The sequence below is a fragment of the Diadema antillarum genome, unplaced genomic scaffold (assembly GCF_040938485.1).
Source record: "Diadema antillarum isolate AM-2024a unplaced genomic scaffold, OU_Dant_1.0 seq00000268_RagTag, whole genome shotgun sequence".
NCBI classification, from domain to species: Eukaryota; Metazoa; Echinodermata; class Echinoidea; order Diadematoida; family Diadematidae; genus Diadema; species Diadema antillarum.
In genome coordinates this window covers 121,114-193,202 of record NW_027271304.1, presented here as the reverse complement: position 1 = coordinate 193,202, position 72,089 = coordinate 121,114, and the positions used below count along the sequence as shown (strand labels likewise).

General features: G+C 36.8%; 1 protein-coding gene across 1 annotated transcript; it reads right to left on the bottom strand.

Annotated features, from left to right (window-relative positions):
- Positions 1–29,350: 29,350 nt before the first annotated feature.
- LOC139729889 (uncharacterized) lies at positions 29,351–68,423 on the bottom strand. Its single transcript, XM_071640810.1, has 2 exons — positions 67,973–68,423; positions 29,351–29,763 (listed from the first exon to the last, which is right to left on the bottom strand). Exons 1-2 carry the CDS (start codon positions 68,150–68,152, stop codon positions 29,536–29,538), a joined length of 408 nt encoding a protein of 135 aa, XP_071496911.1. The 5' UTR covers positions 68,153–68,423; the 3' UTR covers positions 29,351–29,535.
- Positions 68,424–72,089: the final 3,666 nt, after the last annotated feature.

Sequence of the window (72,089 nt, the reverse complement as noted above, 5' to 3'; positions counted from 1 at the left end):
ATTCCGTTTCCTTTCCTCCCATTTTTTTTTTGTTTTTCTGTTCGTCTGCTTCCGCTTACTGTTTCCCCCCGCCGCTATCGCGTACTTCCGAGCTGAATGCTTTGTTGATCGTCACCTGCTCGTGGCACGTGCGAACGCCTGCGTATAGACAAGCAACATGATGTTCCACTGTTTCGCTTCGTGATAGCTAATGTTCCCCCATTTGTTTGCCTACTGAAGTTGCTTGCTTTGCTTAATTGCTTGATAATACACTATTTTAATGTACATCTTATATCGAGAGTAATATCAATGCTTCTATATAAAGTAACAATCCACTGATAAATAAAAGTCAAGAGAATAACACTGAGTAAGATTCAAGATGTGAAAAACAAAACCTCCTTCATACTTGATGGCAGACATTTATATTTCGTGCCGAACATGATTATAGAATCGAATATTCTGGTTACTCTATATGGAGAGGTCTTATTCTGTATGATCTGTGCAGTTTCTCTTTTTAAGCTTTCAAGATGTAGAAAACAAAGCTGTCCTTCATACGAAATGGACGATATGCATTTCATGCCGAACATAATCGTACAATCGAATGTTCTGGTTACTCCAGAAGTCTCATGCAGTATGATCAGTACAATTTCTTTGTATTAATCTTCCGTTGCATAACATGGCTGCTGTAAGATGTAAAAACAATCTGTCCTTCATACCTAATGGCTGCATTCATTTCATGCCGAACATAATTTACACAATCGAATGTCCTTGGTTACGCCAGTGGTCTCATGCGGTATAACCAGTACAATTTCCCTGATTTTATCTCCCCTTGCATAACGATCTTGACTGCTTGACAATACGGTAATGCACTTATAGCAAAGATATAAAGAATGTCAATAATAAACAAAAACGATGGATGCTGATTGGCTGTTGCCATGACTGTTGCCAAGACTACCGCTTTGTGCAAAAGATTCATGTTATTTGTCTTGGAGCGTGATGTCGTCACATGCAACTACAGACATGTGTAGAGAATTGTAGGCCTGTCATTTCATAACAACGACAAAATGTCATCATGGCAAGTATAAGCTTAACTGCTGACAGTGTGCTCCAGCTACGTTGGTTTCGTAATACTTTACTTTCTGTTATCCTGTTTTGTCTTGTGACGAGTTTGCATACCTCAGTGAGCTAAGCTGGGTATTCGTGACTTTAAATGTAGGCCTACCTACTAAGAGCACTGGAATGTGTGGAATGTGATGCCCAATTCCATTCCACATGTGAAAAAAAGTAATACAAAAGAGCAGAACACAAGAATAGTATCAAACACATCGAAATAGAAAACAAGTGTGGTTGGTCAAACTTAGACCATGTGGTATAAACGCATACTTCACAGATTGACATAATTATATACTCTGAAATGGACTCCATCTTTCTCTTGATACTCGGATTATATGCATAATAGGAGAAAGACATTCTGAAAAATTCTGTTGTCGATAACCATTCCTCATGTCATCATCTCATTTCCCACCAGACGTTGCCGTTTTGCATTCTTGTGACGATCGCAGTGACCATCGTCGTTCTGTACGCCATTCTCGTACCCGTTGTTCGTGCCACTCAAGCTCTTTTGGAGATATCGAACGAATTCAATTCTTTGAATGTCAGAAATCATCATCGAAGCGGCAAGGAGATAGGCAAACGTAAGACCACCATCATCTTCTCTTTTCTGAGCGTGACTGTGTCTATTTTTTTAATTCTTCTCTACAGAGAAGTTTATTCAAACAGTTCAAAACTCCTTTTAAAAAAGACAAAGAAAGGGGGTATACTTTCAGACTCGTTACAAGAGTCATTGTAATCCTATACTTGGCATAAAGGTTTAACATGTCAGAAAAACAAATTGGCGTTCTAAAATCCTTTTTCATCTTTTCTGTGAGTCAGTGTAATCTTTTGTTTTATTATTCTCATGTCGTGTTTGGCCTTTTCACTGACTCGTATAGTCAATTAAAGTCATTTACATACGATCGCTCCAATAGCATATTCATTCATAACCAGTCCTAATAATTGATTCAGTTTTAATTGAAATGTAACATCCAAGTTCTTTTTATTTCAGTGAATGGGTAGAGAACGGCGAATCTAACGTTGACATTGTATTATGATACATATTCATGAAAAAGTAAGCGTCGTCATGTCAATATCAATTACACCGGTAAGAGAGGGAATCAATTCTCATTATTGTACCAGTTTCCCTTCTTTATTTTAGGACTTACGTTTGAGACATGAACTGACAATATTCCACCTTGCCCCATAATGCTTTCGCGTTCCCCTATCATTGTACGTGAAGTTTTGAGGATAATAAGATTAGCCCCATAAATTAGCTCTTCCTGATGAATGTTAATTTGAGCAAAGACTCATTAAGCTTTTATTGTCCATGTGCCCGCCCGATTGACGCTCTAAATCCATCTAACGAGTCGTATTTGTTTCAGAATCCATGGGATTTTATGCAATTATCCGCGATCAAAATCTAATTGCTGGCGAGCCAAAGTGAATTCGATAGCTGTTTCGTAATAGCGACGCACTTACTCGTATCATCGGTCGGGTTGTCACTCCGATTTGATTAAAGGAAACGTATGACCTGTTTCATTAAACCGACGAAGCATTGATTCATTTTAATGCAGGTATTGCAGTCAAAAGGACCTAGAAGAGCAGTGGTTTAAAGTCCACAACAAAAGAAAGACTTCATTATTAAGTGAATGCGGTAATGGCTTGTATGCATAAATGTTTTTGACTCCATCATGGCTGTAAAGTCTAGCAAGTAATTAATTATACTTTATTATCAAAGAGAAAAAGATATATCGTTCAAATAATAACCATATATCCTCCGCAGTCCCTTCTTTAAGTTTGGAATAAAAGTGGGTCATGAAATCTTTAGTTACACTAGTGAATGTGTGTGTTTTAGGTTTATCCTTAAGTGATAATTGTTTTCATCCATCGTCATTCTTTATAGTAGCACATAATGATACCCAATTGTCAAAAATACACAAGAAACAATTATTTTCTTGTTTATATTTATCAAACAAATATTAATCTTGATTACTTAATGCATTATCATTAACCTGAAATCCAAGATATTCCGAGAGAGTGCACACTAATGCAAATCTGAACTGTTTCACTATAGACTTTATTTTCTTGGTAGTTTGCTTATTCTGTGGATACATTTAAAATACCATGCTTTTGTTTACAGACTTGCATTGTGTTGCTTGCCTAGTTTGATACAGACCTTTGAAATTGACAGAACATGATATGGTTTTGAAGATTTGAAACCTGCGAACAGCACACTTCGGCAGAACCTAGAAGAAAGTAGGACGCTCTTCCTAAAATCAACATTCAGGAATACTTGGGAAAGGGGGGGGGGCAATATACAAGGGGAGGGGCTGGGGAATTGATAGAAAACAGCAGTCAACTTTAATAATGATAGTAATGATATAATAATAATAATGATAATAATGATGATTATTATTATTAATGTTATTATCATTATTGTTATTATTATTGTAATTATTATTGTTATTGTTTTTATCATTATAATAATAATAATAATAATAATAATAATAATAATTATTATTATTATTATCATTATTATTATTATTATTATTATCATTATCATTATTATTATTACTATTATTATTATTATTATAAATACCAGTCAACGTTAACCACATTCCTGGTCGAAAGCATGATTACGTGGCAACAGCGAGCTGAACTTGCAAAATAAACAAAATGGTTGAAAAACAAATGTAAGGGAACGGTAATCAATTGTAACGCGACATTAACACAACTTGTAACATGAAATCCTCCCCGTTTGAATTAGATTTGCATCCTTATAAAGAAGAGAAACGAAGTCCCCTATTCACTATTCCAGGTATTGATAAAATAATGATACTTATTGTGCCATGTTACTGTCGAATAACAAAGTCAATAAGCGACCCTAACGTGTGACCTGCAAAAACTACCACAATGGTATAAACGTCATCAAAGAAGGTGGGTGTAACTATATTTACCATGTTGTTGAGTTGAAATGTAGCTTTGATTGTTTAAACGAACGCAGATGACGCTCAAGCAGTCACACACATACTGTACCCATTCGCGACACAACATAAGATGAAACATAAGTTGTCATTGTGCCCATTGAAAGTTCATTGACATGTAGAGTTAGAGTGCAATATTGCTCCTTTGCGAATACTCTCTGTTTAAATGGTAGCCAGGCACAGTGAAACCATCTTGATCGGCACTGTTGATACGTGCTGTTGTGGGATACAGAAATACTTGCTCGCTAAGCCGTTGGGGAGAAGAGAGAGAGAGAGAGAGAGAGAGAGAGGGGGGGGGGGGAGGGGGGAGGGAGGAAAAATCACTCTTGAGCTTTTGTGTTTGTGAGATTCAATGCAGTTGGACACCTGTCCCAATGCTTGTCGAAATAACTTAGCCTTCGGGACCGTAATTAAGGATATTTTTTTTTTCACTAAAATTATTGTAAAAGTGCCACCGCCCACGAGTTTATTTTGGTGTACTCTGAATAACAATGATATGTATATATATATATATATATATATATGTATGTATGTATATATATATAATGTATATATATATATATATAAGTATATATATATATATATATATATATAAGTATATATATATATGTATGTATATATAATGTATATATATATGTATATATGTATATATACATATATACATATACATATAAGTGCAAGTGTGTGTGTGTGTTGTGTGTATGTGTTTGGTTATCATAAATCAATCATTCTATCACGTTTGGTATGATTTTTTAACGGATAAAAAAAATTGCAGGAACGCATTCAGAATTGTGCGTAATATGAATTGTTTGAAGCGTAAAAGAGAAAGCAGCAACTTATTATTTTTATCATAACTTTTGCCTGATTGCAAATTGTGTAAACTTACAATTGATACGCTATTGGTTACATTACATTTCTATTTCAGAAGCGTTAAAATATACATTGTTGCCTCCATAATTTTTTTTTTCTGTTTTTTAAAGAATCATATCAAATTTATGCAGAATACAATGCATTTGATTTTGATTTTGATTTTGTGTTTCGTGATGAAACTATAATTTCTCTTCTCTTAAACATCTTTATTATTTAATCCTTCTTCAAAAATTGTTTCTCATTAGCCTTTCTGGTGCATTGTTGCTCATTTGAGAGTATATATATATATATATATATATACATATATAGTGTATATTCTGTTTCCTGATAGTCCCAGTAAAGGATGCATCATTTCCGATCTCTCGAATAGTAGAGATGGGAAATGTAAAAAGTTGTAAGGAAAGTAACATCTAGAGATACTGTTTTGCTGATAATTTCTCGCACCAGCAGCTTTAATACAAATAACACACTGCAGCAGCTGAATGATCTTGCTACGATGTTTTATGTTTTCCTTAACATTAATGTTGTGATAGTGACGTCGGCGATGTAACACTCTAATCAATCTTGGTCCTGCTTATACGGTTTTATAACAATAACGTAGCAATCCATAAAGATTGAGCTGGATTCCTTCGTAAACATTTAGTGCTTCCAGAGGTCAAATACAAAATGTCGAGGAAGAAAGCACAAATAAGAGAGAAAAATCAAAGTCCGGGAAATCTCTTTTCAAATTGTGACAGGTCATTATCTTCGGGGGAAAAAGAGACAAATCAATTTTGCTCAATTAACCTAAATGATGTCTCGCGAAATCACAGGCGCGTTAAAGTGCAAAGCCGTTGATTCTTGGGACAACGTTTAAACTATCAAATCGAACACTGCTTTTGTGCGTCGTAAAGCGTAAATGACTGAAAAGGAGAGAAGAAGGGAAAACACGAAAACAGGTGATGCATTATTTTGTGCTCAAGACGCAGATTTCCGGAACAGCCATGCTGGAGAAGGCGCTGCAAATCAGAAGGCATCGGCGTTGGCGATTGAGGCACCTGCTGCCAATCTGACGAAGAAAGGCGACACACACCCTGAGGGTTTCCATGACAACTTTCGAGAAATGCAAATCCCGCGAAATGACAATCCCATGAAGCCTCTCCTGGAAAAGGTACACGGTCGTCCTGGCTTTACATTAATACCCATTTATGGCAGGACGATGATCTCTTCTGCGAGCTCTAACGCGCGCACACTCACACACAAAGAAATGCAAACAATACCCCCATTTGATCAGGCTTTGTGTTATTTAGGTCTTCTTTCTGGTCACATCTTCCTCGTTCCAGTTGCCAAGAAAATGAGCGTTAAACAACTTAATCGTAAAAGTAAATATCATGTAAATGATCCAAAATGGGATGTTTGCTTTTAGCTTTTGGAATCCATTGGCTTGCTGATGTGCTATGTTGTGTTATTTGTGGAGGTAAAAAAAAAAGTGTGTGACAGCATCAAACGTCATTTATGTTAGCAAACAGTATTCATGAACAAGAGCTTGCTAGTAGCCTACTAACGGCTGATATTAATCATTACAAACATTTCTGAACGTTCTTTATTCCCATCGTCGGTTATGTAGAAGGTTCGTTATTCCAGAATACATAAATTCCGTATACTTCAATATATATTTGTTTTGAGTATGCACCATACCGAACCTTCGGAATAACGAATTGTAACCGTACCAACGCGCTAAAAGTAGAAAGGTACAAACTGTTTAGCTTTTATCGCGTTGTTCGAGACGAGCATGATTACGCTTAATCAGTAGTCATAATATCTATATATCCTACGATATGATTATACTATTAATTTCCTGGTATTTCTTTTCCTTTTTGTTCTTTTTTGTGTGTAATCATTTGCATCTCGTTTTATTCAAAGTTTTTACGGAGTAAACTCAGAACGGGCTTAAACAACTCGGATGCAGAGACCGCAGATGAAGACCAACAAGAGAAGCCTGATGTTGGGATGCTACTCAACGTTCTAGAGCCGAAATCTAAAGACAATGAACGAGATGGACAAAAGAAACTTGGCAATAACCTCTTACCTCTAGCCATGTCGTTACTTAAACACGCCTAACCAGAAATGGCATACTGTATCGTATGTAGTCACGTATATATCTCAGCAATTCACTTTGCGCTTGTGGTACTTTTAGAAATCTACGGTAGTACTTTGATAGCACGTATGCTCTCAATGATATTGTCAATGTATTTGCACACGTAATCGAAGTGTTGCCGAAAAATAGGCGTGGTTGATAAGGTACATAAGGAAGTATATAGGAAGCAAAAAACTCTCAACGTGGGATGTCAACTTTGCGGGCTGCAGACAACAGAGAAACAAACGTGATAATCATAATTTTGGAAAATAGTATGATCACTAGTTTGTTTCTTGATACACGAGTATTTGTACATTTGTTTTCAATAATGTGAGGATGGGAGATGAATTCAAGGCTAATTCAGAACGTGAAATTAATAAGCAATCATTAAACATGCAAACATGCAATCATTATATTGACGGGATAATAATAGGCCTTTCAAATGAACATAATTCCGAAGTTACACCTGATTTCATAAGCCGAAAGGCCATTAAGAAATAGAAATGGGACAATGCTATTAATCAATGATAACGTTAACAAGCGTATGCTACATACGAAGTCTGTAAAAAACGGCATTTACATTTTCGTAAAGTGTTTTTCACGCGTTGGCTGATAAGTGACATATTGTGCTTTTTATTTTGTATCTTGGATTGTTGTGTTTGATACATATGTGTGTTTAGGCCTAAGTGTAAATGTGCATGTGTGTGTGTGTGTGTGTGTCTGTGTGTGTCTGTGTGTGTGGTATGTGTGAACATTATATGCATTTCACGCGTGTATATATTATGTATATTCAATATTTCGGGCATCCTAATCGAATAGTTCCAGTTTATGCTTCCAAGGGGAAGGAAATACACGAGTCCCACACACTGACTATTGTGATGGATTGCTTTTGCCATACGGGTCGTCATTTAAGTAATTCTAAGCAAGATTCTGCTCAGCAACCCTATTCCTATATATCCTCTTTCTCCTCGGGCCACCCCCGTCTTTCTCAGTTATGTTCTGAACGTGAGTTCTGCGCCAATTCAGCTTTTATTGGTTTTTTTTTTAAGTTTGTGCAACATAACATATCTATCTATATATATATATATATATATATATATATATATATATATGAAGAGTTTGTTTGCAAAAACCGATAAGTCCATATTTGCCAAATGGAGATATTTGCGATTAAAGGTCAAGAAAAATAAAGAGAATAATATGAACATTTTTGCTTCTTTTGACCATAACTTCAAAAATGTACCTTTATATGTAGTGACCAATATATCATTTAAAAGGTACTATGTTGTACTTTATAACAGAGACCGTACTTCAAAATCTTAAAAAATGGACTTATCAGTTTTTGCGAACAAACTCTTCATATATATATATATATATATATATATATATATATATATATATAATATACATTTTGTACATGTATATATATTTGATTTGATTTGATTTATTTCTGCTTAATTCCGTTACATCAGATATGATTGTGTACAAATCATTTATGACAAACAGTATATCGACACATAGTTTTTAGAACAAAACAAAGCAAGTACAAACAGCTTAAGGAACTTCAACTGAAGGGTCTTTAAAATAAGCCGAGGCTTGACGGTATGGAGACCCTATACTTAGCTATTCTGGATAGAACAAGGGATAGAGAGTGAGGGAAGGATAGGGGGGAAAGGGAAAATTACAGAGTGTATGTGTACAACTCCAACTACTTTAAAATGATAGTAATAATAATAAATGAGTCTGCTATTAAACTTAACACGTTCAGGGGCCTATACCGTAATGACCGAATATGCACTATGAAAAATAGTATATGATATATATATATATATATATATATATATATATATATAATCATCTATGTATTTTTTAAATCTTTTGTTGAAGCTTTGTTTCGTGCAAACATTATTCTGTGTAACCGTATAAGATATTATGAATGACCATTTTTATTGACACAGTGATTACGACATATCACCCATTTTCGGTTTTAAAAGAGAACGGTCTTTGTTGCAAAAATTTTAAGCATCAATTTTATGTTAATACACAGGTGTATTGGTAAGAATTGCATAACACCCTACTCGAGAATCATAATTAAGAAGAAAAGAAGTAATTTCAATGTCCATCTTAATTCGCGGAATTAAATATACAAAACAAATCAAATTCAAACCCAAATTTCGAAATGCTAAGTTTAAACTTTACTTTCATGACCATCTTCGGAACGGTGGGCATGGTTAGCAACAAGTGAAATCAAAGCGGATTTTACTTGGGCCGCTATTAGATAAGCCTTAGCTTAATATAAAAGATATTAAGATTTCACTATTCCGACTACTATACTGAATCAACAACGTGAGGGGACAACGACAATCTTGGGGATTATTTTTGTTTTTGTTTTGCTTGCTTTGTCAGTCTGCTTGTTTGTTTTCGAAAAGAGAACTGAGAGAACAAAAATAGATAATCAAAATACAGTGCTTATTTGACGCCAGCCGCATTACTGATAAATTTATGGATATGTGATATGAATCTCCCGTCATGGTCTAAAGTGTAGAAGAAAATAGAATAACGAAAATGCGTATTTCTATATTTTTGTTCAATCAGGCCGAAGGAGTGTGATCTAAAAATTTCCCCTTTCTCCTACATATTCTCATCATTACTGTCTCGCCGTTTCTTAAGACCACTTTCCTTGTGAGTAGATGGTCTCGCCCAGAAAAGGGGTCACTCCATGAAGCATAAGTAAAAGCATTTTGCAATCAGAGTTGCGCGCCTTCGGTAAAAGACTTGCTCTCTCATAAGTCATTCCGGTCACATGTACTTTTCTAGAAAAATATGTGATCTTAAAGACGTCATATTTTTGTTTTTGTGTTCGACTTGCAAGGATTGAACAGCTCGTAGTCATTCTTACCCATATATATATATATATTTATAAATAAATAAATATATATATATATATAAATATATATATATATATATATGTATATGTATATATATGTTGTGACATTATTATTGCTATATATGTATATATATATGTATATATGTATATGTATATAATAATATACATATTGTAATGATGATTTACATACACACATACGTAAGATGTAATCAATTTATTTTTCATGCAAACATATATTGATTATATACATACAGCTGTACACCACACACACACATATGTATACAGATATATATACATATATATATATATATAAATATATATGTTTATATATAGAAACAGAACTTATAATATATATATATATATATAGAGAGAGAGAGAGAGAGCGAGAGAGAGAGAGAGAGGATGAGTGTATGCGTTAGATGTGTTCGTCACATTCATTCCTTATACGTCACTGGTAAACCGTCGGTTCCGCCCCCTCCCCCCCCCCCCCAAAAAAAAAAAAATAGATAAATAAAGAAATAATATGGATACAACGGACATTTTCCCCCGTTTTGTTTATGAGCACCAATCTGTGCTCGATGCGTATTGCCCTGAATATGCAAATAAAAGTAATGAACACGTGGGCTGGTAATTAATTCCCGAAAGTTTCAACTCGAAAGTTATGGGTATTGACTTCAGTTTCGGTCAGAATGAAAACAGAAGAGCGTTTTCTTTATTTGGATGTGTGAACATCCTGTGTGCTTGTGTATTCAATTTCAATTTCATTTTCAATTCATTTCTGCAACTTTTTTGACAGGAATACAATAGACAAGTGAAAGTACAATAACACCGATTTCGGTTGAATAACATCTTCAAAGGAAGATTGTGTAATTAACGAAAGGGTGATCATGATAATGAATTAAGATAAATAGTACATGTTAGAGTCAATGATTTAACGAACAAAATCATTCTTAATTATATGTATGTATATGTATATCACGGAACTGAATGCTCAGTTGTAAGTGCTTGTCAATTACCAAGCCCATGACACTAATATGAATAAAGAAATTTGGAAATTCATGCCCAAACACAAAATTGAATGCTTGCATCCGAATTTGAACATGTGACCATTGATTTGGGTGCCTACAACGAATTTGAAAGCCCCAAACGTGAAATCTTTTTTATCAAAGCAGCTTCTCCATTGCTCCAAATATAAGAATTGAAATGAAAATGGATGACCATTTTACGAAATTGGCCTGGAAAATCATGGAATATGTAAGGGACTATAAATGAAATCGAAAGAAACAGAATGAAAGAAAATGAAATTAAATTAAAAAAACCTTACACGGCGATAAATACGTCGAACAATGTAGCTGCCCATTAGGCATACTTATACTACTACTACTACTAATGATGATGATAATAATAATAATAATAATAATAATGAAAATGATAATAATAATAATAATAATAATAATAATAATAATAATGTCTTATTTACCCAGAGTAGCCTCTTCAGTGTTGCCACTGTTCTACCAGAGGGCCCTACCATTATTATTACCCTATCGCGGATAGCGTTGCCATGCAGATGCCCATTTATACAGCTGGGTCGAGAGGGACAAGGTTGGTAAAAACATCTTGTCCAAGGACGTAAACACTGGGCGGGATTCGAACTCGGGTCCTCCGATCGGGAATCGGGAGTCGCATCCACTATGCCACAGCGCCCCACTTTGACTTTATATTTATTCATTGATTGACTGTATTTGTTAATATTGTTCGCTTTCTCTGCATGAACCATTATGCCAGAAGATCAAGACAGAAAGAATTGATCCCACGTATCTTCTATGCTATATCGTATTTAAATATTATGTATTTGCATGTGCGTGTGTGCGTGTGTAAGTGCATGTTTTTGAGTGTTTGGGTTTGTGTGTGGGTGTGTGTGTGTGTGTGTGTGTGTGTGTGCGTATGTTTGTGTGGGTTTGTGTGTAAGAGAGACAGAAAGATACACATGTGTGTTGTTGTAACGTTTTATATTTCAATTTCGTCTTTCCGCCAACGTCCCACTTGGGTTCAACCAGGCCCATACACTGTAACAATCAATAAATCTCAATTTCCTACTTGGAATAGCTACTTCCACTCTGTTTCGTCCAACCGCTCCGTATAGTCACCTTAACAGCATCTTCATTCGGGTGGTAGCACCGCCGTCCATTACAAGTAATGGCAGCGAGGAAGAGAACACGTGACCATTCGTTGGGCATCCGAACAACAAAAGGAGGAAGAGCAAATCGAAAAACGGCACACCACTGGATCGCTACACTAGACGAGCAATCCAGCTATGATTGACAAGCCTTGTGTCCAAAAATCGAATCGAGTAAGGTACTGGCAGTTTCTACTTTCACGACCAAGAAGTATTCCATGGAGTGTCGAGTCCCACAGCAGAGGGAGAGATATGTGAAAACAAGTGAAGAGGAGAGGAAGAGAATAAAAGACGGGGGAGAAAACAACTAGCTTTATAGTTCAAATGTTCAGTGTCCGTGTGGCAGTGCGAGTTTGATATCTGACTATCTCCCCCCCCCCCCCACTCCACTATGACACGAACATTCATGAATCTCATAACATATGCTCCCTCATATTATGATATGTTAACTCTGTCCAGATATAGCATCAGCGGTCATGGGTTCGGTGATATACCCCAGTGTTCTGCTCGTGTTCATGGACTATTCATAAACCTTTCCTCCATCAGCTAAGGAATGACTGCGAACAGCGACCTTTTTCTTCTCAATTTACTCAAGCAGAAAAACATGGTACATGTACTGGTTATAATTCAATGCATTACATCTGCGTGAATACAGGAAATCAATATTTGCTTAGAGCAGCATAAACAAAACATTAGTACCATTTTGCATATCATTTTTTTTTTTTTTGCTGTCAAAAATAACACCAGATCATATTTGGTGGCGTGTATTTGCTCAGAGTACAAAAAACATACAAAATAGTCTGCAATGAACAACAAAATAGCTTATCACAATAACTCGAATGTTTCTATAGATGGGTACCTAATACTTCCACCAGAAGAAAAAAAAAACAACCCAAGGGCGCTTTTGTCTCCACATTTGAAAACACTTCTCTTTCCTCTCTCCTACTTAAGCTGCCACCACGAGCTTAACGCGTGATCAATTAGATTACTCAATAGAATCTCATCTCTGATTGCAGGTGATGAAACATAATTTAGCCAGAAAATGACGGTGTGTATTAATGCAGTGTGCAGTGCACTCAGAGTTAAACTCAATCAGTCTCGAGAGATTGATCAAGGGAATGTGCAATCGTGGGAGACACGGAGGGTGTGATGAAAATAGGAAATGCTGACGACCAGAGAAGGCGATAAATGTAGAATTAACGACGCATTCACCCCATGTTGACTTTATTAGTGGTATTTGGTTGTGGCTCGTCTCTGTAAATTGACACCTGTAGCTAGGTTTCTATGTATTTTGTTGCTTCTATAATCACTTGAATATGAATGTCATATAGATATACTCCAAAGTTTGTGGACTAGCTAGATGTAAGTGCGTGTGTGTATGTGTGTATGTCTGTATTCATTTCTACGTACAAAAACACTAGCATTTGGAAATAATAGTCCGGTAATTGAACAATTCATGAGTTTAGTTTTCAATATGAATGAACATAGTATACGCAAGAAGTTAGATTTCAAAGAAATACTCCGCAAAATTAGAATTAGAAAACTGTTCTATGTTGAAAGCACAGGGATCTATCACGGTTTGGGAATTGTCTATCAAAATTACTAGTAGATTAAATTTCATCGTCAGTAGTTGTCCCATGTTTATCTCGAATGAATATGAAGGAGTGTATTGAATTTATTTTGGAGGTCTGGGAAAAGGTGGAAAATGATTTTTGAGGTGGAGGGTTCCGTATATGGATTTTTATTAATTTGTTTGTTAATACTCATCGAGAGATGTAGGCTAAGAGACCGTTTCTTTTTAAAGAAAATAGTATTACATTGGAAAAAGGAGTTGATTTGAAGATCTTGGATATCGCCTATGTAAAGTCGTATTTGCGAGGAAGTTTTGAAAAGTGGGGGTTATGATTGGGCTTTAATAAGTACGACATCATGCACTGATGATGAACATAATTCGATTAAAGCTCTATAAAGAAATGCCATAAGGTTTTGCAATATTCCATCGAAAAAGATCTGTTAATATTTCATTACAGGATTACAGAAGATTGTACACTTTACAAATATGAGATGCTTATTAAAATGTTTTCACTGTTGCAAAAGCGCTCAAAGAAAATATCAAATCGGTCAAGAAGTGCAAATCTTATTATGTAGTTTAGAAAAATTCCGTTTAAATGACATTATGGAGCTATGCATACTAAGGAACATATTTTGAATTTACAGATAATCTGAAGATACCTATAGTCTTTGCTCATTTTGTAAGCAAGGGGTTAAAGCATATTTCCATCATTATCCTAGGATTGTGCAAAGGTGAAAACATTATGGCAGGAAGTTGTAAATTAATTACAATTATCAAAATGAAAGGATATATATATATAAGTGAGGAAAATATTCAAGATTACATGCAGAGAAACTAATAGAGAATTAAATGATTTTATTCAATCAAATTTATGGCTAAGCTCATTTGATGTTATCAAGGTCAGGAGTCGGCTGTTCCGTCAATCGTTATAGCATAAAGGATGCTTTTGGAATATAGGGAAGAGGAAAAAAAAACGAAATAGCTAGAAAGGGTGGTAGAATAGGATTGCATTTACTGAAACCATCCTTCAGATAGGTAAATGTAGAAATTTATTTGTAATTTTTTCTCTCAAAGTTGGAAGGTTATATTAAAGTTGGACAGATTTTTTCTTTTTATTGATGCTTGTATGTACTTCTAACCTGATAATGTAAAGCTTATCGAACAAAAACGCGAGCGGGAATTATGTTTGATGTTGTGTGTGTGTACGCGTACGTGCGCCCGCGTGTGTGTACGCATGTATGTGTGTGCAGGTTATGCGGAACAGGTATAAGGGTGACACGACATTTGCTCCTGCGACAATTGCTCCGGTCTTATTTTCTCTAAGGACTTAGGGTTAGGGTTAGGGTTGTGATAGGGTTTTAGATTTAGTTTGGTGTGAGAATTAGGATTAGGGTTAGGGTTATGTTTATGGGTTGAATTTTCGTTTGGCTTATAGCATGCAGATATACCATGGGAGTAATTGTCGCAGGAGCAAATGTCATGGAACCGGTATAAGTGTGGTCTCTTTGTGATATGTTAATTGATTGAGGTTTTTGATGTTGGTGAGGAAGGACATTTTTTTTTTTTTTTTTTTTTTGGGGGGGGGATTTAATACAGATTAAATCTTTAGAATGATTTTCTCTTTTTTGATCATGAGGTGTGTGATCAATTCCACATGATTGACATGATTGATGAATGTACTTGAATTCTAATTCCTTGACTATTTCTTGTACATCTAAGTGAATGCTCGTAATTTATGTCGTCATTAATAGTGTTGAGTGAAATCCAATAAAGATAACCAACTTGTATCTTATGGTGATACACATTAGAGTTAAAAAAGAAAAGAAATGAAAAACTAACTCCATGTGGAGAATGCGCTTCCCTTTTGTAAAAAGAAAAACGATCATTTTTTCATTTTTTTTTTTTTGGGGGGGAGGGGTAGCGGTCCGAATATATTCACTAGAAATCTTGAGAAATTTCCTATAGAAATGTTTTTTCCCCTATAATAAGGAAGTTTTCAGTTCTATCGATTTGTTGAAAGGTCTGAAGGGTTTACAATACATTATTTAATGAAAGTAATTCAATTTACAGGGCTGCAGAAGGGAGTCAAGGGACACAAGCACTGTAAATAAGAAGAAAAAAAAAAAACCCTGAGATGTTCGCATTCCAAGAAACCTTTGTTTATTAAAACATGGCCGGAACCAGTTTTTCCTCGAAAATAAAACTAAATTGAAAAATGGGAATTTTGATAGCGTAACAATTAATCGCTCTCTCCCTCCCCCCCCCCCTCTCTCTCTCTCATGATATCGTAGACCCTGCAAAGCACAAGTATGACTTATTCACTGAAGCATAAAGAAGAAAACAATATAACAATTATGACAAGACTGCCTCCGAATTTTGTGAAAACAAACACAGATGCACACAAACTTTGAGACACAGAACACAGCGCAAACACTCACACACCAACCCACACATCCATCCACCCACACACACACACACACACACACGCACACACACACACACACACACACACACACACACACACACACACACACACAAAACAAACACACAAACACAAACCGACATTCGCTTTATGTTTTTCGCTTGATAACTCCCCAGTTGATGCTTTTAATGGAAGATACGAAAGGATTTTAGCTACAGCTTGGGATTTCCACACGTGCTTCGAAATAATTCCAACCCTAGGGAGACTTTTTTGTACCAAGAAAATGGTAGAGAGAAAAAAAAAGAAATTGGTAGGAAGCCATCAAAAAAAAAAAAAAAAACATGACACAGAGATGGGAGTGGGGGACTACAAAACCGAAGGAATTACAGGCATCAATATTCCGTTGATATTCACACACTTTCATTTTACAGTGTACAAGACAAGAGAAGAACCCAAACGAAAAGGCGAGTTTTTAGAAGCCTATTTGTCTTTAGGGGGCAAAAGCTTTGCATAAAAAGACTGCGAGTAGGGGTACCCATATGTAGACGTCTCTTCAAGTACAGTGTGTATGTGCGTGTGTGTGTGTGAGGGTTTTTTCTGCTTTTGATGTAAAGCAAAAGAAAGGTGTGTGTTCCTCGCTAGAGAGTTGATTTCACAATTACTGCTTCTTCACATGTTTGCTTTATTTTTACAGATTATATACATACCGAATACCGTTAGTTATTTATACTACATACATTCTGTCATGTGTGTTTCAGTGTTTACATTTATATGTGCTAGTGTTAACATTTTCTTATTTGTAACATATTCATACCTTTATTCATGCATACACACGGTCCACTGCGAATTTTTTGAAGTGTTTAAGTTACGAAGGATTAGTCATTGTTAGAATGACCGCATTAAATATGAAAATAATCATAAATAAAAGCGAAATGTCGGTAATTGAGTGATTTTTTCCCTGCCCGTTATTGAGTGATGACGGCAATACTTCGGACAGTGCATGTCTAAAAGAATAATTAAATTCTTCGCACATTTGTGAAGGATTTAGATGAAGATATATATGTATATCATATATATATATATATATATATATATATATATGAAGAGTTTGAATGCAAAAACACGTTTAACTCAATTTCAAACTTTTTTTCAAAGTAAGTTCGTCATCAGATGGACAAAAACTAAATTGTTTCAATGGTTCTGCAATTGTTACATAACCATAAATATTTTGAAGAGTTATTAAGATTATAGCTATTATCTACATTTTATATTCTGTGTTTTAAGAGCTTTAATATCAAATATTCAACTTGATAAATATGAAGATTATGTTTTAGTCATATTGTTGTTCTCCAACAAGAAATACCCCTTAAAACGTCAAATAGCACCTTATAATGTGTAACAAAGAGTGACGCTATCTATTTCTACATGTCTATGAAAGTATAATCGTCAAAAGTATATCTTCCTTGACTTTGGTTCATCTTTGTTCCAAGAGAACGCTATAAGACTTCTTCCATTCAAGCATGATGATCGAAATTAACTACGTTTTCACTAATCGTTCTGACCGTAGAATAAAAAGGTAGGCCTGTGGTTGCAAAAGTGAGACTACATCGGTGAAGTATGTTATAGATAGAAAAAAAATGGAGTTCTAGATTTGTATAATTTGATCATTATTTTGCTTTGTATCTTTCTCCCACTTGAATGTGAAAACGGACTGACGCTCACAGAGTATCAGACTATTTTGTGATAATTATCATTCTACAGGTTGCAGTAAAAATGACGATTTTGTTTCGTTGACTTCTCTTTCTCACAATTCTCCATGTTCATAGTGCGCTAATCGTTAATCAATCATTCCAGACATCAGTCGTTAAGCTTTTTTTTTACTCATTTTTTTTTCTTTTCCTAGCTGTTTGTCAGGCATACTAACTTTTTAACGCTCTCTCTCTCTTTCTCTCTTTATATATGTTCCAATTGTGTATCACATCATTTCTAAAGAGGACGCGCTGTCCATGTATCAATTAAGAAAGTTTTAATTACAAATCCATCAGCGTACTCGAGTGTATATAATGACGTCGAGTGTTTATGAGAGTTTCAATTTCCAGGTCCCAAGGCGATCTTTTTTCATCCTTTTTCTTTCGCTCTTTCTCACTCGCTCTCTTAATATGATATATATCTCTCTCAATCTCCTTTCTAAGCAAAAAAAAATATAAAGTGCGCGGCGCCTTTGAGCCATATAAAGCCAGTATATAGGCTCTCGGAGGATTTAAGAGCAGGATCACAGAATGATATCATTAGACGCTGTTGAAAACAGTTATTGTACCCGCATTCCGTAATCCTTTGTCAACACAATATGTCGGATACGTTTTCACACCGTCTGCTACCCCTCGATAATGAGTATAGAAAAAAAAACAAATGAAGAGATCACCCTGTCGGTTTGGGGTTACTGACCGCATGATATTTTCCAGTGTCAATAGCAATGCTTATGACTCATGTATAGGCTGTGCATGTCACGCGCTAACATATTCATTACAGTTAGCTGCTGTTGTTATCAAGTGTTGATAAATATCAATCATTTATTCTTTTGAACTGAATTTCAGAGCGTACGATATTCACGAAGACGAATGTAGGAAACCTGTAGCTGAAAGACACTGTTGACCTTTAAAAGAATATGCAAAATACGTGACATTCCATGGACTCGTTTAGACATCATTCTTCTATGAAGAGATAGAAGTCAGCGAATTGGATTTCTATTAGCACATTATACACATACATGTGCATAGGTTTACATTCTGATGTGAGTATGTTTGCAGATATTCATGACTTTCTGTCTTTCTCCCTGATTAGGTGGGTATTGTTATACCTCGCTAATAACCTTCATTGCTAATAACCCCCTTCCCCCTCCACCCCTCTCAAAAAAGAAATAATGAGGATATAACATGTTTCATGATTTCTAGTTTAATACTGGAAAAGAACCACTGTTTACGCTCTGTCTATTCTTACACGCTTTTGCCACACGAAAAGAAAGGGATTTTTTTTTTTCTTTCGGGGGGGGGGGGGGGATTTGTGAAGTATCAAACTATCTTTTTTTTTTTACCGAAGAGGTCATGTCCAATACGCTAAATCCACCTGCATTTTCTTTTATGTTCTGTATTTTTTATTGCATATGCATAAATTCAAACTATATGTATTTCTTATTTCAACGTTTGGTATTGATAAAACACTTCAATACAAACGGACATAATTACATGTATATATATATATATATATATATATATATATATATATATATATATATATGTATATATATATATATATATGTATATATATATATATATATATATATATATATATATATATATAAATTCATATATCCATTGTTGATATACATACATAATCTGCAAGAATGCATGAAGCGTGTTTCTTTTACACTGACTTGTCGGTTCTGTCTTATACATGTTACATCTAGATTATTCATGGTATCATCATAGCGTGCCTCACAAACATTACATCACAAAATCCACAAAAGAAAAACCTAGAAAATATATATATTTTGGGGAGATATAATTTGATGTCAAATTCATCAGGATCCGAACAACATAGGACATCGTAGTTTTTGAATGCACTGAACATTGGGCAGTCTCTTTACTGTTTGTTTTGCAACTTATTTGTCTGTGCTTGTTCTTCTTTTGGCACCTAGATGAAGGAGCAAGCAAAGAATTAAGGCAAGAATCCGTCACCGACCAGGAATACGGGTCTTATCTTCTTCTCTTTCTTCTCTTCAGAATCGACTCCCGACGCAAGTAATCTCACGGGACAACGTCGGCACGCTCTTTCATAATGTACAAATCCCGCCTAAGACGTCCCAAACACTAATACTTGACCCGGACTAATAGGTACTTTCTCGAAAGATGTCAAGGCAAATACGTTCTAGGAAATGAGATTTTCTCATCTTCTTTTTTTTCTGAAATTCTTTGGGACAAACAGCACCGGGGAAAAAGACGTACCCCTTGTTATTTCTGTCTGAGCTAAAAGAGAATACAGGATACAGATCTGGACACTTGATCAATTTTTCTCGAACAATTTTTATTCAATGGGGCAAGTGGAATTTGAGGAGCAGCAGAAAACACAATACAGTGCACTCCCGTTATAAATGAACATGGTTATTGCGAAATTCTCATTACAACGAAATCAACGTTCTGGTCCTAAAATCAGCATCTATACATTATGATACACTATACCGTTAGGTCACAACCAAATGGAATTTGGTTATTCAAACCAAATAGAACCAAATTCAATTCATAACTGAATAACCAATGGTTATTCAAACCAAATGGAACCAAATTCAAACCAAATGGAATATAAAACTAGTATGAAATGTGGAATATGGAACATCAATCAAAAAAAAATTAAAGAAAATAACGAAATGTTGATATATACCGAAAGAAAACCGCCGGTCCCGAGGACTTCGTTTTAAGGGGAGTACACTGTAGGGATATTTATTACATCAATTTTCCTCAAGTTATGTAAAGTATCTTTTTTATGGGGGGGGGGGGGTTCAGAACCAATAAACCAATTAAAGGAATACCAGCCATTACCAGAACAATACCACAAAATAGATCAAATCCTTCCTTTCTTTTCAGTGTCTCCTATTCTGCTGTCTTTCTTCAAGAAGTCGATATGAATCGTCTCAGATTCAACGTAAAATTCTGCCTATACAGTGAAACAGATGGTAGCATTGCGTATATATACGATCTGTTTGCTTGTTGTACACTTTTGATATGAGATATTCTATAAGCACCGCATTTTGGCTAAAAGCGTAAGAACCGAAACTATGGCTTAAGATATTTTTGTTGTTGTTTTTTTCTTCAGGAGACTAGTTTAAGAGAAGAAAGAAACGCACCTAAGGTATACTAATAGATTGCAAAAAATGAACGCTTCTGTCGGTGCATGATGGCGTGGTGTGTTCCACCCTCATCCCCCCCCCCCAAAAAAAAAAAAAAAATATATATATATATATAGAGAGAGAGAAGTTGAAAGTGCATACCCGCTCGTTCTTGCGTCACTCTCTTCAGCTTTTTACGGTGTTGTTTGTCTGCTTCCTTCCAGTCTCTGTGTGCTGCGGCCCACCCTAGATAAAGTTTGACAGCTTTTAAAGAGGAAATGGAGGTACCATCTTGATTTGAAGGTTTTAGGTCAAGGAAGAGGAAATGGGGAGCCTCATCGTTGTCACAGCGTATCTTTGACAGTGTTGCCTTAGAGGTACATTAGAGGCAGGAATAAGAAGAAAATCGGGTAACCGGGTAACCGAAAAGCGGATCAGACAGTATTAAATACGATTGCCTCCGCCGACCTCATCGTCCGCTATTCGCGCGCTACATATAGGCAATAAAACAATGTCTTTTACAAACCATGTCGTTTGGAAAAAAAAAAACCAAAGTTGTTCGTGTCATCGAAACTATGAAGTATGATTTTGTTTTTTTCTCAGACCAGAATTCTTTTTTTCCTTGTTCAGTTCCATGGTTCTGTGAAAGCCCGTGCTAAAAGCATTGCATAGCTAGGAGTCCAAAGATTATGCTGATACAGAGCAATTCTCTCTCTGTCTGAAACAGTTTTGAACCAGTATTAATATCCAATGTCGTATAATTCACACGCATCATTATATATAGTACAATATATAATAATAATAATAATAGTAGACATTTATAGAGCGCCTTTTCCACTGGATGCAAAGCGCTATGACATATAGTAGGATAGAAAGCGTTATTTTATTAATGAGTTAGCTTGGTAGTCTGGTTCGTGTATAGTTGAGCACTGTCAGCCATATTGCAGTTCACACTTTGTTTACGTATTATATATAACTATATATATATATATATATATATATATATATACATATATATATATATATATATATATATATATATACATATATATATATATATATATATATATATATATATATATATATACATATAATATGTAGGCAATTGGATGCAGGAGAACAGAAAATTTCCTCCGGAAACTTATCAAGCAGCTGTACACCAGCAGTTTATTTCGAATACACATATTTTGGGACACCTTGTATGTCAATCACTTGACAAAGGAATTATTCATATTTCTCATCGAACATTTGGCTGAATATTAATGGTTTATGCCATGTTAAAGGTAATTTAATTGGCTATCCGCCTGGTAGTTCAATAAAAAATGGAAAGTTTACGCATGAGTGAGCACATCCGTTTTTCTCTTCCGAGCCACAAAGGTGATTGCAAAGATGGACAAGTTGTCATTAATGCGTATGTCCTCTTCCATATAACGATGAGAACAAAGGACAATTCAATACAATAAGAAATACATATTGATTCACAAAAAATCATCAGATGGTCTCTAAAATGTCTTTGAAGCCCCCCCCCATAAAATAAAGAGAGGCGAAAAATGATTCAGAAAATGAATAATCTTCTGTCCAATCTAAATTAAAATGACATTAAAGAGGCAATATGAAATTTGTAATATTATTTCAAATTAAGAAAATTGAAAATGATATTTGGTTCATGGTCTCCTCTCATGTTTTCTTAAATTCCTAGATCAAAAGAACGAAATTAAGAAATTTTGTCCATTTTATCACCTTTGCGGCTTACTCCCTGTGTCATTTGAAGTTTGATTCGACAGAAAATTCTAATTCCCCCCTTGAGTTTCCCACTTTGTTTTTGTTTGAGGATATAGAGAGATACAAGGGAACCAACAATTTATCATTCTTTGTTATTCATGTCTCTCATTGTGTTAAAATAGTCTTTTTGTTATCATTGCTATCTTGAAGGGCATTTGGAAATGAATGACAAAATGTATTTTTTTTTTGCAATTGTAAGTTTTGTGTCTTGGAGAATAATAATAAATATGTTCACTTATGCACAAAATTTCCATTTGCATTAACCTACCAGGTTGATTGCCAAATAAATAACTTTTAATATGGTATAATGATACAATTATTTTTGTTAAAAAATCTTCTATGAAAAAATGTACTGAAAAAAAAAACTGTTAACTTTCTTCTTTTTTTTGCTGTGTGTATAGGGTGTGTGTGTATGTGTATGTGTATTGCCTGTGTCTGTGTGGATTTACACTGTACAACCACTTGGAGTTGTTCTGAATACGTCGATGGCGATGAAATGGAGATCAGGGAATGTATGTGATGGTAAGTATTTTTGTTTCGTTTTACAATGGTCTACTATACTTATATTTTGGAGTGAAACATACACTCGTTCTCATCCTTCCATCCCACATGGGTGGATGCGAGGGCAGGCGAAATGTCAAACATGCTACATTACTACATGCCAACATCGCTACACATCTTTTTTTATTTTGTCACAGGCACATAGTACAATGCGCAAGGTGCCTTGAGCAGTCAAATCCCCGCGAAAGACTCCTCTGGCTGAGTAACAGGGACGGCAAAAGCGTGATCGAAACACTTTTGCCTGTAGACCGTTATGCAGCAAGGAGGGGGGGGGGGGGGGGTAAAGGTAAAGTTAGTCGTAAACATAGAATGTTTACTCGTTTAAGTTCAGACTTTGTAGGAGTGGAAAGATGAGACGCGAGTGAAAAGAAAATACAACAAAACAAAATGAACAGACGGAAAATGCTGGCAGGAACAACAATGAAAGCATGATACAGTAACACAAACCCTTTAATCTGCTGGCGCCCTGCATGCAGTGTAAACGAAAAAAAAAAAGGGTCTTACACATATTTGCATTTCGTTCATCATTGAAGTTGAGTAGTAAAGTGTAAGCGCAAAGCAAATATGGGTGTATTTCCAATTCAATTCAAATTCAAATTCAAATTGTTTGGTTGGATTATGGTTCTCTCATTGTTAACTTAACAACAATTAAATTTTATTCAAACATTCATTCATAATAACTTGGATTGTTTTTCAATTCGAAAGGAAAAAAAGCTTTGTCATTGAAGTTGATTGTAAACTCAACAATTGATTGTTTAAGAATTAAATTCCATAAATATATATTCAGTATTCGGTATTCGGTAGAGCGGTAAGTCTTTCTAATATACTTTTTTTTTGGGGGGGGGGGAGGGGGAAATTTCACCTGCACATTTTGCTAATTAGCACAATAAGAGACTATCATCCAAGAAAGTTCTCAAATCCCAAATCCCGAAATTAATGGATTCATTTGTTTTACTGTTCACTTTTCTGATACTGCCAACGCGTTTGGATTTTTTTCTGTAACCTTATGTATGGGTGTTTGAATGTGTAGTGTGGACTCGCCGTAAAAACACAAAACATAACAAAACATAACAAAACAAAAAAAAAACCCACAAAAATAATTGTCAAAGTCCTGTTCTTTTCTTTTCCTTTCCTTTTTTTTTTCCAGCAAGATTTATTTCTCCACTTGTATAACATCTATCATGGCACGTCCTGTCTTAGCACATTCTGAGTCTTGTATCAAATATTGGATTTATGACTTTCATGACAAAATTTCCTGGAAAAAATCATGGCCCCCTGTATATTAAGTGTAGCTAAAGCTGTTGCTCTTTTAGATGTCTGAATGAAAATGAAACACACATAAAAGATAAAGGGTCCAATTCTGTAGAACACAATCAGTACAAAATGCATCGGTAGTTCCTGCACATTGAACATCCAAACCTCATTGCAACCATGCAATTATGATATACAAATGATGCACAGGATAGAGTGTGTTAGTGTAGGCGTGGTGCACTCGAGGGTATTTACAATTGTGAAACATGCACGAGGCGAAGCCGGAGTGCATGTTGCACTACATTGTAAATACCCGAGAGTGAGCTACGCCTCCACTAACGCCACGAAATAATCCTGTGCATCATTTGTTTTATAAAATGGGTCGAAAATTCGAAAACTAACATCATTTTTCAGCGTTTTTCACGTACCTTTGTGGGTCAAGACGTCCGAAGATGTTCGTCCCAAACATTTACGCACGTCGCACTCGCGGAAGTCCCGCACATACAGTATAAGTATAATGGGGGGCTGGGTTTCCGGACACTTAAGTTCCCGCATGAAAACTTACTTATTTTACATAGAATATGCACCCTTTACCTTAAAGACTTGATATAGACTCCTCATATAGGCCTACTAGACAACATACTCTGAAAACGGCGTGAGAATTAACCTGCTAAATCGTTGGATTTGCTCTTCAAAGTGACTCCATGTACGCGTCCGGTCCCATAACGCTTGGTCTACTGTACTGTACAAAGTGTACGTATAGTAGAGTATACGTACGTATGCCACACATGTACATTTATGCACAAGGGAAGACAGGCCGGCCGGCCGGCAGCCCGAACTAGAAGTTGTTTACAGGATTGACAGCGCGTATGCATGCAATTCATCAAAGGAGCCGCCGCGCGCACAGACGATCGGCAATCTACCATAGGATTATAGGCAGTGCAATTGTACTGAAGTAAAGGAAGGAGGTGTGTCTCATTTCAGCGCTTCCTATTGGCTACATTCTTGAACCCATTTTATAATGTATTACATCATGACCCATCTCTCCTTCGCGAATCGGCATAACTATGTGTGTGCTCGTGCGTGTTTGTGTGTGTGTGTGTGTGTGTGTGTGTGTGTGTGAGAGTGTATGTGTATTTGCGTGTTTGTTTGTATGTTTTGAATTAATGTGGTCAACAAGGATATATTGAAATGCTCATGAGCAAGCTCCCACCGAAGGACCGGAGAGGTTAAAGACTACTGAAGAGTTTAATCGCAAACGAGTTCACTTGCTTTTTGTAAGTTGAGATTTTTGCGATTAAAGGTGCTAAAAGCAAAGAAAACGTAAGAAAATAAAAATGTGATATATTTTCAATCATAGCTTCAAGAGTATTGTTTGTTAAAGTACAAGTCATGGGTTTTGCTCTATCGCTCTGTTGATGAAGTTACTGTTAAATGTTTAGGTATATGGCGCTTAGCCATTTTCCGATCAAACTCTTCATAGTTGCCTAGGGTCACAACCGCCGCTGCCAGCGGGTTCGAACCACATACCTCGTGATATGAGTGTCCGTGGTCTCATCCACTTATCTCTCGCATTGATTGATACAACAGGTTAAGTTTAACATTCCTGTATTTCATCTGCATCAATTTTTCTACGTTCTCTACTTATACAAATAAAATCATCATATCAGATTAAGTTCTAACAAAACAACAAATACTATTTTGCTTATTATGATGAATGTATTATTTTACGTACTACTTTGCATTTTAGGGCCGCTTTTTTATTTGATGGCTCCAAAGGCCTAGAATCTGTTACTAGAAAGAAGAAAAAAAAATCAAGGAAGATTTAAATATTGTTTCCAAAGTTCATTAGGATGCATTCTTCACAAAATAATTTTTTAAAATGACAAGCGCTGTTGGACACCTGACACGATGTCTCATTTTGTTTTATTTTAGTATTTCTTTTTAACTGACAAGAATTGGCAGGTAAGATTGTTTTTCGATATTTACCATGTCACTTGGAATGATTTATTATTTACACACAATAACAGAATTAACTTGAAAAAAAAATTGGATGATTCATTATCCATTCACACAATCATTTATACATGTTTTGTAAAATATACACATATCATTATATACACATTTAAATCTATGAGTGTGCTTATGAGTGTGACTGTGTGTGAATGTGTGTGCAAGTGTGTTTTCGTTCCTACAGTCATGAACTGATACATAAAAGTGAGCCATTCCAGAATGTGGAAATAAGACGTTTGTATTAGTCTTATGATAAAAGGCTAGGTGTCTAGGAAATGCACAAGTACTGAAGTCAGATATAGAATGTTCTTAGCCTTTTAACTGGTGAGGAGTCACAATACAATCCTCCAATCTAACAGTGTCTTATTGTGAAACTGTGAAATAAGCGTGTATATATATAGTACATAAGTACATATATATATGTATATAATTTATATATATATATATATAACTATATATATAAATATATATATATATATATATAACTATATATATATATATATATATATATATATATATATAACTGTGTCTGGGTGTATGCGTATGAATACATGCAATATGTCTATTGTATATTGTTTAGATTGAATAAGACGTTTTATCTGTATTTTCTCACTTGGGCATATCTTCGTCATCAGTGCTAGTACGAAACCAAGTTGACGCAGGAAAGGACACAAAAATAATGCAGAAAAATTCATGTAAAAGGTAAAACGCAGATGACATTTAATTTCATTGAATCGCTACATCAAGTAGTGTCTCATGAATGAGAGAATATAAAGTTGCTCCGTGTCTCTGCGCAGTAAGACTTCATCTCATCTTATAAAATGTCATGTAATCTACTCGAACTGTACCTATTATAAAAGGACCTAGAAGGAAATACCCTCTTTAGAGACATTATTCGATACAAGGCCGAACTGAATAATTGATTGTTGAGGTGTCTCGATGTGCAGCTTTACATAATCAATGATGTCTTACGTCATGCACTGTACTTTTGGGATGTATAACATTATCATTCTCCCCAACATTTCCTGATCTTCGTTTTGAAACATCTTTTTGCTTTTTTTTCTGTTTAGTATTCAAAATGAACGAGAGATTACATTTGAATTGCACATGCCCAAAAATCTTGAAATCAAAATTGCCGCGTTACCTTCTGAATACCAATTTTCCTCACTGTTTGTTGTTGTTGTTATTATTATTATTATTATTATTATTATTATTATTATTATTACTATTACTATTACTATTATTATTATTGGGCTCTTCCGTATGTTATCCAATTTTGGCACGGCCTGATTCGGTGCATCATAAATATATGTATCATGTATGCATGTATATAATATAAACATACATTCGTGAAGCTCAGTGCAATTTGAGCTCCAAATACTTCACTGATATTCTGTCGCATTTACAAATCAAATATCAAAGAAAAATGATTCCAAAATATTTTTTTTAATGTAACGAAGTTGCGGTAAAAACAAAGTTATTGTGGGTTTTACATGCCTCATAAACATCTCCTGGTGTTAAAAGAATAGAATAACCTGTTCCATTATATTTGTAATCGTATGATTGTATATACAAGAAATGATTGGCAGGCTATTGTCCAAATTTTCACATGGTAGTGACGTCAGCAACTTTAGATCACGTCATGCGTTATACTGTAAAATCCTGGGAATCCTCTACGGGAGCGTAATTTGACTTGAATACGGAGCCTGCACTGCACTAGTGTGTTATATTTGCTTTTGGATTATAACTCAATTTCGTCTGGATAACATGAAAAAAGTGTCGAAATATCAATGCAGCTACCTGCACTGTATGTCATTTCTGTTAACGACTTAGGAAGGGAACGGATGCTGTTATTCTCTGTGGATATCAGCTTTTTTTTTCAGTCGATTCTACTGACTAACGTCTGCTCCTTCTTTAGACAGATTCCGAATCGTGGACAATTTCTACCCTCTGTGGAAAAATCGACCCATCAAGAAGGCATATGTGAGTGTCAAACATCGGGGGGCTGACAGAAATTAAATAATCGTAAGATTTCTCACGCCTGGTCTACCAAAACTCTGCCCTAATCAAACATTGATATGAGTTCTTGCCATGTTGGGTTTCTAGCCCTCTAAAGTGAAGGCATGAATGGTATTTTTGTCAGCGTTTTTCCTTCAAGATGGGGATGGGGGGGGGGGCTTTCTTTCAATTTCATTACGAAGTACATCCAGATGGGGAGCTCAGCTCCTGTTGCCAAAAAAAAAAAAATTACATAATGCTACTACCATCTAATCAGACATACAAATATTATTCTGTCATTTCAAATGCCATGAAAATAAACTTTTTATGCGTTAGACACCAGCATTGGCAATTTTCATACTCTCGGTGTATCGAGTGAGGTCATTATCATGCTACATTTTTGGCTCATCAATTTGTTAACATAAATGAATGAATTCCAGAGGGAAAAACACATATTTCAAACTAAGTTAAAGTATACATACTTCTAATACTCATATTGAACAAAATCAATTTCCTCTTGTACTGCAAAATACCAATGGAACGACAGTATTTATCAGACACACACACAAAAAGCAATGATCAGAAACACGAAGAAACAATATTCTGGGATATCTTGCACAATTTAAGCAAATGATAACAATTAGAGAAATAATCTTAAACAAGTGTAAATGACTGTAAGATAACCGGATCTTTTTATGATAAAAGAAGATATCGATCGTTGATTTCACGAGGACACGAATGATAGGCAAGGAAATTAGATCAAATAATCAACAGATCAACCTCATCCTGATAAATGGAACTCAATGCCGATGATTTCTAAAACTATAGAAACAACATAAGGCTACAAAATCAAAATATATATTTGTTTGTTTGTGGGTGTGTGTGTGTTTGTTGTTGTTGGGTTGTTGTTTTTTTCGTCACAGGATTGGCAGCGCTAGATAATTTAGCACTAGTTAAATTGTCCTAATTCCAATTCGGGGTTATACGTCTCTGGATCTGCCGACAGGTGCCAGGGGTTCCACGAACTGGGCATCGCTCTCTTGCCGAAGGAGATCCCTTTATGGTACCGCATCCGTTTGGGGAAGTTTGCATTCATCTTTTCCTCACCACTCTCCGAGTCGTGTCGCTTTCCGAAGTTGATTCCAGAGTGACGCTCTATGCCCTTCTTTCTATTTCCCTAAGTATGGAGAAGAGAGAGAGAGAGAGAGAGAGATAGATAGAGAGTTAGAGATGGAGTGTGAGAAACATAACCATGATTTAATCAAGTCTGAATCTTCAAAATTCTTTTTCCAAATTATTCAAAATTGATTTTCCAAATTCTTCAAAATAAAAAACCCAAAACAAAACGACAACAACAACAACAACAACAAAGATGTAAACCCAGACATCGTTGTCTGGGTTTTTGGATTTTATTTTAGAAAGGGGAAAAAATATGCATAGAATTTAATAGCATAAACGCAACATGTAAACAGATATTATCGCAAGAACGGACAAAATCAAAATATCAGAATACAAACGGCATTATTCATTACAAGAATTATCAATCCATACATCATGGGGAAAACACAGAACTGAAGTATAACGTTGTTTTTCAAACAACTTCCCATGCAGACTAAAAAGTAAAGTTGCAATTTTTTTTTTAACAGTAATCAATATTTTAAGCTGATGGGATTACGATCCTTGACCATTTCCCCCCCCCCCCTGAAATCACATTTACTCCACATAAATAATCTTAGAAACTTAGAAAAAGAGTAATACATATTTTTGCTCTATTAGAAATAAAACAAAGAAATTAGAAAAAATACTAACAATCGACATGTTATTTTTTCACTGCTACATCAACCGCGATGGGCTCGAAAAGTGATCAGAAAATAAAAATGTACGGTAAGGGCACTACAATCGCAATGAAACCATTGCAGCAGAATCAATCAAAAGTCTTCTAGAATAGCAAAGTACCTCTGAGGAACTGAGCAAAGGAAGCTAGTTCATTTCCTGGGATTGGAAATTACACTAACACTTATCAAGCACATGGCGGACGTAATCGCCCCATTTCCTTTACGATCGCTGTCATCAAAACCACCTCAAAATACACCTGTCGACATAAAGTTTTCAAAGCCACTTTTGGCATTGATTGACTGGTAATCGTCGCCATAAGTACTTCACTCCCGTGTGAACCAGCTTCCTTTGTTGACGCTTTGCAAATTATTTTGATCAAGAAGGGAGAAGATAGGCATCCCTACACTACAAATTCAACCCACGCAAACTAAACGCCATGGATCGGAACGAGGGTGCAGGCAGCCCACCGCAGTTAAGTTGCACTGTGTTGTTGACCAACAATCAAAAAACAACTCTATTTCAAAATCACAAGAGGGAAATTCTAGACCAGACATGAGTTAGTTTGGAGAGAAAAGGTAAATGCTTTATGAGCATAATAGAGTGACAGTTTGATCAAAATCGGACAAAATCTAGCGAAGTTATGAAATTTTTGCTCATCATTTCTACAAAAGGGTTCTCGAACAGTTCATTTGAATACGCAAAATAATGTGTGAAATTTGGCATCACCCCACAATAATTATCCATTGATCGTATACTATTATTTGTGCTATAGGAGTGTAAAACATGTTGTCATAGTTGGCTGAAAATTTTAAAAAATCATCACTCAAATGTATATGGATTTGAGATGGGCCATATTCGAGCTTGAACAATAAAAAAAAAAACCCGAATTAAAATTTCAGAATTTGGTGTAAAAGATATAGGGCCCATAGCAAGTTGTCAGACATTGAAAATATCTGTTCAATCATTTCATACTGTCTGCACTACAACTGCTTTGTAAAAAATAGCGAAAATTCACAATATCATAACTTCTTTAATATCTATTAAATTTTGATCAAATTATGAATGGCAAGCAAATGATTTTGTTTTGTCTATCTTATCAGACTAAATTAAAACCGGCCCGGAATTCCCCTTTTAACATTATTCGAAGTTAACACTTCGCGTTGAATCTTTGTTAGAAATCTAGAATACTCTATCTCGTTCGAAAGTTTTCAAGGTCTTCTCAAATGTTACGTATCATACCGCCATGTTCCAATACCGAACTTATTTTGAAAAAAGAGGGTAACGAAACAAGATGGTATGATGAACTGAGATAGAATCGTTAGCTCTAGAGGAGATCCAGCTAACCTTGGAATAGATCAATATTCCAAGGGCTTAGGGTTTGATAGAAGAGCCCCATATGTATACATTGACAGCCTTCGTATCATTGCAGTAAAGTATATTAGTCAGTTCTTCGTCGTCAGGCAACTTTTTTCTTTTTTTCCTACTGTTATAGGAGCCTCCTAAGGCAGGTTTGCCCTAATAGATGCATAACGATGTTCTTATCTGACTCATCAGGCATTTCTTATTTCTTTCTGTTTCTATCTAAAGTGACCAAGAAAAAGAGAGAGAGAAAAAAAGATAATAGGAAGAAAAACTGTTTCAGCGGAATGAATGACATTGGCATTTATAGTAAACGATTTGTATTCTGACAAAATATGTTTGAATCGAATATGATGTAAGGAAATATGAATCAAAGTTATATCTTTTGTTTATTGAGAATTAAATACATAGACATAGAGAATATACCCTCTGATTAATTGTGTACATAAGATTGTGAACAAAATTGACAATTCTAACAGACCTTATGCCTAGTCATGCAGCATCCAATAAATTATTCGTGGAAATGTTTAAATCATCGCTAGATTCAGTCTATCTAATTCTTATGGCGACATGCTTCGGGATATCAATGGCTTTTGCGATTACGGTTGCATTTCTGAATCCAAATGTAATGGCAAAATGCAGAATTTGATGTTCTTTTCTTTGTGTTTGTGTGTGTGTCACTCCAATCTGCGTTGTGCCTGAACTGCATCAGTCATCAACTTGAGAGACGTGAAGGTGGTATACGCTTTTGCTTATTGGTATGCATTTCATTCCTTCATCAGCAATATCGTTTTATGATCCGTTTGTCCCTCGGTGCTACAACAAAATGAAAAAAAAAAAGCCCGGCATAATGGCGCGTCAATCACACTGAAATCAACCACCCTGCAATCAACATAGAAATGAGCCTATAACGACATCAGAATTAGATGCCCAGCACGTGAAATGACTCGCCAAGCCAACGCGACAAAGAGCTAGCTTTTAATGATCAAATTATGCGATGACAATTATTATCTCGAAAAAGGGTTGGGATTTGTCTGATTTTTGTCAGCACTAGTAAAGTGACCCGTTTGCTTCGGATCCCTGGGGACAAATTTAAGTCTCATATACTAGCAGTGTCGAGAAAACAGCCCCCGCATGTAAACAGACAATAGCATATCTGTCAGTGTCTGTGGCTATAAGTTCTACTTGATGAATTCACCACGAAGGGACAGGACTTAATACAACATGTGACGGACAGTATCTGTGGATTTTTTTCTCTTTTTTTTCAGTGACCGGAACTTGTTTGCTACCACGCTGATTGTTTCTTTTATCGTTTGACTATTGGATCAAAGTTTGATTGTCGACAGAACGATTATCGACAATAAATACCACCTCATCAATTATCAATCGGATTCCCGTATTCCCCTTCCTAATCTTGTCTTTACGACCATGTATTACTGGAAACCTCTTGATGATAGGATTTAGAAAAGCTAAGTGCGAGGAAAATACATTTGAACAGAGAAAGATCAGTCCACACCGCAACAAATCCGAAACGAGCCAAATTGTGTTGTCAGGTGTCAAGTTGTAGGTGAATTCAACTAGCAACGCAATGCAGTGGTTTATTATTCAATCACAACCAAATGACACTTGAACAGTCTACGATGTTCAATTTACTTGAATTGTCCCAACGAGGCACTCAATTCACATTCCAAACAAACCGTGTCCCTAACGAGCTGAAGATGTCATTTGAATGACTTTTCAGTAATGACTTTCTGGGGTTCTTGTTTTGTTTTGTTTTTTAATTATTCTTGTTGCTTTTTTTTTTTTAAAGGCAGGTGCATTTTCGCTCGTATGACCTCGCGTCTAAGTTCAGGGTTAGCTTAGGAAGATGGAAAATCATGATTACTTATTGCGTGTTACAAGATCCTGTCGAGGAATCTCTCCCTATATACCTCCCCCTCCCTCTCTCTGAAACCACTGCGGAAACTCTCCCTCCCTCACAAACGCACATATTATACAGGTATATGCATACACACAAACACACACACGCAATATTTACCATCCCATGCCTATTTGTCGACAATTCCACTGTAATATTTTAGACATTAACTTTGTGGAGACGATCATTTACACACACAAAAAAAAAACATGCACATACTCACACCACGCACAACCCACGCATCTGTCATGACAAAACAAACAAGAAACTAAACAAACGAACAAACAAACAAAAACCAGGATGGATGGGCACCGGAAATTAACAGAGATTTGATGGAACCATCAACAAAAGACTTGTGTGTGAGGCACAAAAGTGTCAAAACTTTCTGAAACCTTCAAAAACAAACAAACAAACAAACAAACAAACATATTTACATACATGCTTACATACATACATACAACAGATCACCCAGAGGCGAGGAGCCGGTGTTTTCAGGTGTGCGTGAGTGGGCGTGTGTGTGTGTATGTGTGTGAACGCGCATGTGTGCATGTGTGTGACTGTGTTTTTAGAAAACAATTAAGTCAGGTGTTCAGTTTTGTATCATGAGCTGTCGAGCCGGGAGGCTGCTTGTTAAACAGTCATTGAAAACATAAATACGCGTGGTCTCCAAGACCGCTTTTAGACACGCACCGACTAATCTTAACCGTCGTATTTGAATGTGTGTCATATTGATATGAGACCATTCAAACATAAGTAGCGTTCAGGATACTCAGCATACGTTAATCATTAATCCTCGCTTTAGAAATGTTAAAAAGGATACATAGATAATGTCAATTTCAGCGTATATTTCGTTCGCTTATATTGTAGTCCAAACTGCCATTTTATACTTGATTGTCGTGGTACATGTTGGAATCATGAAATCAATAAAAACATATCTAAAAAAAAACCCAACTTAGTATCTACCCCTCAAGTTATATAGAGCCGAATATTGTTTGATGTGTGTTTGTCAATATCATGTCCAGTAAATTCAATCCAATTGTTTACCAGATAATTAGCTATAACGTTTCTTTTCTCTCTCTCTTTTTTTAGTTTTGTCAGTGCGTCAATCCCGGCATACACAAAGGCTTAATTTTGTTAGCATCTGACAGCCTTCATTTCTGTAATCAGTTTTGCATTTTCACGGGGACAAGTCTGAGAAAGGAACTACGTAGGATTCACCTGAAAGGCACAACGTATCAACAATATCTACCGAACAAAAAGGAACGTATTGCCCGTTATGTAAGTTTATACATTTCTCAGTCTGTTTACTTACGTTGCCTATCACTCCCCTATGAATATTGAACCCGTCCGGAATGCGTGTTTAGGTAGGAAAGAAGGAAATATCGAAGAAAATATCGAAGAAAATGAGAGGCTAATTGATTTACCCCTTGCGGCAAAACCTTCCTTTAGTATTACCATTACACTCTATCCCTGGACAAGAAGTATTTATTGTATTTTGAAGTGGTGTATAGTCTCTGTGCGATGCGTACGGACTCGGCGCATCTGTTGTGTACATTATCCACCCTCCTAGAGCGGTCTCGCTGAAGTTGACATAGATGCAATGTACTGCCCCGCGGCAGTGAAATCATAACCGTGTCATTGCAAAATTAGCAGTGATTATAGCTTGTCAAAATCACGTCCTTGAAGACATACAAGCATATATTTGAAATATAAATATAGATATGTCGGTATTTATTCACTTTTTGGGGGGGGGGGTGTAAGTTAATGACAGGAATGATACAAAAGTAAGAGCAAACACAAAAATGTAGGTTGATTTTTTTTTCCATAGATCCAGGTAACTTAGCCTCTTTTATCTGTGATTTTTTTTTAAGTGTTTTTGTTTTGATAAAGACGTTGTTCACTTTATTCTTCCCTTGACCTTTGGATGCATTCTGATCCACTGTTAGATATCCATCAACACATTATCTTTATCCTTTTTTAACCGTTGTGCAATGAATCATACATAGAGGTTACGCACACTTAGAGAGAGAGAGAGAGATAGAGGGGGGGGGGGTGGGTGGGAGGGGAGACACTCACGCCCAGATAGAGCTTGTCAGGTACAAATTGAGACTTTTGTTTTGATCACCATAAGTTGTGATGTCAGTCATGTGTGGGAAGATGTGTGGGTGGATGGATTTGTGGTAGGGTGTGTTTGCGGGTGAGTGGAGGAGTGTTTGCATGGTCGTGAGTGTGCGAAGTCCCCGATTGTAGTCCTCTTCTACCCATTAATTCGGGTCTAATGGTAAGAACTGCATGACCTGCTTAGTATATAATGTGTAATTTTCATGTATTCATTTTTTTTCTACTACGTCTTTGGTTTTGATTTTCTGCTCTCCTTCATTTTCCCTTTTCCTCCCACATTTAGAAGCCTTGTTTTTCTAGTCACTCCTGTATTATGTCAAGTTAAGCATTTCCAACCATTCCGAAGATGTAGAGCAAGTTTCATGATTCCGACTGTTTGAATTCATTTCTCTTGGTGTTTAGTCTGTCAAGTAAAATGTAATTAGGTAAACCAATTTTTCTCATGAATCAATGCATCTTATTAGAGAAAGTTGTGGAACAGCAACGCGTACTTTGTGTCAAAATTGTGATCATTTGATTATAAATTTGCTTCAGGCAAAACGAAAGGATACAGGAGAGCCTGTACGCTTTCATGGCGATGCGCTACTGTATGCCCTGTTTCCACACAAATCCATTTTAGAACCTACATTATACAGGGTAATCCAATTATCAAGACTGATTAACTATAAATTGTCGAATACGTTAAACGTTCCACTTCATCAAGAAACAATACAGTTATTCAAACGAGAGAAGGGGGGAAAATAGAAGCGAACAATATATCTTGCATCACATTGCATGACTGTCGTTTGCCTTTCCATGTTTATTCGTTCGGAATGCCGCCCACGTAGTATATTCTACACAATTTTCTTATCAAACGATAATACAATTCTCCATATCTTACGTCTACAAAGTCAATTATTCTCTCGTTTGAAAGGATTTTTATGGATCGTAATTCCTGGCTAAAGAGGCACCAGTATATAGTAATTTGATAATCAACTTTCAGCTATATCTATTGTTATATTCACATACATACCATCGTATTCGGACTAATTAGGAGATAGACATGCGAATACCCCGTGGGCGCATATTTGCAATCCTTCGATTTTGCCCCGAGAATGAATTCCAATTTTACTTGTACTAAAGTGATATCATCAATCTGAACCAATTTTGCAATCGGTTTTGTGACACCATGATCCAGACTCCGATAATGACAACTTTGTTTTCCAATTAGGTACCTTACTATAGGCCTATATGTATTCTCCGCCAAGGATAACAGGCGCTTTGCTGGCGATATGAAATGTAGGGCAGAATTCACAACGTTTTTCCATTACAATTTATCACAGAATAAATCATACTTCCTAGCGCTATCATCCGACTATTGATTTATTCTATTAGGTATTCTATCCATTATTATGCCAATTGCCTAACGTTGTCTTATAACATGACGTCATCCTGTTATCAAAATATAGCATTGTTATATTGTGTGAGAGATTACGAATAAAACAAGCAAACAAAAACAAAAAAAAATGTGGATTTTTTTTCTTGCAGACTTCTTTTTTCTAACTTTTAGATACTGGGAATTTAAAGGAAACATATCTTTTTGTGTTCTTTCCGTGTCTGTTCGTTTTACCCCTTTATTCGTTTGTTTACAGGTCCTGAGGCTGTAACTCCTACAAGGTTCAAACGCACAAGTATATTTATTAATCTGTATGTACACATGTATGTCCATTTGCTCTGATACTCTGTAAAACTAATGTAACTTTTTTAGTTGGTGACCGTGCATCACAAAACCTAGAAACAACCGCACGCCCTGTTTTTACGGGAGAACTCAAAATAGGTAAAATGCGTTAGCCAATCTTTTTGTTTTCTGATAGTAAGAGCAATTCTTCTTCTACATAATTCTAAAGTATTTGGGTCATAAAAGGAACGGGAGATGGTGAGTTCTGCTGTTTTTTCTTGAACACATTATTTTTTTTTAGAATAATGTGACTTTGTACAATGTACGTCTTTTCAGTTCTAAAAGAACCTCATACATCCTTTTTTTCCCCCTTCATTTTCAACTCTGATTAATTTTGAAAGGATAATGCTACTGCTCTGAAAGTTATAATTGTACATACTGGAGTCGTCTATGTAACTATGCCGGGTTATGAGAGATTGAGTAAAGTAATGTCGACCCGTAGCACAAGAGCAGAGTGAATGATTGCTTGGTCTGGTGCAACCCGAGCTATTAAAAGCTTCCAGTGAGGTCAGAATACGGAACACGCACAGAGGTTTAGTGGTTCACGGTCTTTCAGCCTTCCGATATATCCAAGATCGGCATGCGTTGCGGAGACACGCCGCTATTCTCCTGGTGTCGCCTTTCCTATCTCTCTTGGATTGTTACTCACGTATTGCTGTCTCGAAGTAATTATGTCACGCAGGATGTATGTATGCCGTGGTGCCTGGGTCTAATTAGGCATGCACAGGCAATGGGACTGATACTCTTCCATCGCCGGGCGCCTGAAAAGAAGTTTCTCGAATTTTAAGAAACTAAACTTGATCAAAGATGATCTATACGCTTGTTCGTTCAACTTCGCACATGACATGCATGTGAGGCAACATTACCGATTGGCATGGATGAATTACACGGTAGATATATGTATGTTTCCTGCAAGCTCAAGACGAGATGATAGTTACTAAAGGGGTCTTAGGATTCCATTATAAGTATAATATTCCATCATAATGCATTACATCCACTATAAGTATTTCGCATTTTCAAAAACTAAAAGAGTAGGTTTTTTATAAAAAAAAATCATGTTCACCTTTTAGGAACCACATCATTTCATGAGTTTTCTGCCGTTTTGCCATTATAGATTTTATCAACTAAAATGACTAATTTCAAGGAATTATTGAATTTTGGAGTTTCAGCAGTTTGAAGAAATGAATAATTTATGCAAATGACAGAGCTTATGTATTTTGATGGCGATTATGGTTTTGATTCTTTTTTTTTCTTACGAAGACTCCCGCTCTCCCTTTCTCTGTCTTTCTCTCCCACCCTTATTTCTGCCTATCTAACCAGTCCTCCAATCAGTTCTTCTGTCTTTCTTCTCTTCCTCCCTTCCTCTCGAGTCCATATCCTGGTTGAATATGATGTGCTTATGATGGAAACGCTTTTCGTAATTTTATAATTCTTTTATCCGTACTGCATATGTATGATATTCTATTACAACATCGTGCAATTCAGTCACCAACTGCAATCATGGCAATACGATTGAAATAAAACCGTTATTGAATTGAATTAAAATTGAAGTGAAAATCTGCTTTACATGCCAGCATGGTTAAGAACTATAAGATGACGCAAAATCAACTTAATTAGGCCACTGTGTCTTCCTGTTTGTCCTTAAAGATTTAAGAGTATGTATAATATATAATGTATGTGATACACTTATACATTTCCATATCATAATAGATGGAAATTGATAGATACTTACTTGACAAATTTACATTGCTTGATGGCATGAGAGGGAATTATTATGCATATATTCAAATTACTTTATTTGTGACCCTGCTTGTTTGACATCCTTATCTACAAAAAAAAAAAAAATCTGATCAAGATTTTGTTTTTTTAATGAAGCATTCACGTGATGACTTTATTTGATTCAGTTGCAAAGCGCATTGGTAGAACTACCCTTTTACCGATAAGAAAGCAAATGCACAGAATAATAATCGTCTATGAACCTTCCAACCCACGTCAACAAATCTGAATCTATATTTCCATTATGATCAATATTCATCTAGAATGTCTCACTTACCTTTTCATCTGGACGAGGCTAATTACTCTTTATAGGCCGGTTCAATTTGCCTGATTGCCTTATCAATAATAGTGTCCTCTTTTCTCTCTCTCTCTCTCTCTCTCTCTTTGACCTGTCTTTCTCTATCTCTCTTCCCTATTTTTCTCTGTTTATGGAGAAAAAAAGTGGGCACGGCGGTTGCGATTGATTGGCATTTCGTATTTTCATCGCGTGAAATCTCAAGAACACGAAGCCGTGTTTATATAGAAATGCCTCATCATACTTATCGAAATGACCCTTTGCGTGCGGATGTCATTGCTTTTATGACATTTACAGGTGGTTCTCGTGCTCACAGATATTTTACAAATAGAGGTGCGTATGGTAGTTAGGTGAACATTTCATGTTCCCCTTCGTCACCGTGGAGACCAATAAAATCCACATAGAGACCGCAATATTCACATAATATTCTTATTCACTGTTACCACCTTCATTTCTTTCCTTTTTTGTGTAATTGTTTTGCCTTGCTGCTAGGTTGTACGATTTCTGAGTGACCTTCAATTAGAAGTGAGGAAAACAGAGGTAGTATGTCATCAAGAGTCTCGTTTAATGCGCGGAGACTACACTACGACCCACGTAAGTAGAAATAAAAACAGATGGTTTCTTTGCATCCGGGTACCTGATTGCGTCTGCTGCGCATGTCGTCAGATCGCGTGTGGTCTTCTAGCAATGTGCACTATTCCAAGCTTTTGATATCAGAATACCACATGGAAGGAGGGAACGAACAAGTGGAGAACTAAACATTTATGAGAGTGAAGCATCATATATTTAGTTCTTAGTCACTTTTTATGCGATAGCGTGTCTGCCTGGCAAATTAAAAGTTCCTGGTTCGAGACCAGCTATGGCAGCAAAGCTACATGCTGTGTTTGTCGGGTTCACAGTTCGTTGTTCCGAAGGTTTGTTTATCCAAAAATGAAATAAAATTCGTTTTTCCGAAGGTTTGTTAATCCAAAAATGAAATAATATTAATTATTCCGAAGGTTCGTGAATCCAATAATGAAAAGAGACTCGTTATACCCGAAACGAAATAATATTTGTAATTCCGGAAGCTCTCTAGTACTCACCGTCTTTATATTATTTTCTGATTTACGAACTTTGATTCATTGTCGCGTAAGGTTAACGAACCTTCCTTCTTTTTCAGATTAACAAACCTTCGGAATAACGAACTTTTACATTTTATTTTCGGAATTTCGAACCTTCGGAATGACGAACATCACCCGTTTGTCGTCCCCTTTATAGTACAGTATATAGGCAAAACAGGCTGTCTCTCGGGTATTTTGTGTGTGTGTGTGTGTGTGTGTGTGTGTGTGTGTGTGTGTGTGTGTATGTGTGTGTGTGTGTGCATATACTTAATAAGACAGAGAAAGAGATAGGGGAAGAGTGGGAGATAGAAAAAATAATTGTTGAAAACCGTTACATCGGAAGGCCACCCACAACCACACAGGAAAAGAAAAGGGCACAGTTCCGTAAGAAGCCAGGAACTAAATCTCTTCGAAAAAAGGCGACGGAGAAACATAAAAGGTAGAAAAACACAACAATAGCAACAGCATATGGACTTCTAATTGTCATTCACACTGAAACTCCCACATCCGTAGCCTACCCTTCTGCATCTAAATTCTGTGTCTTGTCTTTCATGAACTTGACCCCTTCACCACGGTATACATGAAATAGACCAGATTAAAAAGAGAGAGAAAAAATGCACTCTATAATACTTGAGTGGCAGTCGTAACTCGCTCCAAGTGCAAAATGTTCTTCGAGTCTCGCCAATAAAGCTTCAACTCAGACTTTCAATTTCCGAGTTCTTCATTGAAAAGATATACGTGCGCCGCAGTGTATAGGTGACCTAGAAGGTAATTCTATCTTATCTATACAGATTGGGAGGGTGGGGGTTTGGGGTGGGGTGCATGGTTGCAGAGGGAAGATTGCGTCGGTAACCATAGACCATTAAGTCTCTCATTCAAAAACCTAAGTCGACATACTCTCAGCTCTGTGTCGCTCAAGTCATCCCTTGCATTAGAATAATGGAATCAGGGTCGGTTGCTTCTTATTCCACTAGGCGATGCTCAACATTGCCGCCAGGTTTTTGTATTGTGTTCTTTTATTTTGTTTTTGTTTTTGCTCTTGTCAGTTCGTTGGTATACCACCGCGAAGTACCCTGCGATCTTGACAAAATGTATGGGCTTGGGCGAGAGAGGGCATCCGTTGAAGAGAATAGGGTCGGGGTCGGATTAGGGTATCATCATCCCATGGAAAGCAGTTGTCAAAGTTTTACAGGAAAGGTAACAGTCAAATATAGTAGACAGACAGTCAGGTATGAAAGGGAATAAGCAGAGAATTAAAAAGAAATGAATATCAACACAGGGAAGTGACAACACAACATGATGACAGATGAACAAAGTGAACAAAAAGTGGAATAATAGACATAGTGGAAAAAGAAATAGGTATTTTTAGGACATAAAAAATCAAATTAGCATAGAAAATTGCTCAGGGTGGGTTCAAATCCTGGGGCCATCTTCCTCGTCAAGCTTAGCTTATGATGATGGTCCCCTGCATTTCATTTTTATTATTTCCTATTGCTTCCTTTTATATATGATATTCGTTCTTGAAAAAAGAAAATGTATGTATGATCCAAACGTTACGAATATTAGCTCTGTAAATGACTATGTAAGTATTTTGTTGATTTGTTGATTTGTATTGATTTTGAAATGCAGAAATAAAAACTGAACTGAACTGAACTGAACTAAACCTATAAAAACAGACTTCGATTGCTTATCATTTGACGGAGTTTGTCAAGAACAACTACCACAAGAAAATAAAAACAGTGCATGATAACTGAGTGATCACAGCAATAGACTTTTGCTAAATTGACTCTGACAAGTCTACATTAGTTTGACACTTAAGCGCATTAGTCATAGGAAAGAACATGTTGACATGTTTCAGTTTAACCCGGAAACCAAGTTTGTAATGATACTTCTTTTTATTTACGATTTTCACCAGTGATATAACAAACTTATTGAATTAGAATTGGTATCGTATTTACGTCATGTTTCTCTCACATTGCCATGGTTTTCTGTTTCCTCGGCATCAGTTGCAATTTCTGCGATTAATCAGGTCACAATAAAGTTCCGCAAGGCAGAATATTTTTTTTTTTCATAGTAAATGAAAACAGCTGAAGTGGGAACAGCTCGTGGCCTTATTACACTTGCCATGCGTCCACCATGCACTTTTCACGCAAAGTCAAAGTAATTTAATCTAAATCAGCAACCTGCGATGCTAAGAATCACGACTAGGAAATCACATTTATATTAGTCTCTCACGAAGAGTAAACATACCAGAGACTAAAGAAGGAAAATATAACGCGAGATTTATCAGGTCACACACGCGTAATTGGAGATATATTGGCTCCATTTTTCATTTCTAAATGATGACATTTATCTATAGCAAGGCTTAATGTACGTTTGTTATTTAGCCTGAGTGTCGTGAGTGTTTATCTGCGACACATTGCGTTTGGGGGTTAATAACTTCCAACTGGAAATATTTTGCGAGACCTGAAAACTCTCAATAGCAGACTTCACGATTCAATTTAGCGTGACTCTGAAATTGATGCGTGTTTTCATTTTGGCTGTCATCACAAGTACAACTCGAATGACGTGAAAAAAAATTGACATTCTGCACTGATAAGTTGAAATCTTGACCCACTTGACAAAATGATGCCAAATCAACCAATACATAAAATTGTATGATGGAAATAAAGGATCCCTCCATCTGATAGAAAAATCTCCTCCCCTTTCCCCCCTGCTGTCTTGGTTTTGATATATTTTGACCTTTACTCGTTGAACGTGTCTCCCCCTGACATGTATTTTCAACCTTTTCCCTAACAACCTATACTCATCACGTATGACACAAGATGAGTTCAAGTTAAGTCTAATTACTGGTGAAGGGATTGGACTGGTTTTACAACTGTATTCATTTCCTCTTCCTCTAGCCAACATGGGGTTCCTCGAAGTTAAGTTAAAGAAAATAAAGAATAAAGCCAAGAAGAACACGGATAAGTCCAGGTCACCATGAAGAATTTGTTGAAAGGCCTTAAGGACTTAAGCGTGTGATGTATAATTTGGTGCGACATGTCCACCATTAACATGAAACGGGCGAAACTTTTGTCATCGTAGAAACTAGGATATCTTAGTTTCATTGCCTCAGCTTTAGTCTTTTAAACCGTTTATTACCACCGGGACAGTAACTCTGACAGTCTTTTCCGTAATCCTCTTCTAGCACTTACGTTTTGTTGCCATAAATCATTATTCTCATCTCTCTTCTCCCATACAGTTGCATCTACTCCATGGTATAGGTGCAGGGCGCAAAATGCACGAATACTGTTATGCGCTCGAGCATTCGAATTCAATAAAAGGATGTTGTTTCCATCCGTTGTCTTCATTCATTCAGAAAGGGCCGGGGTGAGGGGGGGGGGGGTGCGTGGGTTGAGGGTCTTATCATCCGATTGTACGTGTAACGTATCTACCTTAACTATGTGAAGTGGACTCCACTGCCTTCGTTGGTACGTATCACGTGACCCGCTACATTGATGAGTACCAAAAGGGCGGTGAAGTCAGCAGATAACGAAGACACATGAAGACCCTGTGTGGGTAGCATGATTAACTGGAAGCTTTCGTCAGACTTTTTGAGCAGATATACCTTACTAGTCTTTGACAGTATGAGATATGCGATGATGGCAACTTTCTTTTCCAGTTTATTGTCGAACAGATGAAGTTAATCCTTTTATCTTAAACAATAACTGGAACAGTTATTGTTTAAGACCTTCCACTTGCACCAGCACTCACCTCACTCACCTCATTCTCGGTATATATAGTGCATATACAATTTTCGTTGTTTACAAGATGTACGTTTTGCCCATTTTCTTTTTTTTTTTCTTCTCTTTCAAGTCTGTCGTATCTTCAAGCTATATGCTTATTTGACGACAGTCTTCTGCATGTACACTCTCAGTACATATACCATAATTCAGTCTGATCATTTGATTCACTTTATCCCGAGTGGTTCCCAATTGACGTGTTATCTTATTCTTTTCTTTAATCTGTACACGTATATATCTCAGTTTTATATTCGGATGTACAAACTGTATGTTCTATTGTCTTGTAAACAAAAAGAAATTACTGTATTTCATTTGTAATGTATATTTGATGCAGAAAATTCCTAATAAATTCATTTGAATATGAATTTGAATTTGAGTTATAACGATATTGATTAGGGGAGCTTTTGCTCTTAAGCACTTATTGCTATTCCACGTCCTCGTCGATTGCTTACTTTCTACTTTGACAATATTAGACGTAGACATAAATGTTTACAGTAATCACCACATTCTCAGGAAAGAAAAAAATGTAGTGGAGGTTTCAGAAAAAAGAAAATCTTGCTGCTTATTAAGCAAAGTAAAGTTAGAAGTGGTTTGTAATCAATTTTATCCTTATTGAATATATCTTTCGGGGTTTTTTTAAGACGTTAAGAATGTCAGGATAAAAAAAAAGTCACGCCCGTGATTGTTTCATCCTGGCATTCAGAAACGATTTCTTTGACCAATTGATCCGATACCCCTTTACTAGCCGAAGTACCCCCCCCCCTTCATCTTCTCTCTCTCTCCCACACGCACATGCACGCACACTCTTTTTTACTATTTCCCCTGTAAATATGGCAAGAACCCCGTTAATATGCTTATGAAAAGAGAGCATGTCACATTACTTTTTTTTTATATACGAACACGTAGAAGTTGTACTTTGCGGGAGGCATCTCATTTCTCACGATTCATATTCAGATTCATACACTGGGTTCCTCCGAATTTCCAGGCTCGTCCGTGTCCAAAGGCAAGCGGAAAATGCATTTTCACTCCGACCGACTAATTGATATGGTGCACTCGTGTTTACCAGTCTGTGCCAATTTCGTGGCGTTGAACACTCAAGGTGCATTAATTCGATAAAGTATGGCAGAAGAAGATGAAGTACAGCCACAACACACACACACACACACGCACACACACACACACATGCACAGACATCGCACGCGCACACACTTCCATAAAAACACACAGGTGTGCAAAGTACTATCCACGACCACACATAAGACACAGACTCACCCGCGAACACGTATACGAGGAATATTGGACACAAGTGGGACAGCTTCCACCAACACCTCTCGCTTAAAAGAAATCAATTATTGATTTCTCTAAAAGCCTATGGTGTACAATTCACTATATTACCTTTACTGAGTGATCCCCTTAATTGACGGTAGAAACGAAGGGAAGAAAAAAGAAGAAAACAAAACATAAAAAAGAATGTGCATTTTAGGAAGACTTCCTTATTACTCTTTATACTTTTACGGGGGCTTCAGTGCATATAGAGGGAATGTATAGGTTGATCATCGATTCCTAGTCAGTGCCGAAAACTAGGTCTGCAAAATCGAAATTTATAGAAACACTGTGACCCGCTACACTATCATGACCTACAAACACATATGTTAACCTATCCAACGCAAAAGTAGATTTGGCTAATCATCATACTTATTACTCGTGAGCGAAGATCCAAGAACTCATATCGCGTAGAAATACAAGGAAGATAGTCACAAAACGCATGTGTGTTGCCAAGAGCTTGTCATCACTATCCACGAAGAGAATGTCCCTGAAATCTATGCCTTACTCCGTTAACTCTTTACGTGATTTGAGTGCTGATCAGCACAAAAAGCCCCGGGTACACACTGTCCCCAAGTTCCTTGCACATAAAGGATGAATGATCTTATACAGATTGCTAATGTTAGGGTATATTGCACACGTATGTAACATCAGCAAAAGTAATGTTACGTGTCGGCACGTTGCTCAAGAAAGTCTTAATAATGGAAGCAACCGTACGGGACGTCCAAATTGATAAACGTGAGGCGAGGTAAACACACATACACACATTTGTATAAAAATACAAAAAACCGATATATTTGTTACAAAATCAAAAACATGGTATTTCGACTTTTTCATGTGAAAAATTTGCATGATAGAAAGCTTGCATGGTGTGGGGATGAACAACTGAGTAAACGATCTTACGGTAACACCAGGTGCTGAAGAAATCATCGAGAAAATTCTTTCATGAGAAAATGGAGTCCTTAGAAGGATTGTAAGATAATGAGATTATCATAAAGACTGAGAAACTCCATTTCATTAGGATCTAATAATATCTCATGGTCATTCTATAATGGCTCCAATTTCTCAACGAATAATTCTATCGACAGAGTTGTTTAGCATGTGGTGTTACTGTTAAATCGTTTACTCAACAGCTTGAAACTTCGTTTTTAAGCACATTACTACAATACGTTGTTTTGATATGACCTGTCTCAAACGACTAATGACCAACATGCAGAACAGCATATTACAGCAATCTTAACCCAAAATAGGACTGGGTATTGATATGAATTACTGTGATTATAATTATGATTATGATTATGATGATTATCATTATTTTGATATCATCATCATTATTGATATTACTATCATTATTGTTATTGTTATTATTATTATCATCATTATTATCATCATCATCATCATAATTATCATCATTGTAGAAGATGTGAACAACAGAGAGGATATTTACTATCCGGCGTATCAGAATGGAGCTGCAAGAACGTGCCTAAATGGAGACCACACACACCACAAGAACGCATTCCAATTGACTTGACATCTCGAAATTCTGCAGCTTTTCGTGGCGTCTCTCGTCTTGTAATTCCTCAAATGTCTATAGTCAATGCGATTGTCGCCGTGATTCCTTCTTGTAATTCTTACTTCAAGAGCAGCAATGTCAAGGTTCCCCTTCTTTAAGTGAAATAAACCCCCCAAGTTGAGTTAAGATGCAATAAAATCAAAAGTATTCGTGCAGCAGCTCGTGTTTCTTTCCTACGTGTGACGCCATCGAAATATAGCAAACATTCCAATCAATGCACGTCAGGAGGTGAATCGATGTATAGATGAAACAGCGTGGGTTATGCTTGTTATTTGTCACAAATTACATTCGGTCCCTGAATATGATGTATTGACGATAGTTTGTCCCATCAATAATGATTGCTTGTGTGTGGCAAAGAATTTAGAGTACGCTTGAAGAGCATTTTCTTGCTTTGCTGAGGTAAAGACTCTCTATCAGCGAGGTAACAAGACGTAAGAATTTGCTTATTGCATGAAAACCTACATTCTTCATTTCATGAAGACTGTTACGATAACTACGGTTTTAGGAATTCTATAGAATCTTGTTTCGTGAATAGCAATATAAGTAACGTTTTACAAGATTGCATTTTTCCTAGCGTATTGGGACGTTTTGCCAATAAACATAAATGCGTATGAAAAATATCAAAACCATGACTCGATTAATTATTTTTGTCTTCCCCCACCCCCTCTGTCACTCTCTTGTTCGCTAAAGATTCTTACATCTTTTTTTACAGACCAGAGATGCTTCTCTATATCAGACTTAGCTCCATGTGAGGCTTTTTTTTTTGGAGGCATCATTTTTCTTCTTTTGCTTTTGGTTACCGATGTATAAGCATTAAGAAGAAACCCATCTACTGCTTCTCTCCTATTAATTCAGCATTCTCTTACTGAAGTGATGAGTTCGTTCCAGGCATTGTGTTTCCAGCAAACGAAAGGAGTCAAAGAACCCCATCTTTCAAAAATATGCATTCCAAGTGGACAAACATAGTTTTTTAATATATTTCTTATATTTCTTAATAGTCTTCAATCTCTGAAAAAAAAAAAAACATTATCCACTACTATTTCTGGTGGTCCGAATTTCTTTTCCTGTTTTGCAGCTCACATCTACGTTAGATATGAAACAACCCTTTCGATCTTACACGGATTGTTCGTTGAATGTCACATTCTTTTCAAATCACAGAATAGGGCACATGGTCAGGAGGATAGCGTGTTTATGTGCGATATCCACAGGATTTTTACAAAACTAGAGGAGCAAGACCACACAGACGTCATGAGACGATAACAGAGGTTCTTTGTATGAGCCATCCAACGGGACCTTTCGAGCTTGTCGCTATTAAGAAACGTTACTGATCTCATGACTGGAAAAAAATGCGCATGTAAACACCCCCAGTTAGCTTGACTTAGCATAATAGATGAACTAGGTGCACATAGGATCTAAAGATGACACCATAGTAAAAATACCACGGATAATAGCTGATGACTCATTAAAAAAAAAGGAAATCAGAGATCTTGATATTTTTGTCATCGACGGTGCTTTAGCTTGTTGGGGTATTTACGTTCTTGTTTTTATTTCAACTATAGCAAAGGCATCCTTTTACGTTATTTTTTCGGTTTGTTTTTTTCGAAACGTGCATCAGGTCCTTCTTGTGAACGAACTCTCAGAGTAGAATACGCATTTGATACCATTATGCTTGTAGTGCTCGTACATTAGGTAATAGTCTCAGAACCCGGTTCGTTCAATGGCGAATAAAGTGGGGTAATTTCATCACGGCAAGGCTCAATCAACTCAAGATGCTGTTTACAGTCTCTTCTATACCACCGTCAATTTGTGACCGGAAACCATAGGGCATCCTGGTCAAAGATTGGCCAGGAAGACGTGTCATCTGACGCAATAAGACTCAATGTCACCTTCCAGTCCGAGGATTGTATCCAAGGTATTGTACACCAGGTAGGCTTACACAAAGCATACCATTCGTCATATGGTAGAAGGCGCATCAAATAAATTCCCCCTGAACAGCTATTGCATCATCTTGCCCATTGATTCCCTGCCGTTCTTAATACGTCTAATGGTTACATCGTAAAAGCACAATAGTAATATTATGTACGTACAGTGGTGAATATAATTATGAATATACGTATAAATACAACTATCTAACAGATGTGCACATATCTATACAAGCACATAGAGAATTTATCCATACAAACATTTATGTTTACCAGAGGACTGTTACATGCTTTACTAATGTAGCAGATTACATCATAAACGTCCAAAAAATACCTCATAAACTCCAGAAACTTCTAGAAGAGTAAATCATGGAACGGAAGTAGTAAAAGGAGGAGCAAAATGCACGATATACTAATGAGTTACAAATTCTGCCTCATCAACCAAGTTGTAAACTCATGTTTTACGAAATTGAAGCAATGCTTTAGAAATTTAAGCACTCAAAACATTAATACAATTGTAAAAAAAAAAGAAAAACAAAACTTTAGCCCCAAATACTTTTCTAAGTTAGGAAGGGAAATTTAAGAAACCAAAAAAAAAAAAATAGATTGAATGCCGTATCAACAAAAACATCAAAATGGAAAAAAGACAGACTCATGACTGGGAAAAGATAAATCAAACTGCATCCACTGTAAATAATTCAGAAGGCGTCATGAAAGCTAACCAGACCGATTATTAATTTGATTTGCCATAGCTCAACCGCGTCGACAGCTATGAAAACGGAACGATCGCCAAAATGGATGCCATTAGGATTGTTATATCATTTTCAGATTATAAGACAAAAAAGATTGATGAACAAAGCTACTCAGCCTTTGATAAATACAAATTTTAAAATTAGTTTCTGTATTTGTTTCACTAATGGGACGGGGAGAATTTAATATTAAGAACCAAGCCAGCAAGCCAATGATTACTAACGCCATAAAGAGGGCTTTGCAATGAGACTGTATAGCCTGCTGCACCCGACGTTCTGGCATGTTTGGGATGTCGGTTCTCAGTTGTTCGAAACGATATTTTTGGTTCATAATTATTGGTTTTGAGATCCATTACAATTGCTGGCATGGAAATAGCTAGCAATAATACTCAGTGATACTCAATTATGCCTAGCGAATCAAATCGTAATTTCAACATGAAGGCCCAATATTTTGATAGCATTGCATTAAAAAAAGGACAAAGCGTACAAAAGAATATCTTCATGTTTTCTTTTTATGTCCTCGTTTCCAGTCAAAGCACAATTTTTATTTTCGTTACGATCCGAGTATTGAAGTGTAACAAAGCCAAAGCTGTCATCAATAATGCATGATGGCTGATATCTATCTACCACAGTCAATGTCTGTATCATGAGAGTGGTTTTTTTAAACATAAAATTTGAGCATTTTTGGCCCTGGCTCGAATTGGAATTCTACCCATCGATTCTTTTTGCCAAAATCGAGGCAGGTTTGACCGACATTGACCGACAATAAAAAATAGTACTGATGCATTTTGATATTGACGGTAAATGCCAAGATTCGTGATTGAATATGGATTATGATTTTTGAATGCCTTCATACCGTATCTAATGATATTTTCATGAGCTTGATCCTAGACTACATTCGTTGTTAGGCCCGATATCAAGTGGATCAGTCAACCGTCTTTATATCAGCTTTCGTCCAATTCCAGCCTTTTGGCACCCATTGTCTGAGAAAAACGCAAGAATAAAAAAAAACAGCAACAACAGTAGCTGCTTTTCACATACATTTGCTGCAGATCAACAACAGTAGCAACAAATAAAATCCAGTTGCGTTACGGGTCGGAGACGATAAGTCTGTATATCACATCTTACCATTGTTCCCCCAAATTTCTGTTGACTTTCCTATATCGCATAGACAAAATAAAAACAATATCATAAAAAATCCCCCGTGTCAGTATGTATACGCTTCTACATAGATATGCATTGTTTTATTGAGATCAGAGGATTATGAGTAAAATCGTAGAAAAGCAGGGAGTCAAATCGACTTACAGTCCCTCCTATTTCCTATTTCGTTTGTGTGTTTTTTGTGTCCCTTTCTTTGTCATTTTTTCCTTTTCTACGTAACATTTCTTCGCAGCAGCACAATACACCCTATTAGAAGTCATCATATACCTGTGCTGTTAAGCCATCCGATTTGATTCTGTACGATCTGACGAAAATCATATACATCATATACACGTATGAAGGGATAAATTGAATATTAGGAAATATATTGCATATGACAACAGTAAGGCTTTCTGTTATTGTCGTTAAGACAGATGTTCTTTTGCTCGTACACTCATGTTCATCCGTGATGCCCAGTTCATTGTACACTTAATTAAGCTTGCCATCACTGGGAATATCATAAACATCAATGGTCAGTCACATGAAGGTTCGAAGAAAGAAAAGAGGTAAGACAGCCAATTATTGAACCAGAAGATATTGAGGCAATTTCAAAAATCTAATCACCAGGCCCTTCTCTCCGCCATTACCTATTTTACATTATTTGAGCGCGAACCATCGTACCGAAAATTGAGACACTGCCCCGAGGGAGAATGCCAGAAAATTAAAAGTCCTGCCCGTCATTGTGTGGCTCTGTCAACCCAACCCGGACGTTTCATACAAATCAGGTTCTTCTTGTTTTACTGATGACTAATTACCACACGAGAAGACCTATATGCACTACCTCCTCGCAGCTTTCCCTCCTTTTTTGTATTCAGCGAGCTGCATACATCTTAATATCTCTCATTCATTTTGCATTATTCATTGGATGAAAGAACCTTGATGTTTGAGCTGCAGCCGTAGCTCGTTGGATTTACTCGCCAGCAACAGAAACAATGCAAAACAAAAATAAAATCATGTCAGCCAGGAAAGAATGCATTCCATCCCCCCCCCCTATCGTTGTTACTCTTAGACGACCTGAATTCATCTAAACCAACATACGCAAACACGGTTAGCGAACACACACACACACACACACACACACACACACACACGCATGCACACATACAGCACAAACACAAAAAATACACACACATATATTTGCTTATATATAATATGCACAGAGTAGAGTATGACCTCTGTTACCAAGGGAATGAGTGCGATATTGTTAAGTGGGCTCTTATACCAAGGATTATTGTTTTCGCCTGTAGGAAACAGATATGATAACCTGATTAGCGCCGACTGCTTGCCTTTTGAAACGACGTTCGCGACGCACCAGATCAGGCGTCTTGGCCTATGGGTTCATGTAATCCGATTCCTTGCCAAATCCTCTTATCATACTTGATCAAGAAGGCATTTTTACTGGTAAGGGGAAGGGGAGCAGCCAGGAAAACTGTTGAGAGAAATGTCATTTAAAATTGGTTTTATTGCATCGCCAGTAGGCCGAGAAAAGTGAAGCAAAGAGACAGCTAGAAGAGGTCTAACATTGCCTAATATACTCTCAAAATCGACGACTTGTAGTCCGGGCATGTGGTCACCAATTAAACTCATTATCTATACTTTCTGAACAAGTGTGAGTGCTGTTGTCTTCCCTTCACACATATGACTTTTCTTCATTTACTCATTTAGTTTCTCGAAAGATTTACATCTGAAATTATTTGATTTATTTTTCGACATCACCGCACAGCACGCAGTTCAGCATGGTTCAGTGAGACATGTATGAGAACGGTCAATGGAGACGTTATATTATCTTCCAGGCATGGCGGCAAGTCTACGGGTCGTCTGTCGAGTCTCTCAAAAGTTCCAAACAACCTGCCCCCGGTGTGTCAGCGCGTTTCGAACAACTCCCAAAATTTCACAAAGGAGTCGACACTTATACCATTCAGGAAGGTGGGAGGACCATCTCCCTGTTTGTACATTTACTCCGTCCCTGGACCTGGCTTGGGCGGCACGCGACCAAGCTCCTATAAAGAGTCAACATAACTGGCCACAAGGCTGGACCTAAATTACTTCGTCCTTACCCTTGACTATTCGCCGAGGACACAGAGGCCCAATGAAAGGACGGAACAGGGTCAGATAATAAAAGAAGGAAGGGCAGCGCTCTTGACGGGAAGAATTACAGAAGCATGAAAAAACACAGCAATAGCCTTGTAAACTTGATGGACGTTAGTATTATTTGTAAGAAGTGACTATCATCAAAATTTGTATAACATGTCTTGTTCACATTTGTTTATTTCATTTATGCTGAAAATGAAAAAAGATATATATATATGTATGTATATATACATATATATATATGTATATATATATATATATATATATATATATATATATTAAAAAGGAAAGAATAATCAGAACTAGATCGTAAGAATCGGTATCATTATGATTAAAGATATCAAAATTGGACAGACCGAAGTGATAAAATTGAAGAGATGCCAACATGCTCCATGATAATTATTGCACATCACACCAGCTACACCATCACATCAGCATGTGCCTATTTTGTAGATGGTAAAGCAGTTGTCCATAATGTCCGATGGATGTTTGCTCTGTGGAGGAGATATGATTTTAGGAATTTTTTTTCATATTTCCTTTTTCGGTCATGTTAGTGAGTGTTGGTAGAGTTGCCGTATTGCCGTCTATCCAGGGAATGGCGAGGTTAAATAGGGGAAGAGTAATATTGATATGAAGACGAAACTCAAAACCCATCTTGAGGCAGACCTATGCAATTGATACATGAACCCCTCATTTTAAATCGAGAGCCTAAGGGCTTCTAAGATCATTAATTTCAGACCGAATGTAATAGATAGCTGGACTCGCCAAACAAACACGTCTCTGCGTCCACTGTTTTTCTTTATTAATTCGGATATTATTTTCTCTTTCTTTTTTCGCTGCCACACTCTTGAAATTCCTCCACTTGCTCATCAGTTTCGTTCCGTAGCGGCATTTTGAATTGTATTTCAATTACTTCCTTCTGTCTCGCAAACTCGTTCAACACAAGTTTTATCAATACCACTTCTGATGCATTCATGCAGTTACTATCGAAAGACAACTCATCAAAGAAAGGGATATATGTTTTGTCAGTCGGAAATTTGAAAGCAAACTGAAATTGAGATGGACTCTAATTAGAAATATTAATAATTTGATATCATTATGAGACTGACGCGATATGGAGTTGTCAATACAAAAAGTCGATAATAAACAGTTGATTGTCACCACACTTTATGACACAATTATCTTATCATCGCAGGAAAGTTTAAAAGAATGAAAATTTTCTCCCCCAAAATAAAGATAAATAGATATCATAATTCATTCTTTCATTATTAAGGGTACAAAAAAAGCAGAATAGGTTACGAATGTTAGCGAACTTCAATTTTCTAGCTCCATAACGTGCACTTCAAGACAAAAAAAAAAATATACTGCAATAGAATATTCGTCTTGGTCTCATTACCTTCGACGGTAGAAAAGTAGTAACATATGTAAATAAGTGAATGAGTTTCTTTAAATATCGTTTCTTATTTGGAAATTCCGTGGTTAATATTCGGTCGCATGTTAAGCATTATATAAATAAGGACACGAAAGTATACTCATTAATAGACATTCTGCCCGAAAACATTTCAGTAGAATCAATACAACTTTTTGAAAGAGGGCCAAATAAAGTATACAGACAACCATTCCACATTGAGAATGTATGACTTTAACAACGTAAACGATAAAGTTAATATATGTAACAATTTTGCCATCACGATGATTAATGTAATGATAATAACACGGGCTACTCGGTCCAATGCAGAACAAGACGGATTTTCACACATTTCGGAAAATGCCACCTCAAACAACATAAAACCAAATACTAAAGCCTGTATAGTTTAGAAATCGTGTAAATACTTCCTGATTATGTAGAGATGAGTTCACCTCAAATGATTGCAAATCTATCTCAGTTTTTGTTAAAAGTCTAATTCATACTGGAGTAGTTATTGAGTCAGGCAAGTCCCAAATAAGTTTTCCGGCTTTCAGGATCTACCAATATTGCAATGACATGCAATGAATTCGAATGCAAGTGTCAACCAGTCTGTAAATACGACCAATATCTAATAACTTGCAAAATATATCAGGGCCCAACACTTTTTTATTTCTAAATCTGAAATTTTGGTGGCCTATGAGGCGATACGTAGTTGCCTGTGATATAAGCAAGAGTAACAATTCATTTTGAATCTTAGCTATCCGTTCGGGCCAACAAAAGATAGATTTCGTGGCCCGACACCAATTATTCGTTGCCCCGGGCCACCGCTAATGCCATCGCTTGTATTTGTGTATGCAAGTATGTATGTATATATATTTATATATTATATAATATATGTATATATATATATAGGCCTATATATATATATATATATATAATACGTGTATGCATTTGTGCGTGTATGTGTATAAAGGTGTATAGGAATAAGACAAAATTTAAAATCGTATCCTCAGGAGTGAATTAGGGATGAACACGGCTATGAAGAGGACAATTTCAATTCCTGAGTCCTGCCTCTATTGCTGTTTTCCCCTATTCCTCTTTTTCGTGCCCGATGGCGCTATTTAGCCTGTTTTCACACTACTCGAGGCATGTAATTCAATTCCCGAATTATTGTCCAGTTCAAAGAAAGCAATAAGAAAGAATGAGAAAGGCAATATGATTCGTCAGTCATTATCCCAGCATGTATTACCTGGACCACAATCAAGGTTCTATTCCCAGAAGAAGCGTCTCCTTCACACTAGAAGACTGACATGGGAAAAAAAATCTTAAGTGCATTACTACTTTTAGGGTTGACGTAGGTTCTGTATTGTTGTTTTTTCTCAGTATGAAGTCAAATTCATAGAAACATCCGCAAAAGGACAACAAAAGAAATAAACAGATAACAATAAAGAATAGACTGCTGGTTTCACAAAATGATGACGACATCAAGAGACTAGTCTTGTTTATCTGGCTTTTGTTCACATAAAGAAATATATCGTGTACTTAGGAAGAGTAAAGAATGACGAGGATGAATGGTGTGGTTTTTTTTCTATTTTTATAAAGAAAAGAATACCAAGAAATAAAAACTTTTTCCTGTTATTTGGATACTATTCCGCATTAATCAACACTTAATCAACAACGCAAATGCATCAATATGCATTCACAATTTTTGTTCGTTAGTGTTTAGTAGAATGTATACATATGCATTGTATATCTGTTTGACTGTGTTTTTAATAATGTTTCAGTTCCAAGCGTGCAGAGATGGTGCGTTTTGATCATTGTTTTGATCGTTGTTTATTTCATTCATTTTCTTTAAAAACGGTATTTTTCCACATTACAACTTACTTCACAGCAAACACATTACACACACACACACAAAAGAAATGACACTGACCGTTAATAAAAGAACGACACTACGCCGTAAGGTATTACCTTTTATCGATATAGCTGCACTTCTTTTTTTTCTCACGCGAAGTTCCTAACACCACACTTAAACTTGTCAGGTCTTCTAGATCGAGCGATCAGTCAGTTTAACGGCCGACGATTCATCTGCCAGACGTTAGCCGGTAAATACGGTTAATGGGACTTCTAAACTTGTTCTTTCATCCTCAGTGATGATTTTCCTACGGCGTATTCCACGAGGATGTTTAAAGATGGTACGTGACACAAATCGCTACGTGGGGACTTTTTTTGCGGGGCTAAATTGGGTATAAGTAACGCCGAAACTAGTTCAAGAGAAGCGCCATTGATTTGGATTTGTCTCTATATATGAATGAGAAACCGACTGATCTGTGGAGATTACTTCGGAAAGACGTTAAATCTCTTACACGACATGTCATTGATTAGCAGTATATTCAGATCACATTGTGCGCTTTGGCAGGCAGAGATTTCTTCTTCATTTTCTTCATCTTCTTCCTCTTCTTTTCTTTTTTATATCTTTTTTTCTTTTTTGTTTGTTTACTAATCTGCAGGTGAGTTACTCGCTGATCACATTTTGTTACGGAGCGTCTCACGAATTGGAGTTTTATTCTCGAATAGATGAACATAACGAATTGTTTCTCTCTCTCCGGTAACACGACATTTGCTACGGCGACAGTTGCTTCGGTCTTATTTTCTCCTAGGACTTAGAGTTAGGGCTGGAGTTGTAATTGGGTTTTAGGTTTAGTTTGATGTGAGAATTAGGATTAGAATTAGGGTTATGTTTGTGGGTACAATTCATGTTTGGCTTAGTTTGGAGATATTTCATGGGAGGAGTTGTCGCGGGAGCAAATGCCATGAGACCCCCTTTCCATCTCACACACGTGCACACACACACACACAAACGTACGCACACACACGCACGCATAAACACGCTCTCTGTTGTTGAAAAGTGACTTGATCAGCTAGAATGACGGTAGCCTAATCAGTGGTGGACGTTGATCCATCAAATAGAAAGCTGTCGATTTCCTCATGAAATTGCAGGACACAAGTTCAAACAGTAGATATCGTTTACCACACTACAAGCTGTCCTCCTTTTTGTGTTTGATATCAGGGGCTGATGTTGTGCTCTGATGCAAACTACGGGGCTTCCTGTAGACCTCCAGTAGACCTCCCCTTCAAACTAAAGATTGCGTTGCATGCTTTACCTTTTTTTTTTTTTTTTGGGGGGGGGGTCATAATCAGGTTTTTGAAAGGTGTTTACTTCAAAACACAGTTGCGTCTCGACTCATTTTGAAATAAACAGCGTTTCAAAATGCCAATTAAAAACACATAAAAAGGTGTGTTTACAATTGGTGATTCTCTCTAAACGCGTTTAACGGGAGTACAAACGCAAATCACGTTTTCGGTCGTCGATTCTCTCTAAACGCATTTAAAGGAGAATGCACAATCACGTATAAAGACATTTAGTCTGACGTCATTTCAACACCTCTTCCGGCTTACGTGAAAATGACACGCATGCTGAGCAGCTCGCTACTCCAGAGTTTTATAGGTTTAGGACATAATGTGCAATGGATGTTCACGAATATCGGCTCTTTCTCGAGCTCGAGAAAAAATGAGCATCAACAGTTCCCCATGAACGGCGTTTTGAAATACTAGCGTCTTGGGTCACAGTTTCAAAACGATGACTATGCATTCTCATATCGAGCATAAACACACCAATTTTTCATGCTCAGGAGGTATGCATTCAAGCGCTCATCGTAAATCGTGACCATGTTGCTGAAGCGACGTTGCAGTGTATTTTTTCATGTTAGTAGAAAGAGACGCTAAAGCTACTTCAAGAAAAGCGAACGTTCTTGAGAATAGAAATTTATAAAGTTGAAGGATGTTACGCACTAGTACTTGGACAATCACAAACACACACACGCAAATACACACGTACGCTCACACATACACACAAACACACCTTTTCCTGCAGCCTCTACATGTCGATCATTCGTCATCAGTACAATGCATTTGCATTGGAAGTTGTAACGTACAGCAAAAAAACAAACACACAAACAAACAAACAAAAACAAAAAAGTTCGGAGTGGGGAACAAAAATTCATTCTCAACTCACCGCGGCACTTCACAGGAAAGTCAGTATACTACACGTTTAAAGAATATATCCATAAGGTCAAACAGGGAAACATATCTGACCGAGTAAGCCCCTTTGATTCATGGCCAGTATTAGGCACGTCACAAAAGATATCCCGTATTAAATTTGTATCACGCTTCGTCCCCATTCACATAATGGCGTCGGGATTTGCTGAACACATCTCAAGAGCAGTATGAGCTCGCCCCACTTGCTTGATGCTGAGGCCACTTCTCGTGGAATCATCAAACAAAAGGAAAGAGATTCAACAACATCATAATAAATAGAAAGGTTAACAGCAGGTATCGTGAAGTTTAAAGTGATACATATCCGTTAGACAGGTCTTTTTGAAAAAATGTTTGAAGTATCCTCGATTAACTTTTTTTTTTCCGGGGTGGGGGGATTGTTCTTAGCTTATGTAAAAATGTGATTTGAAGTTCAGGAGTTTAATTTGTTACTTAGTTTACGTAAGTGGACGATCACAATGATTATAATCATTAACTTGATAGTAAATTAGGTAACGTTTCTGGATTTTGAAAAAAGGTTGGCATAAGACAGTCGAATTTTACAGCCAACAATGTTATATGTCTTCACACAAAAGTTTTGATTACTTATAAATATGTTTACAAATGTACTGGTACCATTAAAAAAAAAAGAAGAAACACACACACACACACACACACACACACACAGTTAAAAGGTGGACATTGTATTGTGGTGGAGAAAAAGAAAGTTTACGGATGGAATTTTACTTTTCATTCATATGACTTTATCTCAATACTTGGCAAGATTTTGCTATTTCTTTTTTAATATAAATACAACCCAATCCTCAAAACAATCGCCTCATATTTCAAGCAACTGCAGTGCAAAGAAAGAAGTCACGCCATTTTCGGTATAACCATTCAATAACCACGATAAAGTTTTGCAATGAGATACGTTCCATCTTAAGGCGTTTTACTCTTGTGCATTGTTTAAACTTTAAAGGTATTCCGCACTCGAATACAACTCGCCCGGTATCATTTGTTTAAGCTTCAGCGATGAACATGATTCCAATACAATTATTTCCACTCTGTTTGTTTTTTTTTTTCTCTCCATGCACATATTTTCTTGTAGGTCAACATGACATATCCCATCACATCTTAGCCCCGATATGGGCACGTGCAGCTTTCAACGGGGGTATTACTGGCTATGACACAAACAATCACCGGAAATTTGTTGTTCAAATATGAACACATAAAGATATGGAATAGAAATAGATGGGGATGTGGACAAACCGGCTGTGACGTCACGGACCAGGAAGCGACCAAGAACGAGGCAAGAAACTCGAGAGGGAGGAGAAGAACTGAGAGGAATACAGCACCTTCTCCCTTACACGCGATGGAGCGCTCGCGTCAAATGAAATTACGGATATTGTTTCTATCAGTAATCTTTTTCCCGAACGGAGCAGTTTGTTTGCCAAACAAGCAGGCTGTTTTGAGATGTGTACAAATCCAATTTTCTTCCTGCATTAAACACACGCTCACACACACAGACACGCAAACACAGACATAGCACATTTAAAGCAAGGTAAGAGTGCTCAAATTCAAATAAAAGGTACCATACACAGTCCTGCATTCGTCTTTTGAATAAACGTTTGTCTGAACTATAGATTTGAAGAAAACATCTCTTTTTCCTCATTTCCATTTTAAAGTGATAGATGTGATACACATTTTTGTTGTTGTTGAAGGTCATTCATTCTTAAGTATTTCTGCGGTATATCATGCTTTTCTTTCACAATATGAGTAGCATAAAGGCAATATACGATTTATGTTCATAATGTGTATTTGAAATTTGCATCGAAACTTCATACACGTTTGTGTTGTGAATTTTTGACATATTGATAGAATTGGAAATGTATTCAACACAAATTGAATTTTGCGTCTTTCCTATCAAATCATATGGAGGATCATAAGCAGACGAAACTTTAACTAAGCTCAAGATGTACTTGACTTGGGTATTTCTTTTCGTTTGTTTTCAATTGATTTTGCGCTTGTTTTGATTTGTTTATTTTAGATGTCTATTCACTGTTAATTTTCGGTTGCATTGTTGGTTTATAGCTATCAAATATTTCACAGACTTTAAAAACGCCCGTTAGTCCATGCTCCTGTTGCAAACTGACAGGGAGATGTGTATTCCTCCCATCGTTAATTAAAATCCCCCCCCCCAAAAAAAAAAAAAAAATCATTTGTGACACCTATGAAAATGTACATTAGATACACTTCAATCTTTATTCTTTAACAGGAAGAGCAAGGACACAATTTCAAACTATTTCGGTCACTTTGAGCTTTGAGCAAAAAAGATGTGAAGTACTCAAAAGGAAAAAAAAATGCGGAAGAATGGCAACATTACTTCAACATGTTAACGCATAAGTCAATGTTATGAAAGAACTTGAAGAAAATATTAAAATTCCTTTGTTCTTTCCATGGCATAAAAACAAAACAAGAATATGGGTATCTTGAACATTCTCACCTGGGAAGAACACATGGTTATCAAGAAGAATATTATGATACTTGTACAGTGGAGGGCTGCATTTCCATTCAGTTCACATCCTAGTTTGTTCGCAATGCAGCTGAACTCTTTATCTATCAAACAATATAAACAATCAGCTTTTCAATAGGTGGAATTCTCTGCTGGAGAGAACACACTGTCTCACAGCGCGTTCACAAAGTCTTCACATAGCCGAGTAGACGAAAACGCTCGAATTTAACAGTGTGAAGATGATTTCACACTTGTTTTTTTTTTTTCTCACAGAGAGTTCACATAATAATGCTATGTTTATGTAGCATTGTGAATTTATGATCACAGTGTGTTCACATTGTTATAACACTTGAACTTAAGAGTGTGAAGAGATTTCACACTGTGTTCACATTGTGTTTCACATTGTGTTTGACAATGTGGGACATTGTGTTCTTTCCAACAGGGTTACAGCAATTATTGAAAATGAATACCCCAAAAGAACTTACAAAAATGACTCGTGGGGGAAAAAGAAACCAAGAAAGTTACAATGCATCTGGTTTTCTAAATGTGACAACCATGTGCTTTGTTGTTCAACAGCTGTAGAATCCATTAAAATGATTATTATTATCCATGCAATGTTTGAAGCTCGTCGACAACTATGCAATTAAATATTCAAACTACTTCATGGCTGTCAGGGAGATACGATGCATTTCAGTCAAATATTCGGATATCATTGAAAACTTTTCTATTCTCAGATTTTTCGACCATTCAAAAAGAATGCAAACTGATGTACTATCTTGGATATTCATGACTCCTGCTCACATGAAAACTAGAACATCAGAACAAGGAATGCTACCGACAATTAGGAGAAGACAAACGTGACTCTGAATCGCAAAAACCAACCAACGGTAGTCCGCATAGCTCGACTTCCCGGTACACCAATACAATAATAATAATAATAATAATAATAAATATGATATCGCGAATATACGAAGCAATGGCAATAATCGGAAATTAAAGCTATAAAATTCGCGTGCAAAGTAAAGAGGAAATCTGTGATAGATTGATTAAACACACTCAATATTTCCAATAGAGTCTTGACCAAATAAACCACTGAGAAAGCGGTTTACTATATAGCTTGGTGATTTTTGTTCATATATCTCTTGACAGTCTCAACACATTTGTACGCTTAATTTTCCAATCTTTCTCTTTAACATCATCAGTGAGCAATGGTTATACGGTGTCTTCTTAGGGGAGTATAAGTGTTTGTGCGGTGTTGTTTTTTTTTTAACTTGATATGGGGTTTCCTTCAGTTTCTTCATTATCAGTTTGAGTGTGCATTCATGCACATATCATCATACCTACGTAACAATTATCAAGCGGCATTATCACGATTCATAATTTAGGATAGTTTGCATTAAAAAAAAAAGAGACTTTAAAACCTTTAAAAGAAGACTTAGAACCTGTAAGTATACATTAAATTTCACGTCACCACAAATCAGAGAACACAAAGTGACGGTATTACCGACGGCACAAACGACCAAATCCATCTCAGTGAAAATGGTACTTGGCAAAATCACTTTCACTTAATTAAGAGAATGTAAGCCTTCAGCCATGGGATGACAGTACTGATCGGCTGATTAAGTGGCAGTAGTAACAAAATCACACGGTTTTAGCCATGCTTCCTTTAAACGATGGTACAGACAATGGCAGATTGAGTCGATTCGTGTTAAACTTGAAATGGGGTTTTGCATAATTATCTGTCATAGACGATCAGAACCTGTGCAACACTTATGTTGAGCGAGAGTTAAATACTCTTCCTTTCGATCTAAAATTACTTATTTTCTTTTATTCTTCTTCTTCTTCTCACTCTTCTTCAACCTCTTCTTTTTACATGATTTTAGATAAAAACTTGAAAGGAACAGCAGTTCAAATAGAGGAGAGAAAGCGTGTAACAATAGCAGCTTAGCGCTTGATGGACTTAGCTTTTCAGGCGGGACTGGAGGAAGAGAAGTCCACGTTAATCTTTATGATTGTCAGTGGAAGCAGGTCATATGAATCAATATCGTAAACAGAGTGAACACTACTGTCTTGTCCTTTTTAAATGTTCTTAAAATTGTGACAAGTGCTACCAAGACTGTGACCATTATCCACTGCCCCGATCTCACGGAACTAAAATACGATTAGATTTGTTCCTTTCTTCATGATGATAACCGACTAGAAATATGCCAATCCTGCATACATCGGGTGCTGTTCGTTATTCCGACGATTCGTTAGTCCTGAAATGAAATAAGGCTCTCTTTCCGAAGGTTCATTATTCCGTAACACAAAAATCCCCTTTATTAAAGTGCTCTCTCGTAAGAAAATCTGAACGGGTTCGCTAATCTGAACATTTGAGGCGTTATTCTGAAAGTTGGTTATTTCGAAGGTGATTTATTCCGAAGGTTCTTTATTCCGACATGTGTCCGAAGGTTCTTTATTCCAAAGGTTCGTAATTTCGAAAGTGAATAGTTTGATGTTTCGAAGGTTCGGCAATTCGAAAACGAAGCAAGGTTCGTTATTCCGAAGATTCGTAAATCCGAAAATGAGAGGAGGATGTGTACTAATTGAACGAACCTCCAGAATTACGAACCTTTTTCACCTTTTAGGAGTAACGAACTTTAACCCATACATTAGTTTTAAGAACCCTTGGAATCTCTGATTATCGAAATAATTTCATTCTCCTTCTGTTTATAGAATTATGAAACCCTAGTGCAGAATTGAAGACGATGGAGCTGCGAGGCTGATTATCTGGCATTTGCACTTTCCTGTTTACATTTTGTTTATTTGTTTGTTTGCTTGTTTGTTTTTATTATCTGCAATCCTTAAGCAAATTTCTTGACTGACTAGTTCTTGGGGACCTGTGAAAGTGCGAATAACAGCATGATATGAGAAAAACAAACGAAAATGATTTAGCCTGGGGCATCCAATTAACTGTTTGAGTCGTTCCATTACACGGCAAATTGCCATTTAGGGTTAGCAGGACCACTGGCGACGTGAAATCATAGATTTACCGTTCAGCAGGATTGCGGACCTTTCCTTGGTAGTAAGTTGGATTAAGGGAAACTTAAGGGGAAAAAGGGTAGTGAAAAGAACTTTTGTTTTCACAAAAAAAAAAAGTTGACATTTTATTACGAAAGTTCATACCCAATGTCACCTGTTTTGCGTGAGGAATGAGGTATACGAGAATAGCAACTACTCGCTCAGCTATTTCTGTACATCAGGGCCCCGTTTTATCAAAAGATAAAATCAATTTTAAGTTTCCTTACCACATAGGCTGCCATAGACTTACAGTTGAAATCAACTATATAATCAATTTTAACTCTTCATAAAACAGGGCCCAGACGACACATTACTTGTATATAAACATTATCTTCAAAGGCATATCAAAATACCTGTTAGCTGTTGCCTTTCCAAGATTGTGTATCTCAATCAGTAATTTCCTGTTGACATAGGTGTTCTGTATCCAAAATGCTGGCGTTCATTTTCCTTTGTGGCTTCCTTGACGCGGTGTTGTTATCACATCAAGCTTAAATGGATTTGTAACTCATCCTCGAGAATACAAATCCTTCACAGTGTATCGGTATAAAAGCAGAGAACTGCCGAGAACGAATATGACAATAACAATAAAGCCTAATAATCCAGATGGCATTTTGCCAGCTACATCACAGCTTTTTGCAGAGAATCGTTCGTGATGAAGATTGATCCAGGCGAAGCGTGCGGGGGATAGGGGGTGGGGTGGGCGAGGAGGTTCGGGTAAATAAAACGCAGTGTTAATAGCTAAATAACAGGTGGAAATGTTAGTGAATAGCAGGAAATGCATTTCCCACTTCTAACCAAGCAGTACGGGGGGAGGGGGGGAAGTAGACTGAAGATTTTCTTCTTCTTCTTTTTTACATTTGTCCCTGGCATTAACAAGAGAGAAAAATTGATATACATGTTCGATTCGACTCCTTTCTGAATTTGTCAATAAACTAAGTAAGACTTCAGTAAAGGAAGCAAACACCGTAGTAATGCGTGATTCTTGCAGAAACGTGAAAGTTGTATCAAGACGAAAAGTTATGTCAAAGCAAAAAGGTCATTCGTCGCATACTGATCATGTAGAAGACATGTTATAAATGGATTGTAAGTAGGTAAAGAGACATCATGGCTAAAGAACGGGGCATTTTAATGAGCTGAACTCAGAAGTCCATAGTGAATTGGGGTTAAAAGATTAAACTTTTTATAGATAACGCATTGCGAGCTTTCAACGAATCATGTCTTTTTGCTGTCACTTTAAAGATAGACCCCTTCCTCTGTCAATAAATCAAATGTAAGCAAATTACACACAGAAATCTATGACACGAAATCAATGTGGTGCACAGAGGGTTAAAGAGTAGTTTGTCAATTAGGCCTACACGAAAAAATGAAACTATAAATACAAAATACAAAACGGGTCGAGACAATTTTTTCAAAAGAAAAAAATGAGCAAGAACAGATCCACTTTCGTGGGGAAAAAAAGTGTGAACACAAGGTGTCCATTAAATGTTTTGTTGTGGTGAGAACGAGACACGCTAAAATAAAATTCCAAATAAATTCTTTCCGTTATTACACCGTAAGTCCAAGGTTGGCTTGACTCTATGCAATCCTAACGCCCTAATGGAGCAAAACTACATGATTCCATCATGAGAAACCTCACTTTCACAACTTCGTAGAAATAATAATTATTCATATTGTTACTCACATCTGAAACATGAGTCCAACCATCAACAATTAATCATTTGCCCCCGCATACGTTTTGACTCACCTTGATCAAGGTACCTGTAATTGATTCTATACGAAATGTTAGTAACGTAATCTAGAGTTTTTGCACGTAGTACTCTATTCATATCGATACTGGTGTAACAAAAGCTATTTGAGTTTAGATATACGTTAATTTAAAAGAAATCGATAGTTCCGCTAATCAGGTTATTTCTTTTCCATGTTTTTAGACTTCCAACGTATATATATAAATGAAGTCGGGAGTCACATGAAGCGAGAGTCTACGACGGCTGTGGAGCCAATACTATAGACGATTATTGTGACAGGGAGGAGTGGTTCTGGGATTATGAATTGGGCACCGGTGATTTGTAGCTCAAGATGAATCGACGTCCTTTTAGATGACTGCTGAAATTTTGCAAATCTACTCATTTGAGACCTCGCCATGTTTGCTGCCTTGTCAAACCGATAAATATGTGGAAGCTAAACATTTTATTTACGGAAACATTCAGTAAACATATTGTAAATACAGTAGAGTTGCAGGTGAAATCACCTCGCGTCTAGTTTTCACAGTAGAAAAAAATGTACTGAATATTACTGCAACATTTGGCGCCATTCGCACACAGGGCATGATAATATTGTGTTGATGACTGACGATTAGTCTGACGAATTACAGACGAACGTATGATAACAATCTTTGCGAAGCTAATCTATGCAAGTTCTATAGAGAGCAATCGCCCGCTATTGATCTGTTGAATTCAAGTTTTTCCCATTTATGTCCTTTGTATTATTAACACGTCATTGTCGAGTGATTGTCGAGAAATCATACTGCGGATCGTGACTGCCACTTCCGACTTGGTCAGTCAAATTGACAACACTTTTATGATGCCCTTTTGACCACATGTTCATGAAGCCATGCTTAAAATCCCAGTCCTGCCCACTTGTGACTATATCTTTTGTGGTCTTCATGTTTTCAGAAATGCACCGTACAAACTGTTTCAGTATAGTTGACATGGAAATCTGACATTTAAAATTGTAACTTCAAAAGAGATACCGTGGCTCAGAGGATGCGACCAGGGACTCTTAATTGTGAGGTCCTGGTTCAAGACTCATCTGGCATGCATAGGTTTTTGCCCGCGGCAAGACTTTTTAACCTCCTTATCAAGTCCTCTGGCGGCGGCTCGAAGCCGCTCAAGTCTCGCGGTAGCTTGTACTGTAAGCATTGAAAGTGTTTCTCCTGTGGCTCGTTAAATTAGATCCCAAAATTAAACGAAACAGAGTAAGATCCATTCCTCCTTGGTGACTTTGGTCACCAAGTTTGTTGGCAATACATAGTTAAACCAGTGATGAATGGAAGATGTGTAGTCATGCATGAACAACTTTGATAATTCGCAATGTTCATGATCTAAAAGTAGCCAAGTACCTCTCTGTAGCAGGTCATTTACTTTCAGAACAATGTTTGTTGCTGTTGTTGTTGTTCTCGCTGTTGTTTTACCTATTTGTTTTCCGTTTCCGCTTAAAGCAATAACTCTAACGAGTTCTTACGTTTAGAGTTACAGTAAGGGTATAGAGACCACAAAAAAGTTTGAATTGTGGAAGTCTATTTCGTTAAACAGGGAGTAATCTATCCTATCTCTCTCTCTTTCTTTCTCTCTCTCTCTCCTCTCTGTCTCTTGCTCTATCTATCTATCTATCTATCTATCTATCTATCGATACATCTATACATCTATAAATCTATCTATCTATCTGCCTACCTATCTATCTCTCCGTTCTGAAATTGCCAACTGATACCAGTAGAACGTTGATTTGTTTAGACAAGTGTGGTGAGGAATTATAGAAGCTCTTACTTACCCCTCTCTTATAATCGTCTAGATCGGCAAAGAGTTGTGGCGCGTCCTCCGCCAAAACCTGGGCTGCAAGGTCTCTGAGTTTGGACAAAAAGACAGGATCAGTTTCATCCTGGGCGTACGCTACTACCAACACGCTTAGCGTGCATGCAGCTAGAAATAACGTGACCTGCTGAATTTGCATTTGGGACGATTTCTCTACTTCTGATGTAAGAGCACTTGTTGGAGAGGGGAAATTCCGCAAAAATCTTGCCAAAGTCTAGGCAAACGTGTGTCGGTATATCAGGTTGCTATCTACGGCTCGCTTCCAAAAGTCTGCGACGGCGATAATGGGACGTTGGTGATATTTGACGTTCGAAGCGCATGGAAGTTGTTCCTTTTCAGTTACCTGCCCCTCTTGCTTGGATGAATATACGATTGGAGTGATCTTTGGTATATTTGAGAGCCGTGCTGCCGAGACGTTCGAGAGAAGTGCGGGGAATATAGTGGCGTTATCTACGGTAGATTGCAGATCGTGTGAGGCGCGTAATGATAATGTGCGGTGGACAGAGTGCGCGCGCATAACGGGATGGTTGATAATGATGATTAAAAAAAGGCTTAAGGTTGGTAGAGTCCTGACGTCATATCCAGACCACCAATGAGAGCGAGGAAGCACTATCTTGCCGCTACTACGGAGTTGCGAAGAGGAGGCGGATGCACAAAACTCTGACCAGCTGACTTGCGCGACCACTAAACTGCTTTGTCGCGTGGGAGTCTATAAGGCATGTATACCGACGACAGAAAATAGGAGTTACGAACACGTTTGCTTTTCAAGCAAAAGCTCTTTTGTGTAGAAAATGTGAACCATGCATTTTTCATTTAAACGTGTAGTTCCGACTTGGAAGAATTTGAGTCATTAAGGGTGACACATTAGTTTAAATTACTGAGATAATGTTGTTCCCACTCTCTCACATACAGAAAGCTTTCATCAGTTTCCTTTCTTGCTTTGATTGTTTTGTTAGTATTTGAAAGTATTTTGTTGTTTTTCTCTTCTTCAACGCTTGTAAGGATGAAAAGAATGAAAAGAAATGAAAAGAAAAAAATCCTAATCTGTCACACCATTGCTCTACGTCGTTGCACTGTGTCGGTAACGATGGTATTTAAGTAGTATTCGTTTTTCTTGAACCTCGAGTTGACTATTCATATGAATTTGCAAAAGGGGATAGCAAGAGTGCTTTAGATATTAAGTAAGTTAAATCTGCGTCTTCTTTCGGCTCATCCAGCATTACTAACAAGCTGGGTTTGGCTTGGATTATTATTACTACTCTTTTGCTAATTCAGAAGGAATGGCTGGGGATTAGCATCGACAGCTGTCAGTGTGTGGAATTACTTCGCTTAATATCCCCAACCCTCCCCTGCGATCGGAGCGGGGGAGGCATAGTGTAAAAATCTCTTCTCGTGACCGATGAGCTTGCTTTCAGATTATAACTGGTCATTTCCGCTTTAATCAACCAACGTGAGCGAATCAATAGAACTTGATATTTAGCCAATCATCGCAAAGGATGGGCGAGAATGGATAAAACGATCAGCTTTAACATTTAAAAGAACTCCATTACTTGCCCATCATTCAAAGCAGTCTCTATGTAAAATTCCTCGCGGTTTCTCTAAAACTTCTGAATAAAATCCACATTTTCTTCTTATTCCCTACACTTTCTGTGTGGCAATCCAAGCTGTCATATTTGTATTCAATCATAAATAATGAACTGAAATTCCTCCTCTAAGATTACATCTAACTCTTTGCAAGAAGAAGAGGCTCGGGTTTTGCGGTAAAATAATAATGGTCCATGCCATGCACGATGTATACTAACGGTATAGGTGCCGATAAGTGTCTTGAATAAAACATGGAATAGCTATCAGACATTCTCATCGTGTCGATAGAGTTGGCCTAACTTTAATATGCTGATAGGTATTCTGCTTGAATCACTTTATTTAGTAAAGTTCTTGAAAACTGATCTCTTTGCCAAGATTTAAAGACAAAATCAATTTGGTGTATATAGGCACCTGCATCAATTCGAATTGACATTGTTGAAATGGTCTGTCCAATCACATGATAAGATAACCCAGTGTACATTGGTATATGCGTCAGTGTTTAGTGTTATTGCTGAGTAGTATAATAGGTATCGAATTATTTCATATTTACTTTGAAAGACAGAATCAAATCAAATTCTTTTTGATCCGCATATCCTGTGACAAGATTAATCCTTGTTGCATTTTCTACTTGGCGCGAAAAGATCGGTATACCGAGTGACATCAGCAAGTCGATAGCGGTGTCATCCCTTTCGGCTCAGAATGCCTCCACTACCAGAGAGCAGAGTATGTCACTTCCACTTGAGCGGGGCAGATAGTGTTAGATGCTTCCCCCTCCTCAAACATTAAGGGGCGAGTTGCGGGGGCAGGCCTGTCCTCGCCTTCAGGCCGCCCATCATGCCTTCGCCCGATTCCATCCAGTGGGCTATGAGAAGAGACTGTGCGTGACGAATTTCGGCCCTCGTGAAAATGGAAGTTCCCTTTTGACGCTTGTTTTGAGTGCAGGTATCCTATGGTATGCGGTGCTTAATATTTAATGTAAATGTAACCTATAACAGCATACTCATTGTTTCCATTCATCCTATTTGTTTGTTTACTTGCTAGCTTGGTTTAGACGACGCATGACATCGTATCCGTTTAAAAATAGCAAGCTCCGGATGGGGACGCACCACACACAGTAGACTGCGCCTACACAACATGCCCACCAATCATCTTTACGTTACAATAAATTGTTAAGCGATTTGGTGAGCGGCACACAATTTTCTGGGTAATTGCTACGACGAGAAACAAGATTTGGTTATTGTAAAACGTACAATTCAAAATTAATGATAACGTGCATATCATATCAATAGGCTTTAAAACCCAAGCAAACAACATGCACGAATACACATGCACAGAGGCAGCTACCGGTAATTCATAGTGAACTAGCCGCTTGTGACGTCACGAGTGGTGACGTGTATGCACACACAAACGTCACCAACGTCAACTGTGTGGTGAATGTGATTTGTTATTGTGTCCTCCTTGTTTCAAAATAGAAATACCCCAAAACCCTTTCAAAAATCGGGACTTATTTCATCAATCTGTTTTTTGGTTTTGTTTTTATATTTGATACTTGGATGTTCACAGTGAAGAAAAAAATTGAAAAACATTTATGAGTATACATTTCGTTCTCCAAATTTAGCATCTTATTTCTTCTAGTCTTACAGCAAAATTATTACAGGAAGCTGCGCAAAAGGAAAATAATAATGAGCCAGGTTTATAAATGAAATGCATAAAAACGTCCTTTTAAGTAATATTCGTTTGCATTGTCTAAACTATTTTGTATTTTCATATGTACTTTATTCATGATTCTACCTTGTGAATGGGACCTAATGGAAGAATACTGCCGAGGTGTATCATTCGTCCACCCTGTACGAATAAGACTGAATATTTAACATAATCGTAATAATGACGAAACGTGTATATTTATATTTCTCTGAAATATCACTTTACAATCCACTATATACGGAAAAGTAGAGTGTCACTAAACACCATGCTAAAGGGCTATCCAGGGTGAAGTTGAGTTTTTCGGTAGTCGGGGACTGTGATTTTTTTCTCTTTTCTTTTCTTTTTTGTATTTTTTTTTTCCCAGGAGTGTCTACACAGCAGATGATTTCTAAAAAGTTTTCAAACAAAATAATGATAATAATGAATACAGGAATCCAAGCCACAATAAAAAAGGGACACAAAATTGAAATGTGACGTTAGGTCTGGAATATATAGAACGACACAATCAATGAAAATCACAGAAAATGAAAGATATAATATCAAACCAGTTGAAATCCAATGAGAACACACACACAACACAAAAATAAAAATGGTTATAGAAGATAGCTTCTTAGAAAGGTTCACATTTGCCATATTAAAACATTCCCTACCGCTATCGAAGTGACACTTTATATGAGCTGGTGCAAAATCTCGAAACAATTCGATTTAATTCAATCATTGGCGATCGATTAATCTCCTTAACCATTGCAATACCACCTTTTTTGAAATGCAATTGTAACCCCATCCAG

Excerpts from the sequence above, each read along its gene's own strand:
- LOC139729889 (XM_071640810.1), bottom strand. The coding sequence starts at position 68,152 with ATGCAAATTCAGCAGGTCACGTTATTTCTAGCTGCATGCACGCTAAGC. Across the intron at positions 29,764-67,972 it reads TAGACGATTATAAGAGAGGG|GGAAATAGAAAGAAGGGCAT; the intron begins GTAAGTAAGAGC and ends CTCCATACTTAG.